This window comes from Centrocercus urophasianus, unplaced genomic scaffold (assembly GCF_019232065.1).
Source record: "Centrocercus urophasianus isolate 14NV4802_14NV808 unplaced genomic scaffold, USGS_Curo_1.0 seq_20, whole genome shotgun sequence".
Lineage (NCBI taxonomy): Eukaryota > Metazoa > Chordata > Aves > Galliformes > Phasianidae > Centrocercus > Centrocercus urophasianus.
Genome location: NW_024884756.1, coordinates 1522508 through 1592793, shown reverse-complemented (window position 1 = coordinate 1592793; position 70286 = coordinate 1522508). Strand labels below are relative to the sequence as shown.

Sequence of the window (70286 nt, the reverse complement as noted above, 5' to 3'; positions counted from 1 at the left end):
TCGTGTTAGGCTTTGTCAGCTCCTCCTTCACCCAGCTGACAGCATTTTCCTGCCAGCAGTGACTTCCATCTCCCACCCAACCCAAGCTGCGTTTTGCCTGTGGCATTTGCACATTTGTGCTGGTGTTGTCACATCCCCATCTATTTCCATCTCATCCTGGCTGCCCCCAGGCATGATGAGCGGGCAGGGTGGGCTGCATGAAAAGCAGAGGAATGAGCTTTAATATTCTCCTTTTGTCTTTCCACGGTGCAGTCAGGAGGCTGCTTCTTGAGGCCCACTGCAGAGTTCATCCAGCCCAGACTTCTGAGAAGAGGAATAAATGAACCACCCAACCGTATCCCCTACAGATCCTTTCGAGTTTGAAAAGGAGTCTGAGCACAGCATCACGAAGTGGGGGGGAGAAGGGACATTTGCATTTCAGTCACCCCTCAGCCTGACTCGTGAAGACTTAGGGCCAGCATTCGTGCAAAGAAACACCACCACAAAAATCCGTTCCCTAAGCTGAGAACTCATCAGACCGTGCTTGCCGCCAATTCCACCTCGGCTCGGCTCTTGCTCTTGTGCTCTTGCATCGCTAGAGGGAAGCGTTTGCCTGCTGCATGGACACGCTGCCGGCTCGGGTCGGTCCCTGCTGTCCCCGCACGGTGACAGCTCGCCCCGGCTCGCCGCTGCCTTGCAGGGAGAGAACGGTTGGCCCTACAACTCCCGGTCACTGCTTATTTTTCCGGTGAGGACAGAAAACTGCCGCTAATAACTCCCGGCAAGAATGAACAGAAGTGACTGCTCTTTTCTAACCAAGTTTTACACGGGTGACAAAAGCCATTTTGCACAGCACTGCGCTGCATTGCTTGGCAGTGGGAGAAATCCCTGTCTGTATGGCCACAGCAAATGCACACGGAGGCGCTCACCTGAAGGCTCTGCTATGCCCGTTGCCTGATATACCGCTCCCGAAATTGGTGCCTGGGGCCATCACTCAGTAGAACAATTTGGAAAGGCTTTTACTTGCTTGGTGAATATATTCCAGGCATTGAGACACACCATGGTGGCAGGAATGGGTGATATGGCTCCCAAGCACTCTTGCTCTCTTAGCAGTTTTTTAGCTCCTGGAGTTTTCACTCCTCCCCCTGAGCCCAGCACCTACCACCTCCTTCCTCAAAGAGCTGCATCTTGAGGAGTCACCAGCACTGTTCCTTCTAGCTCCATCTGATTCCTACCTGGAAACATCCAGTCTGAGCATAGGAGGCAACATCTTCCCCCTGCTGAAGGACCCAAAAGCTTAATCTTTCAAAAGGACACATCTACATTGCCCATAAGGAGGGAAGATGAGAGCCCAGATTTGCTTCTGTGAGGACAGGAGCTGCTGAGCCACTTCCAGCTGTCCCAAGAACAGGCTGCCCAGGGAGGTGATAGAGTCATCGTCCCTGGAGGTGTTCAAGAGACATGGAGATGTGGCACTGAGGGAGGTGGTCAGTGGGCACGGTGGGGATGGATTGCTGTTGGACTGGGTGATCGTCAAGGTCTTTTCCAACCCTGAATGATTCTGTGATTTTTCTCATTCTATGGTTCTACAATCAGACCTGGCTCATCTGGAAATGGGAGTGTTTCCTACGTGGCTCCATGGGATATAAGAGGACTGGAACATGAAATCAGGGCTCCAGAGGCAACATCACACTGAGTCATTGCATGGGAGCTGTTGAGTCCCAGCCTGAACACCTGGGAAAATGACCAAGCTAGCCCTGGAAGCACAGGTGAAGGCAGTTCAGCTGTGCAATTGCAATGGATGGAACCTGGCTGCACCTCTCTTAGACCCCATTTAAGGGCTGACTGTGATTAGAGGAGGTTCTTTGGTTGGAGATTCCTCTTCTGTGAGCCTAGATTGTTGGTGACTGGTGAGTCCTCTTCTTTCTTTTGTAACATCTTCCCATTGTGCTGGAACCTCTGCTGCTACAGTCATCCTTTCTGATGTGCCTTTTGCACAAAAATCTTGTCAGCATCCCCTCTTTGCCCTGTTGCAGTTTTGAGTTGTACATGTGGGCAAGGACTGGGACACCTTACCACAAGTGTAGGTGCCTAGCAGCAGCAGCAACTGAGCTCCCAGCACAGTTCTGGGCTGGGAGGTGCCAACTTTTGCAGCTTTGTTGTGATTGTTAGAGTGTTACAATCTACAGGCCAGCTTGTACAGTCCTGGGGGTTAGCAGGCTTTTGTCCAGTCTACTTTTATCCTCTGCTCCTTAGCCATAGGAGCCTTTTGCTTTAAGGTGCAGCTTGCAACCTTATGGGGCATGAGAATATATTGATGTGCCCACTGTAGCCTGTGGAAGTATTTTCCCCTTCAGAAAGAACACGGTGTCTATGCAGCTTTAAAAATAAGTCTGCCCTAGGAATTTGCTTGTCAAAAAAGAGAAATGTCCCAGCTTGTGTCGGAGGGACAAATGGAAGCAGGTTGACCTCCCTTGTTAGCATCGCTTAAACTGGAGAAAAGAAGCTCAGAGAAGCAGCTCAGTGATTTGTTCTGCTATGAAAATGACCCTGTCATCACGAACCACTGTTTATACCAGCAGCAGGGCTGGCACTGAGCCTAGTCTGGGAGGAAAAATAATGAGTGCTCCCCTTCTCATTCTGCTGCTCTACAGAATCACAGCGTGGCTTGGGTTGGAAAGGACCTTAAAGGTCACTCAGTCCCAGCCTGCAGTGGGGCTGTGGCCATGGGTGTCCACCTCAGAATTGGGGGAGACTGGGATCAGAGGCTGAGCCTGTCTGTGGGCTGTGGTGTGATATTACCTACTTATAAATAAATATCCCCTCTGACAGACCATCACACAGCCCCAGCTCTTCCAGGACCTAGGCTGCTGCTTAGGAAATGATGGTGTTTTGGTGTTACCTTTTGCTTTTCTAAGTTTGCCTTCTTTGTCCTAGGCAAAAGGAAGGAGATGTTTCAAGCTTTTATGAAAAACACAAAAGCAGTGGGGTTTTTTTGTCGCTCCTTAAGCAAGATGGAAACACATTGTCCTTTCTCCAACCCTCTCTCATTACCTTCACTGTTAATTCCCATTACTCTTGGCCCAGCTTTCAGATCTTTGACAAATTCTCTCTGTTAGTTCCCAAGTGCAAAACTTCAGCTGTGATTTTTCAGTAGAGGTCATCAGTGACACCAAAACTGGTTAGTAATTTTCTTGTGAACTTTCTCAGAGCCAGCTGTGACTCAGCTGCTACAAATCAGGAAATAACAGGGAATGGCATGAATGCCTGTGGGGAAATACCCCCCTAAAATATATTTCTCTTTAAAAATGCTTTTACTGCAACCTGCTTGCTCATGTGAATAACTTTTGGCCAAGGTCTGTCACACAGCCAGGTCTCAAACAGCTCTCTTGTTTTGAAAGCATTAAGAAGCATCACCACTTCATCAGTCATGAACGAGCTCTGTAGAGCCACAAAGATTTCCAAAGGCTCCATTTTCACTTGTCTTCACAGCAGCTTGGGACCTCTGTGCTTGGGGCCACTCACACTTCTAGCGTGATCCCAAGGGGGATTTTGGAAGAGGCAGGAACTGCATTGCAGGGAGCAGAGAGGGAAGCTGGGGCATAGTGTTCTGTGAAGGTGGCAGAAAATGAGGCAAGTTCCATTCCATAGTGGCTTAAAATCATCATCCAGAGAGGCCTAGACCATCTTGAGCAGTGAATCTCATTAGGTTCAACAAATCCAAGTGCAAGGTCTTGCACCTGGGTCATGGCATCAGTGCAAGCTGGGGGGTGTAAGGATGGAGCACAGCCCTGTCAAAATGGACCTGGGGATGCTGGTGGATGGCAGCTGGATGTGAGCCAGTGCTGTGCCCTCACAGCACAAAGCCAGCCGTACCCTGGGCTGCATGAAAAGCAGTGCAGCCAGCAGGGTGAGCCCCTCTGTGCTGTAAGACCTCACCTGGAGCACTGCATCCAGATGGGGAGTCCTCAGTACAGGAGAGATGTGCATCTGTTAGAGCATGTCCAGGGAAGGGCCACAGAAATGCTCCAAGGGATGGAACGCTTTGCCTAAGAGCACAGGCTGAGAGAGCTGGTGCTGTTCAGCATGGAGAAGAGAAGATGTGAGGAGACCTGAGAGTGGTCTTTGAGTATCTAAAGGGGAGCTACAGGAAAGAAGGAGACTTACCAAGCATCTGTGCAGAACAGGGAAGTCCTATTTGCCTTGCAAAGACCCTCTGCCCTCCTTGGCCGGTCCCACGCATCCATCCAAAGTGGTGCCAGCAGCTGTTTCCCATGGAAATAAAGGTTATGCTTCCATCTGCTAGCTGACTGCTCAGGAACCCTCTGCTTCTTCTGTCCCATGTTGGAGCTGTAGCTAGGCCATCTACCAGCATGATCTCATTGCCACTGGTGAGCATTAGTGACCTGTGAAATATGTGCATACGAGGATATATTTGCAGGAGGGCACGTGCTCAGCCAGCTGCTTTGGAGGCTGCATTCTTGGCTGTGCCCTTGTGTGCTGCCAGCACCAATTCACAGCTCCTTCCATAAGCAGGGAAAGTGAAACATAAAATGAATGTACCTGTGGGGAAGAAAAGGTGGTGATCTGAGGAGGGTAACTGAGAGCATTGAAACAGATCGCATGTAAAAAGGGAAAGATAAGGAATTGGTTTGCAATAATTGTTTTGTATGAGTACAGATGTTGAAACTGCAAGGCAGCTTCTAGGGTAGAGAAACTGCAATAGGTTCTTTTGGTTTTTAGACATATATTAATCTATGAGGGTAATGGAAGTTGGCCTGGAAGATATTTGGCATCTTTCTAGCCTTACTGTCAAAAAGATTATTTAAATTGCAGGTTCCCATTCACTGTTTTCCTTTACATGCTGACTTAAATCTGTCAATTTTGTTCTCATTTCTCATTCATTTGCTTTTTAAATTATTTTTCCCCAAATATATCAATGGTTCCCATGCTCCAATTCTGTGATTCTTATTGCTGGTGAGGAGGAGAGGCCTGAGCTATATGAATGCAATTATACCAGTGTGGAATTGATTGTATATTCATGCTGACTTTAACTTGCTGTGTTCAGCAGCTGGGTGTTGGGATGGAGCCTTTTGTAACTATAGGTCAGGAGCTCAGGGTCTGTAAGTGCACCGTTCTCATGTGGTATAAGAAGATTCAACAGGGCATCAAGGTGTACAAGCCCAGCCCTCGATGCCAAAATCAGGTCATCTACTGATAGTCTGTATATATTTCTGTGCATATATTTCAAAGACACCTCTGATTTATTTCTTGCTGTATCTGGAAGAAAGCTGAGATCCAGCACTCATTTGTTGTACTGAGCCCTTTGAAGATGGGTTTCCCAAGTCCTTCTCTTCTCCATCTTTTTCTCCCTGCTCATGACTTTAACCCTTGGGCAGCTTCTGGCTCGTTTGGCTGATGGAGAGCTGGGCTATCTCTGATGCTTTTAATTGATCTGAGCTTTGGGAAAGCTGGTGGCTGTGAGGAGGGGGAGTCTCTGGGACAGTCTTCCTGCAGAGCAGATGAGGAGAAGTGCAGTGCAGTTAAATGAGCTATATTCCTCTTGTGTACCACATTTAGAGAGAGTAAGGAGGACTATACATCTGCATCCAAATGCTTCCCAGACAGGCAAGTGTGGCCTTCTTACAGCCATCACATTTCTCCCATGAGGCTGAGAAGTGAAACCTCCATTTGGTGCTGTCTGTGTTAATTAGGAATCTTCCAAGCCTGAGCCCTCCTCAATAATTAAAGGAGGAAAAAAACCAAAAAAAAAAAAAAAAAAAAAAAAAAGACAAAAGACCTATTTTATTAATGGAGTGAGTTCCATGCCAATATAAATCACATCAGAGATGAAGCTGCACAATTGGATGAGTCTGGATGAAATAAGTTTCCACAGGCTTATTTTTCTGTCACTCTTTCTCTCCCTGATGTGATTTGTGCCACCACATTTCTGCCACTCCTCAGAGCTCCCATGGTGTGCTGGGCTCCCAGCACAAGGCAGCTTGAGGCACGCTTTGTCCCAGCACAGTTTAATATCTGAACGCTTGATGGTGCAATCTCATAACATTCTTTATACTGTATTGCTTTTTTTTTTTCTTCTGTTTTCTAGGAGTGGAATTATATAAGCCTGATGGTAGTTGCACCTCCTGCTGTAAAATGGGCTGTAAAATGAGTTGTTATGTAAAACGATGATTTGCCTGCCTTTTTTTCTTATTAATAATGAGCATTTTGCACTATGAAGCATTTTGCAGTGATGAGACACACCCATCACAGAACAAGCACATCCCAGTGTATCTTCACGTTTCCTGGAAACACAGGAGATGCATTAAAGCTGAGTGCAGTGTTCAGTGGGGAAGAGATCACCTGTGACCCTCCAGTAGCCTCTCAGGACTGTGTGTCCTCACTGTGCACACCAGCACAGAGTGCAGCTCTGTCTCTGGGATGTTGCTCTCCATCACTGCAGGGTCTTGTTGGTGGCAAGTAGCATGGGGAGCACTTGCTGTGTAGGGTCAGGTCAGGCTGGTCTAGGCCAGAATGTCCCACTGCAATGTGACAGTCTGTTAAGGATTTGGTGTTGCAGGTAGGGTCTGGAGCCTTGTGCACCATAGCTGCTGTGAGTTTGTTCACCACAAATTTACCTAGCTTGCTACTGAACCCAGTACTTTGTCAACATCTGACTTTCCTGTACTCCAGACTGGAATTGCTCTGCTGGCTGTGCAGTTAGAAGGAGTGACCCATCACTCCTATTCACTGCTCCCTGCCAGCATTAATGCTGGTGCCTTAATGGTGTCTCTCTCTTTGGCCTTTTCATACTTGCAAAACCCATCGCTGTACTGCCTGCCTGCTCAAGCAGAACAAGAGAGCTCCTTTCCTGTTGGTCAGCTAAAAATTATGCTTTCTTGTTGAAAGGGTTTCCATTTTGCTCTATTTGCAGTACTTTCTTCCACTGTATCAAAGTGTAACTTATCCTTGTATCTGATCCAGCTGCACACCTTTGCTGCTTCACACTGCTCTGCCCTTTCCTGCTGCTGTTGCAGGGGTTACCCCCATTACAGCAGGACCAAAGCAGCTCACCTCTTTCAGAAACTTATAGGACTGTCCATCCACGGTCAGCAATGGAAGGTTGTTGCTGGGGGCCTATGCAAAGACCTGAGCTTGGAGATGGCCTATGGCTAACCCTACCTGCTCAGATGGGTACTGCTGTTGCTCTTCACCTGAAATCAGAGCTGCTTTATTTATGGTGTGATGACTAGCTCCCAGGCAGACAGGCTTCAATGCATACTAATGAACAAAACAAATGTTTTCCCCTCAAAGTATCATGTGTTTTCCCAGACTTCCCTGCTTCTCAACCAGCAAGATAACATCAAAGTGGTAAAATTTAATGAACCTGCCGCATTAGAGCACAGCATGATTTATTTGCTGCTACACAGAGGAAACTTTTCAGTATATTTCTCTGAATTTGCTAGGTTGAAAATTATTGCAGCCCATTTGACAGGCAGCCATCCTTGGTGCTGCTCTGTAACAGACAGAGACCGAAGGACAGCTGTGACTGCTGATCAGCAACGTGTGAATGCTCCTGTTTGGAGACAGTAAGCAATGAGCAGTGCCCTATCTTCTCTGAGATGGGCACGTTGCTGAAGCAGCCCGATTTCAAGAGGAAACTGAGGACTTGCTTATTAAGTACGACAACAGAAAAATCCCACATGATGCAGCCCATCTACAGAATGCATGAGGGTGGGGAGGGAGGCTTTAATTATGCAGCCGTTTCCATGACAACCTCTTCTATCAAATGGCCAAGCATAAGGGCTCTCTGCTCCTCTCCTGCTTGGTCTTGTTCACCTCTGGAACAACTACTCCAGGATAAGAGCCCAGCTGTACCTCAGTGCATTTTACACAGCTCTGCATTAACAGGAAAAAAAACAAACCCAGACCTAATGACTGTCCTTACACAGACGGGCTGGAGGAGCCTGGTTTTACTTCCATTGCAATTGCTTTCTCCTGCCTTGATGACAAATTCATCAAATTCATTCCACATGTTGTTGGTCAAGCCAAGGAGAGACACTTTTCTCTGCATGAGTCTGTTGGAGTCTTGGGCAAGGTCAAAGGGATTCTCATTTGCTTCTCGTTTTTGCTTTATGGGACAAGCATGACTTTGGGTTATGGGAACACATTATAAATATGCACTCCTTCCCTCTGTTACAGGAAAAACAGGAGCAATGCTCACTGAGTGGCAGGCAGCCTTCAGCAATTGCTTGCTTAATCCGAAGAGGTTGTGAGTCCTAAGATGACATTTCATAGCAACAGGGGAGGAGGAGGAGGAAGACATCAAGGTGTTGTCCAAATGGAGGAATTGTTCTGCTTTCTCTGAGGCCACGTGAATGGCAAAACATTAATATTTGCTTTTCCATTTCCCTTTGGGCCCCATTGTTTGAGAGTTCAGCCCAGAGACAACTTTCCAGCTCACCTCTGTTTACACTGAGTGTCGGCGTTGCCAGCCTTGTACTGAGCCTTTCCCTTCCTTATATTGGCTGAGTGGGAAGGAAAGCTGTGCTAATTCTTCCTAACATGAGAAGACTCATTGTCCCTCTTGACTGCTGTTGAACAACAGCTGGTTTTGTTGTATTGTGGAGCTGTGTATTTTCTTTTTAACGGCTCAACACTACTTAAAAGCCAGGTCTGTCTCTAGCATGGCTGCCAAATCAAATGGTTGGCTTGCTATGAAACTCAGCCTAAGACTTCAATTGGAAAGTAGTTCAACAATAGAGCAGGTCAAAAATCCCACTTGGCTCAGATTCCTGGTTCTCAGGTCAAGATTTCTGACAGCAAAAACACCACTTTAGTAGTGACAGTGTCAACTGTTGGTGTGTGCGCTCCTCAGAGAGCGCTGTATATTTTGCTTGCATTGAAATGAGCTTATCTCAGTTTGAAACAGATATTTTGCTTTTAAAGAAGCCTTGCAAGACCTTTTTGGATGTATTAAGAGTGCCAGCAAGAGGTTTTTATCCATCCTCTGTCCTTTAAACTCTGCCAGCCTTGGTATGCTGGTAGGTATTGCTCAAGGAATTGATGGGAGCTTCTAGAGCAAGGCGTATAGTGCTGTAATTTAACTTGCAAGTGAGATGATTTTTTGCCTCCTAAATCATGGCAACCTGGTGGCTTTTACAGGCTTCTTAAGAATGGCTTTAATTCTATCTGAATCCAGTATAACTCCCAGTGTTGCTAATTTGTATGAGCATAGGCGTGGCAAGAGATGCCAAAATGAACTATCTCTTGCTGAGCACCATTATGTGTCACTGCTGCCTCATGCCCCAGAAAGCAAGGATTTCCCCTCCATTGGAGGCATGAGAAGAAGGAGGCAGTGGTGCCGAGTGTCTTGTTTGGATTTGGGGTAGAATCCAAGCTCTACCTGCCTGCTTCCTGGTGGGGCACTGTGATGGCCAGGTAGGCTGCTGCTCACCCAGCACCACAGCTCACAGAATCACGGAATGGCCAGGGTTGGAAGGGACCTCAATTAATTGCTTCTCTTTCTGAAGCAATTAAAAGAGCTGGTGTTACTTGCTTCATTAGTGCTGTGTGCTTGGGCTGGCTCAAGGGCCTAAATGAGCCCCCATTCCAGCACCAAGTAGCTCAGAGCTTCACATCCTGGGGGAAAACAGCCTTGGAGTTTGGGGCAGATGTTTCCTCCCTGCGGAGCTGGCCATGCTGTGTGCTAGAGGAAGGCTGGCAGGACCTGAAGATCTCAGAAGAGTCAGGTGGTGAATATGTCCTGTGTGTGAGGTGGATACCAAGGGCACATCTTCACCTCTGCTGCCCTCCTGGACGAGGGGAGGTGAGTGGCAAGTTGGCATGTAAACACTGGGCTGCAGTGAAAGGTTGCTGAAGTGAAGGAGAATCAAAGGCAGCAGCTAATTGAGAGGCAAGAAAGTATAGAAACCTAAGGCTTGGAAAAGAAAGCAAATAAAGTTTTAATGCTTCGGCTTTGTAATGAGCATAATTATACTTAAGCTCATTGCCTAATTCTGAAGCAGTCTGTGAGTGCTGAAAGCCCAGAGTTGACACCAGCAAGCAGCACTGACAAGCTGCGTGCAGAAATTGGCCTTCTGACTCCATGAGGATATTGAAGATGTTCTGGTAAATATTTACATTTTTTAATCTCCATTGCTAATCAGAGCTGAGATTATTTAACTTGCAAGCGTTTATTAAAATAAACTTTGCACTGATTGCTTCTTCTGCTATTTTTTCCTCCTGTCCAAATGCTAGCAAAGCAGGGCTTTTGTCAAAGTTACATTTGCTGAAGCACAGCAGTTGCTGCTATATAGCACAGCATCGTTTGAAAGGCCCTTGGGGACATTATTCCAAAGTGAGCTGTCATTCTAATCTTGATGCTGCAATTAGTTAACAACAGGGATCTCTGAATAGAGTGATTCTGTAGGTTTTTTTCCTTCTTTGAATACCACTCTTGGTGGCTATGTTCACTATATTTATGCCAGCCCAGCTGGATCCCAGCTTACATCTACTGTTCCTTCTGCCTTTGGTCCTGGAAGGGACTCAGAGCACACAGCGGTGGCTGGGTGGCTCCTGGGAGGGACGGTGCTTCCCATGGAGATGCTGCACATCCTGGCACTCCTGCCTAACAGGGAAAGCTGCTCGATGTCTTGGCATTTTCCCCATTAATGCTGGAAGGGTGGGAATGCTGGTGGAAAAGGATTGAGGGGAGAGCATCCGCTGTGTGGATGGGAAAAGAAAAAGCCACCAGAGCTGTGCAAATGCTTTCTGAAAGCTTGGGTTTCTCAGTGGAGCCAAGGGACTTTTGCAGCCGTTGTCTCTGCTGCCACGGCTCGTTTCACCCCTTGGCACAGACAGATCTGTAAGAAGATAAAGCAAAGGCTGCGTGCCTGAAGCTGGGCAGACCAAGGGCAAATAGTTGCAGAGCCTGGTGGTGAGGAGGGAATAAATCAGCTTTTTGCGAATCAGAGTAGGACTCTACACCAGTTTTGCCTGTGTTCTAGGGTGAGCGAGCTGTCGGCTCTTTGGAGCCTCGAGGTATCTCTGTCTTTACTTTTTAATATCAGTCTTGCAAAGTTTGTAGCTTGTCTGGGTGTATCCTTTCAGCCCTGCTGCATTCAGCCTCTGAGTAGAGGCGAGAAACCCTCTGTTCATCCTGAAGGAAAGGAGAGCATGGCACTTAGCTGTTTAACATGACGTTTCACAAAGAAGTAAGGGTAACACCACCGAATGAACTGGTCTCTAATTGCTGCCACTGAACCCTCTGAAACTCTGAGCTAATGAGCGGGAGATGGGAAGCATCATCAGCATTACCCTCAAATAGGAATACCTAGGAAAGAAGCTATGTTTTGGTCTCTGATGTGAAAAAATCAAATTGCTATTGTCATCTGTCCCCACTAGCATTAGGCTGTCTTGCAGCAAATGCCTGCCCATCTTTTCAAGTCTGTCAGCTGGTTTTGACCTTGATATGAACCATCCTGGATGTGGGTTTGTCACCAGGGAGGGTGAGAAATGAGTGTAGCAGAGGAGGTAGGAGATGTGAAAAACAGAGGATAACCGTACTGTTGTGGGTGAATAGATGGAGGGCTGTCTCCAACAGGGAGCAATGTTGTTGCAAGATCCATGGGCTCTGCTGCATTAATGATTCTGATAAGCAGTAAGGAATGTGGAATGAGTTATATCTAACTGATAGGGCAAACTGGGAATACCTGAGGGTCATTCTGCCATCTTCTTCCATGCAATACTTGGGCTGTGAGATAATAATTTACAGCTCCTTCCAGCAGCAGCTTGCACCAGGACCCCAAGTCCCAGCCAGTGATTTGGCCCTGTGCAGCTTGAGGGTTAAAGGGCACTGGTGGTTCCATGGAAAAAAGAATAATCAGGAGAATCAGAAATAAAGCAGATAAATTCTTCCATGATTTTTGGGTAGTGCTGTGTGGAGCCAGGAGCTTGATTTGATGGTCCTCATGGGTCCCTTCCAACTCGAGATATTCTATGGTTCTGTGATTCTATGGCAATGGAGAGGAACTTCCAGATGTAATTAAAAGCATTGTTACCTTTGTTATTCATAAGAATGTCTGCCATTGATGGGAAGCTGGGGCTGGTATCAGTGAAATGAAATAGAACCATGAAAGTTAAATCAGCATGTCTGGTATCCAGGTGGTTTCTGTTTAGTGTAAGTTCTTAGCCTCATTTGGCCTTCTGCTGTATTTAGCCCATAAGATCCAAACTCTGCCCTGAACATCATCAGGATGCTGTTTCCTGCCAGTTTTTTCTGTCTGGCCATGTTATATACCTCACCATACTTCTGCTGTATCTTGCTATTCTATGCTGGCCTTTGCCATGCAGCTCTCAGATCAGGCGGGGTCATTAATCCTGCTGTCTCAATGACAAACAGAGCTATTGCCAGGATGTGATATGTTTTAGCCTTTTTTTTTTCTTTCCTCCAGGCCTGATGATTTCAAGGTGTGCAAAGCCTGATGCAGCAGGGCAGAGGGTGCTGCAGCATCCCAGTTCAAACCTCAGCAGCACTGTGTGGCTTCCAGCCCCACCTCCCAGTGCTAGTGCTGGTTTGGCCATGGTTCTCCTGACTGATCTCTGCAAGAATTGAGTTTGGAAACTTATCTAACACAGAGAACATCAGGGCAGCCTGGTATGTGAGAGGCATCTGTGCCCATAGCAGGTGAGCTTTAGGCCCGTTCCAACTCAAGTCATGCTGTGGTTCTGTGAAGGTCTTGGGGGCACCAAGGTGGTGAGGATCAGAAACACGTTGTTGTGGGAGCTGTATGAACATAGGTGATAGTTATTGAAAAAGAAGCAGCTGATCTGCACACTATATCTGGTTACACACACCTGCACCAGCACACAAAGGGACAAGGCTGCTTATCCACAAGAATAAAGCAGGCACGTTTCAGAATGTGGACAAGCAATCACCCCCAACACACTGCCAGCCAAATTATGTCCCTCATCACATCTGCAAACACAGCATGGCCTGTATCCAGTGTCTTCTCTGCTTCTCCCATATAACACCTCAATACTCCTGTAGTGTTGCCAACAGTCTATGGGGTGTGGAGATCTGTTTTAAGGAGATATGAGCAGAACTTCGTTGTAGTTGTGGTCAAAGCTGCTGGCTGGAGCGTTGTTCCAATTGCTGTGTTTCTGGCATTCCCATGTGCTTGCCTGAAACCTTCACCCTGTGCCTGGGTGGGCTTAAGGTGAATGTTGGCTTGGGTCTGATGTGGTCATAGCATGGCTCCTTCCTGCTCTCAGCTCCTTTATTTGGGAGTGCCCCTTTCCCTCATGCTTTCTGGTCCAAAAGCATGCTTTCGGACATTGCTGTCTCTGCACAGATCCTAAAGGGCACAGCATGTGGCTACGAGCATGCTTCTTAATTGAGTCACAGAATCCTTTGAGGGTTGGAAGGGACCCTCAAAGGCCATCTGATCCAATGCCCCTGTGATGAATGGGGCACCCACAGCTCCATCAGGTGCTCAGACCCTATCCAGCCTGTCTCCAGGGCATCCACCACCTCTTTGGGCTATCAGTGCCAGTGCTTCATTACCCTTATCATATAAAGCCTTTTTTTTATATCCAGTCTAAATCTCCCCTCTTCTAATTTGAAAACATTTGTCCTTGTCTTCTTGCAACAGACCCTGCTAAGGGGTGCTGTTTGTCAGAGTGCACTTCTGCTCTCCGTCTCAGGCCAACCTTGAGTAATGTGGGTGGTTGGCAAACCTTGGTGCAATGGGATGAGCATGTGGGAGCTGTTTCTTTTGTCTGGGGCTCGTTTAATGAGGCAGGTCATTCAGTGAAAGTTGTGCCTTTTAATCTTCTGATCTCTGTCCCTGCCTTGAGCAGCTTTGCCATCTGTTCAGATGTCGTGTAAGGTGACCATACGTTTTTCTCCAAAGGCCTATGTTTCTTCAAAGCTCCTGTTCCCTATCCAGACCTACCGAGCAGCTCAGGTATGCCTTCCAGTGGCACTGAATTACTTATCAGTCGCAAAATTATTTGGACTTGACCTTCTGAGATAAGCCTATGTGAAATGTAACTGGTTTTGATCTCAATTTCCTTGAAAAAATTGGTGCTCAGTTGGTTTTATTCGTCATTGTGGGTCACCTGGCATGTAGTTTTGCTCTCTGTTTAAGACGTAACTCCTCAAGCTTTCTTGAGATGCTTTCTGTTTGGTGCTGCTTGTTTGGAACTATTACTGCCTTGAGAGGAAGAAAGTTGAAGGTGCATTTCCACACATAAGCTCAAGCTGCAATGGTCCCAGATACATAAACAGACAAATCCTTATCTACAGGATGTGCTGCTCTGAATAAGGCTAACTGCAGAAGCTCTCTTGGATTTGGGTTGTGACAACAGTGTGTGACTCTGACATTGCTTCTGCCATCAGCAGATCTCAAAGCACATAGCAAATAAGTGTACTTTCCACTGATTGATGCATGAGAGAGTGCACGATAAATCAGTGGAAATGTGGGCCTTGATCCTGTCCCTGCTGTGTCTCCAGGCTAGTGCTCCTTGTAAGACACAGCGTGGTGAGGATTTATGCCTTCCAGCTTTGTACCTCCCTTGGGGCCTGTATGTGTGCTCATGTTTGTGCATGCTCAGCTGCCTGCTTGAGCTCCCAGAGGGGAGGACTCTGCTTTTCATCCCTGGAAACATGTGTGGAAAGATGCCCACAGCAGTGCCAGTGGAGGTGGTAGCTGGTTTTGTTCCGAGGAATTCATCTTTTGGGGTTCAACAGCTCGTTGTTATGCTATTAATTTCAGACTCTCAGAGCTGGCAGCGATTGCTCAAGAGCGGATGATGTTTGAAATAGTGGCTATGCTGTCATTGTTACTGAATCTTCATTATTCAGAAAGCTTTGGCTGGCTGCTGGGTCTGTGCCGAACGAATCTTGCAGTACAAATATTTGCCTGTGGAGAGATGCCTTATTATTAATTTAAAGCCTGACATAAATCACGAGCTCAAAAATGCAGACTTAAGCTTCCTGGACAAAAATAGATGTGGCCTCTTGCATGGGGAGCCGTTCCGTTTATGCTTCCATAATTGGATCATGCTGAAATGGATACCTTAAATTTAGTTACAAAAGGCTAACCAGAAAAAAATGCCAACAATTTATCACAGCCACGGTGCTATATTTAAAGCTGTCAGCGTTTCCAGGATATAAAGTGATTATAAATCCAAGCGATTTGTAGCCAGCCGTAGGAATCTGCCTTCGTGCTGACATTTAACACTGAAGTTCTCCACACCAGAACCCCCTGATTCAGGAACGTAATTAAGCCTTCACCTCTTATTAATTTTGGGATAGCTTATAGCCAATATAGGCTTAAATGTAGGCACATACTTGAATGTACTGTTGAATCTATGTCCAAAAGCTTAATTACTTTTCTCAGTAATGAAGACCTTGCTGTGGATTTGAAGTTAGAAGTACCAGAATGCTGCTGGAACCAAGGGCTGATGCCATCTCCTCATCCCTACTTATTAAATGGAGCATTTGTGTCTCCTAAAAGGTCCTATTATTTGTTATTAAGTAATAGCTTCACTTTTTGCTTGCTGTGACCTCAGGTGAATGAGATCCATTAGCTGCTCAGGAGCTGTGTAATTGAAAGACATTTGCTTGAATTATGTTTTGGATAATCCTGAAGGAGCCTGGCATTTGGAAAACTGGCCAAGAAATGAGGCAGCTAGCAATACTTCTGCCTAGGCTCTGCTTTCTATTGTGTTTTCATTTCCTACCTTCGTTCCTTTTCCCTTAAGTGACATCAAGCTTGTGGAATGTACTCACTTATTAGCAGAGTAAAGGATAAGCAAAAAAGAATGCAATAAAAAAGAAATTACTTCTAAACCTCCCCTGCCAAATATGTGAATCTTTCAGGAAACTAACACATGGCCCAGCTCTGCAAATCACTGAAGAATGTGAGTTGTTCCTATTGGAGTAAACAGCACTAAGCAAGTCTGCAGGGGTATTACACAGGGGAAGTGAGGCCTCAAACCCTGCATCAGTACAGAAAATCTTCCTGGGGCTTCTAAGGTGCTCCATGTGACTCATGGCTGCTGCTTTTGGGCCCACGCTTCTGTCAGCTCCTACCACATCATTTACACTGCACAGCCTCTGGGCCAGATCAGCATTCATCTTGTGGGTTTGGACTCTGAGCTGGTGGAGATAGGCTTTCATGGCTGAGGGTCAGCTTCTGCCCCCAAGTTTTAGCAGCTTCCAGGTATCCTGTAGCTGTCATGTTTGCGTGTTTCCAGGAGTGCTGCCTGATGGGCAGAGGCAACCTCCTGTGCTCCAGTTTGTGCCCAGTGCCTCTTGGCCTCCACATGAAAATAGCATCTCTGAAAATAGCATCCCAGTGCTATTGCACTGCAGGAGGTCATGCACAAGATTGCCTTATTCCACCAGCTGCGTTTTCATACGGAGTTTGAGAGAGGCATGTGAGAAGGGTGGATAACAAAAGAAGTCTGGGTGAGAGGAAAGGTAATCATAAATGACTCCCATCTGTCTTCTCCTGTTACCTACTGCAGATACTAGATTTATGAAGGCTCTGTGTTAGCTCTGGCTTGTTATAAAGCCTGGTACCAGCTCTGCCATCAGCAAGCGGCTGGGGATACCACCAAGTGAATACCATTGTATGTCCAATGCTTGCTCCAGGAAGACCCAGATGCTGCCCTTAGTGGGACACAGAGCAGCAGGCAGCCCTTTGGAGAGCTGCAGAAGGCACCACGAGGTCTTCACTTGACTTCCTTGGCAGCCCATCTTTACTACTCGGAGGGAATTCTTTTCCAAGGAATGAATTCGGAGGGAAATGTTCAGCAATCAGTATTTCCAAAGCTGAACTGGGTAACCAAGAGAAGGGAGATACATCTGAAAATGCCTGAATTTATTGCTTTGCTGGTGAGAACTGTTTCACAGATAGAAAGAGGCACGTCTGTGTGCAAGCGGTGAAACTGGGGCAGGAGATGTGCAGGGTGCTGGAGTGGGGGAAGACAACCTATGGGTGATGCTCTGCTCCTTGGGTCATGTATGTGCTGTGTTGCATTTCTCTGCTGCTTGCTTCTGACAGCAGGCAGAAGGGGGGCACCCAAGCAGAGTTTAGTTCTGAAGAAGCTGGTAGGTGAAAGCACAACAAGTAAAGCTTGAGAAGCTTTAATTCAAATGGAAAAATGGTGTCTTAGCTAAACCAAGCTAAAATTGAAAGTGTCTGGGAGGTTTTTGTCTGTCTAGCAACCAGTACAAGTATTAACGTAGTGGAAAGAGAGCCAAACCAGAAAATTGCAAGTGCCCTTAAGTAAAAATGTTCTCATTCTTCAGCCCAAACTTAAAACACAGCAGAAAAATGAATGCTATTATTTAATGGAATCTATAGCCTTCATTTTCTACTTTCTTAACAGAACCAAAGCCCAAGCAGACCACATCTCCTGTGTCATGTCTAGACTGTGACTTGTGGGCAGTAAGGTTGTCTGCTCCCTTTGTATACTGAACAAGTACTCACAGTACTTTTACTCAAGGAAGATGCTTGGTCTCTGGAGAAATATAAGGTCACAGCGATTTGCAGTTGGTAGATAAACCACAGGGAAAATTTCTTTGACATCTCTCTTAGAAAATAACAAAAGCAACAGATTCTTTTTCCTCTACAATCATGACTTGCTGGCTTCTTTTGATATCTCAGATTGGCAGCATGCTGCATGCAAGATGCCAACAGCAAACGCAGCAAGAGATTGTTTGTGATGCTTCAGTCGCGTTTATGTTCCTAATGATTGTTTCTTAGACAAAGTAAATAATACTGAGTCAAGCTGACATCCTAACTACAGAGTTAATAGTTATAAAGGATGTTCTCTCTGCTAAAACACCACATGAGATGTATGTCCCAAACCATCTAGACAATGCGTATCAGCTTGGCAGCCAACTAAAGTGAGGAGACCAAATGACTTCCAAGTAACTGATGCACTCCAGAGAGTTCATGAAACCTTCTTCTAGAAAGATCGTTACACCGTAAAAACAGCTTTCAGGATGCTGTTTAAAGGGAGTTTGCTTGGCTGCTTTGGCTTTGTCGACATGGCTCTGTGGGCTTTGAAGTTGTTCATCCTCCTCCCATGAGCTTGCTCTCGTTTTGACCTTCCTCATACAAAAATAGCTCTTTTTAGTCACAGAAAATATCAAAGGTGTCAGACAATGGCTGGGTTCTTGTTCCCATTGAAATGGGTGGGAACTTTGCCATGATCCTGGAGGGGAACGTGATTAGGGCCCTGTAACAGACCTCAGCCCAAGGAGCAGTAGGATCTGATAAGCTGTGATGGCTCAAGACACTACAAGAGGATGGAGAGGAAGGGGAGCTTTCTTCTTGGGAACACACGGGCCAATCCCGTGTCCATTTGGAGGCCTGTGGGACAGGGGCTGTAAGCCAGATCTGAGCTCATGGAGGCTGCAGCAGAGGACAGGATCTCCAAAATGAGTGTCATTGAGCTGGCCAGAGCCAAAGCAACAATGTTGTCCCAACCTGTAGCCCCTCAGGTTGCGTTCAACTCAACCTATGGTTCCTACCTCCTCCTAACCCACAGGTTCTACACCCTACCAACCTACATGCCTTTCTTCATCCAGCCCACATGTCATACTCCCACCATGGACTCACGCCAGTGTTGTCATCTTGCCTCCTAATAACGAGGCTGATACTGTAAAGGCCCTACGTGTCTAAAATGTTGACTTTTGGGGTTTGCAGAGGTTTTTGGGAGGGGGCGGTTTTCTGGGTTAAAAGAGGTTATCTTACCTCCCAGACCTTTCCTTACCCATGACCTTGGTCACAAAACAGCCACAGAAGTTTTTTCCAATAGAAAAAAAAAACCCTCTCTTTAGAGCCAGTGGCTGGAATTACCGCTCCCAACCTAACTGCCAATTTCTCTGCTGGAGTTCAGGCTCCATCAGAAGAAACTTGCTCTGCTGTTTCAATTCATGGCCCTCCCTACGTGTAGAACAGTTTGACATTAGAGACGATGAGACAAAAATAAGTGGAGGAAGCTAAGCACGGGAACATAATCAAAGGCATCGAGCCTTTTAAGATAGCGTCTGTCTTAATATTTACAGAATCCCTCCAAAGCCAAGAGACTTCTGCTAGACTTCACAGACTCAATGCTGTTCTGTTCTTGTTTATGGCTCTGGTGCCAAAGTAAATCGAGGGGCTGATAAACACAGCGCACCCTGCCACGTTCTGTCAATGGACATCTTCCTTGGAATGAAGTGCCTAAGCAACATGAAAGTGTTTTAATTCTGTTTTATGTTCTCATCTAAACTGCTATTTTCAGATTTATTCTGGAACACCGACTCAGTGGGACTTGTTTTTTTCCCCTGCCTCTCCATCACAGCTATCATGCCAACCCATGTGCAAAGTATCTCACCATTCTCATGTGTTTGGCTTGCGAGTGTCCCTCACGTGGAAATTTGCTCATATGAATTTAGAGCAAGTTGCAGGCCTAGGAATGGCTGCACTCAAAAATGTAGAGGTATTTAAAGGGAGCTTTCACTGTAGCCCCTTGTCTTGTTCTGTGTCTGGACCCTAATTGGAGAAAGGAATCGTGGACCAGAAGGAATTTGGCAGGACTCAAAAACACAGGTTCAGCCCCAGGGCTGTAACATTCTGGGTTGCTGCTGCCTAAGCACAGCGATTAGTGGCTCTCATCCCAGCAGTTTGCTAGAATACAATAGAAGCCCTCTAATTGTTAATTAGAGCTAATTGCTCACCAGGAAGGAACTTCAGCTTTAGCTAATGATCAGAGATAGCTTAAGGCTCCTGGATGGAGGCTGGAAGCCCCCAGGCAGGGTGCCTGCAAAAGGGCTGCCTTGCTCCCTTCCTTCTCCAGCATCTGGGCCGGGGGTAACCTAAGCTGTCCTAGGCCATTACCTCCCCCTGCATCGGACCTGCACCCTACAGGGGCAGCGTTTGATGAGAAAATCCACCAAATCCTTTTTCCTTGCAAGAATGTCATGAGCTCGGATATGTGGTGGGAAAAGAGGACAGAGGTGTGTCCAATAGGTGTCTGGTGCTGCGTTTCACAAAGCAACTGCAAGCTGGAGGTGAGTTGGGACGATGGGCTGACTTGCTGGGGAAGAGAATGCGTGCAGCAGAAGCCACAGCATGAAAGGAGGCTGGGGGTAAATGCACGGGGTCAGCCGGGTTGTCTCTTGTGGGTTTGTTGTTGCAGGGTGGAATGCAAGCAATTTCTTGGCACTATTTTTCCACAGGATATTAGCATTATAAAAGGGAGCTGCCGAGAAGGAATAGTTAAGATAACTGCTGTTGGCTCTGTTCGTCATCTGCATTGAGTCTGCTCCTTATCCAGTTCGTGTAGCCTGAGGAACACTGCATTCAGCGTGGCAAGACCTCTTGTTCCTCATGCCCTCCCTTCCAGCCCCTGCTGTCTCAGGGCATAGGGGGCATCTCCTTCTGTAGCAGTATGCTCCCTGCAGGAGGTGTGCCACCTCAAATCTGAAGGAAAGGGCTTCTTGGCAAGGACAAAACAACAGATCGCTGCCTTCTTTCCTTCCCTGACATGTAGGAAAAGATCCCAAGTGGGTCTTTGTGTTTGTTCTGGCTCTAGTTTGCTTTAGGTATTTAAGGTTTCAGCAGGCTAATGAGCCTGTGGTATCCAGGGAATGCAGGCATGGACCAAAAGTCAATGGAGGGATGCTGAGGGAGGGGAAATAGCGTGAATGTGCCCCTCCTTTCAGTCTCTCCTCAAAGCTATACTGTGGCTCCTTGGGGTGTTTGCTGTTTGGGAGGTTTTTGTCCTTCATGAGCAAGAAGAATTTGGCTTCCCTGTCCCACTTCATCCTTCATCCCTCCATTTAGATCACGACAGCTGGGTGGTTTTCTGGGGGTGGGAAAGCACCTCTGTGCCTTCTCTCACAGCAAGGTGAAAATCTTGCTGTTCATCAAGCCAACGTAGAACCTCTCCACTCTGGGGGAAGGAGCTTTCTGTCATTAGGGCAGATTCACCTAAACTTTGAGGCTCAATTTATGTTTGGTACAAATTCATGCAACGCCTTGGAACAGCCTTCTTGTTCCTCCCCTCAAGGTCATATGCGCAAGACCTGCCTTGAGAAATCAAACCAAAGTCAAAAAATGAAGTTGGAAAAACAGCTGTTTATGATCTTCCCCTCCCACTTTGTCAGTATCAGATCCAAACCAGATTAGATTAAATTGTACCAAAAAGTGTCCAGATTGCATGGTTGTACAGTGGCCAAGAATGAATGAGTTTTCTTGATCCCAGGTCCCCACTGCAATTTCTTTTGCATTTCTCTGGCCGCCCACTCACATTGAGCAATGAATGCATGCCATTTCCAGGACCACCAGGAGAAAAGTGAATGTTTACCAACTGAAAATTGCCCTTCAGTCTGTTGGGAAGGCATTTGGTCCTCGTTGGGATAAGCGCTGCCATAGCAGAAAGGAAAGATGGCAGCTCTCATCACACCACAAAGACAGCAGGAATGCAGCAATTATATCCTTGCCCAAACCTCAGCCTGTGGGATAATCACCTATAGCTTGTCTCCTCATCATCACTGTGCTCAGGTCACAGACAGCAACTGTTGTCCTCCAGGGTGGAGTTGACCTCCATCTGCCATGTTGCTCAGAGGTGTTGTGTGAAAGTATTTGGGGTGAAATGACTGAAGGTACCAAATTGCAGCTGAGAATTACAGGCTCCCTGTGATCTCTGGGACCTGACAGTGAGCACAGAAAGTAACGCAGCACTGGGTTCAGTTGTAGGAGGATGAGATTCAAGTCTTTGCTCCAGTGCAGACTTCTTGCTCCATGCTACAATTCCCTGTCTGTGAGATGACGTTATACTGTGCTGGAGGAATGAGGCTTATTCTGGAGAAGCAACCACGTGATGAGGTCCAGGTTGGAGTAAATGCATCCTTCCACTGGTAAATACTCTGCAAGGGGGTAAACAGGGCGTAAATGAGATTTGCAATTCTAAGAGATTTAAAGCAGCTTTAGGAAAGTCTGTCTGGTGTGGGAGCCTTCATCATAACAGAGCAGGGCAGCTGCCTGGTGATGAGCTCTGCTGGAGGTATGCACCCTGCATGCTGGGCCCTCTTCTTAGCCTGGCTCCTGCACATGGGGTGGTCATCCCATAAGGTTTCTTTTTAATAGAGGGGTGTAAGGTAAATAAATGAATAAGACCTGTGCTCAGTTGTCCTCGGACATTACTTACTTCTACTGACAAATGCCAGCTGTTGAGATTGTTCCAAGTTACAGCTGCCTCATGATGTCTTTCCCCATATGTTGTAAAGTAAGCTGAGTTTTTTGGGTCCAGTGTCTTCTGAAAGACTGGGAGAGCATGGGTGATATGCTGGAGCTTTGCAGTAGCTGCAGAAGCAAGACAAGAAGAGGGAAGTCTCAGTAACAACATGCAGCTTGATGGAAACACTGCATGAACACTGCAAGGATAAGGCATTCCTCGCCATGAAAAGGATGAGTGCAGATTTGCCAGCAGATCAAATCGCTGCTGAGTTTTCAAAGTGGCGGCAAGTGAGGCTCCTCAGGCCACACAACCAATATGGTGAGTGAAAACACACAGCCCTTACAGAGGAATGCTTTGGGTAAAAATCTGTGGAGTTTAATGCACTCAGATGGTAAATGAGATAACAGATTTGATCAACAGCCAGTAGTTTTATGGGTAGTGGATAGTGACGTGAGCACTGATGTCAGATTAGTTCAGAACTCCATGAAGCATGCCACTAATCAGCAGAGGTGATTGAATCTATGCTTTAAAATATGTAATTGCCCCCAGATGACCTTAAGTTGCTGCTCGGCGATGGCTGGTGCAGCAGATGCTATAGCAGGAGGGAGGCTGCTTATTGCTAAGGGGACGTTTTGAGTTTGACAGCTCTGGCAGCTGTCTCTTGAGACCGTTCTACAAAACCTTGGGATTAATGAAAATGCTGCTCAAACAGGGGTGTAAAATAGAGAGCTAAATTGTTTTGTTTTGTTTTGTTTTTTTTAGAGCTGAGCAAAGGCAAATGGTTTGAAAGCCATCGGTCCATACCTGATAAGGTGACCTGAAGGCACCTCATGATATTTGCCAGGTCTTGAAGGGAACATCCCATTCCTTCCTGTCCATGGAGGGTCATAGCTCCTTTCCGGAGCTGGGCAAGTTCACCAGCAGATCTGGTCTAGATCTGTGGTCCAACCTGTCCCAGAGCTGTTGGACTTACTGGCTGAGGTCCAATTTATACAAATATATATAACATTTATATAACCAATAACTATTTATATGTGTTTTGATGAGCATATTCAGAAAGCCCACGAGCCTTTACTAATTACAAAATGGTTTAGGTCTAAGCCTCCCCTGACCATTAACCATTTTCTTGTTCTGGATTTAAAGTAGGTCAGACTTGACTTTTCAAGCAGTCTAAAACAAATAAATAGCATAATAGTGAAACAAATCATGCCACTGATCTGTATGCAAACTGGCGAGCCTCAGGCGTTACAAATGATTTACTAGAAATTTCAATGAAGTCTGCATGGATGAATTATGGATGGCAAAAACTGGGAATGCAATTTAGCCTTGAAAAGGAGAAAAAGAATAGAGTGTAACAGTTCTCCTCCCATATTTATTCTTTTCAGAAGTTTGATGACATTGGGACATAACTCCTGGTATACTTCTAAAGCGGTGTTTTTCTTCCAAAATAAGATTGCACTGTAGAAACACTTGTGATAACCTATTTTCATCACAGCTGCCACAACAGCCACGTCAGCTTTTTCAACAGCACAGTGCAAAGATAAGCACCTCAGGTGGGAGATACAGGCACGGTGGACACGGGCTTTTCACATCACTGCTTCAGTCCTACCTAACCTTTTTCACATCCTGCTATGCCCAAAAAGGACCATCTGCCTCTGTTCAGTCAGCAGAGCCATCTGCAGAGAAACCAAATGTTTTAGTGCACATTTTTAATTCCTTTAAGTACCTCCTGCTGAATAATGAATGCATCTTGCAGGCACGGCACCTCTTTTCCTGCTCAGCTGTGGCTTTTGTGAGGCATGAAGACGGGGCCATCAAGCCAAAGCAAGCATTTGGGCATGTAGAATCACAGAATTATAAAATGGTTTGGGTTGGAAGGTACCTTAAAGCCCATCCAAGTCCCAACCTCTGTCATGTATAGGGTTGCCCCCACCAGCTCAGGTTGCAGAGGGCCCCATCCAGCCTTGCTCTGAGCACCTCCAGGGATGGGGCTCTACAGCTCTGGGCAGCAGTGCCAGCTATCACCTGTGCCACACCTGGTTTGCCAGTGATGACAACTGGTGATCGATCTCGCTGTCCTTACCCTCATTTCACCATGTTTTCTACTCTTGTCCTTCAGAGGAAGGATGATGAGAGTGCAGCATGGCACAGCCAAGATGCCCATGGGTATGAAACCACTGCAGCCAGCATGGTTTTCTGCCCAGACCTCCCATCTCCATTACAGTGATGGGGTACTGTGCTGTGGGGCAGTCGGGCTCTTCCTTACTGCTGCCACTCTGTGCCTCCCCCAACTCCCTGCTCCAACCACTGCAATGCTGCCTTCACTGCCCAAGAGTAAGGCACAGCCCTGTGTGTTAAGAGCTATCATCAAAGCCGTTCAGTGCTCTTTGCTTTCCTGTTTGTCCCAGCAAGAGAGCTGCTCTGACCAGATAGGAATGGGGAACGTGCTCTCGGGGAGGTGAGAGCCCTTTGAACTGAGGACTGTGTGGCATAAAAAGAGCATCGTTGTTTCTGCAGCCCTCCCTCCTCCAAACCCAGGAAGAAATGACTCCGACAAAGTTATTGCTGCTGGTTGCACAGAAGCATTTGGAGCATGGCTGCCTTTTGCTCATGGTTTTTCAGGCTGTGTTTCTGTGCCATTTGAAGCCCTGGAGGAGGGACAGTGGCCCCATGCAGCCCCATGTGCTTACAGCCAGCCTGTCTGTCCTTCTGTTCCCTGCATTACTCTCTGGGCTCCTGAGGGTGCCGTGGACAAAAGCACCCCTTTCTGCTGAGAACAGTTCTGCATCCAAGTTATTCTGCTTCCAGGCTTTTCATTACTGATTTGTATTTGGCCAGCCAGCACCAAATCCAGCCCTGCAGCGTCTCTGCTGACCCCGGGGGTGAGTTTGTCTCGAGATATTTCTATCACAAAGCCATCAAAACCAATTTCCTCCGATCTGACTGACTTGAAATCCCAGTGGAGGCAATTCATCTACTGCTGGATGTGTGATATTACAGCAAATAAACATCAGAGACAGGAATGCCTTGCTGGAGATGAGAAATCTGGTCCTGTGATGAGAGGTTATGAACCTTTCTTATCTTATCTGTTGAGTTGTGTAATGAGAAACCTGGCGCAGCAGCAGCAGCTCATGCTGAGCAGCCTGTTCCCAAGGCTCTTGGACAGCACGGGGATGTCCAGTGGGCAGCAGCTGGGATGGGGACATTGGCCCCATGCAGGTGAGGCCACTTGGTGCAGCATGATGGGACTCATGTCTTCCAGGATCAAAGCTGTGTCACCAGGGCTGGCTGCTGGCACCACAGTGCATGCCCTCTGCCTTGTTCCCTTCATCTCAGAGTCATAGATTCATAAAGGTTGGAAAAAACCTCTCAGATTCCCAAGTCTAACCCCAACCCACCCCACTGTGCCCACCATGCCCACATCCCTCAGTGCCACATCCCCACAGTTATGGAACACCTCCAGGGACGGTGACCCCAGCACTCCTTGCTAGCTGTGCCACTGCAGCACTGCTCTTCTGGAGAAGAAATTGTTCCTAATAACCAACCTGAAATCTTCTGCTCATACTCTCCTTAGCTTGACAGAGCACCGTGGCCCCTCTGAGGTGCCCACGACCAGCACACAGGGTATGGAGCTCATTTCCACTCCATGAGGGACCGCAGACAACAAGGATATAAGTGGTTCTATGATTGTCTTCTACCTCTTCTTTCTGCCGATGGTAGCTGCTGCTCTGATATGTGTCTGCTGAGAAGGCTAACCCATGCAGGCGAACCAATTTGGTAGGAATAAAAAGAAAACTGGTGGCAGAAGCAGGATGGGCCCAGGTCCCATGGCACTGCACCGCTTTGCTGGCAGCTGTATGTACAGCAGCAAGGAGGAAATGTGGGGGCTTAAGTGATTTAACTTCAGGAGCAGAGCAGCAAAGTGAAATCCACTTATACAGGCTAATTGATAGCGAATGATTCCGTAATTAGAAATTAAGACCTGTCCCCTAACTTAAGAGGAGGAACAGGACCAACCAGTGAGCTGAGGGGTATATTTGTGACTGTGGGTTTTCCTTCGGAGATGCTCTCGTCCATTAACTTTTCATGACATAAATTTGTTTGCCTTAATATATCCAGTTAGAAGCATTTTCAGATGCATTATTTAAGGCCTGAAAATAAATACTGGATGCTCAGGCTGTGCTTTGTGAAAGCTCAGCACGCCTTGCCTTCTCACTCAATTATTGATTGTGTTTTCCACTGCATTTGAGACGCTCTGGCGTGCACAGGGGAACATCCTGCCTTGTTTACTTGCTCGTTCTATCTCTCAAAGTCTCAAAAAACTCATTCGGCGATGGATTTGGGGCTTTTATCCCCACTCTGTATTTCACTCGTGTCACAGGAGAGAATTTATTTCAGATGCTGCGGCCCCATCGGCGAGTTGCCAGCCTCAGGAATTTCTCACCACAGGTACTGATTGGGCAACAGAATGAGATCCACTTGATATTAGGAAGGGAGATGCCAGTGATGATGCATTTCCACCGCCGGTGGCAAAGGTGAGCATTGCACTCTTGCTGGCTGGATGAGCACAGGAAAGGTACCTCCAGTCCTGCAGCATCTGAGGTTGACTACAAGGCCAGACAGATGCTTTTCTCACATTAGGGACTTTTGTGTCTCTCTCTGTGTGGGCTTTCTGATGTTTAATAAGGCATGAGCTTCTCTTGCATTTTTTTCCTTGCATTTTTCCTTACTGAGGCATTTGTGGGATCTGTCTTCTCAAGACAGATGTCACTTGATATAAATTGTTGCCAGGATAGACTTATCCTTGGAATTGCCACACTTGTGTTGGATTTGATTGGCATTAGCCTGGAGGCTCCTCAGGGAGGACAGCAGCCTGCCAGCCAGCTTGGTCCTCACCTTCTGTAGGAACCAGGCTGTGGGATTATAGGAGTATTGAAAGGTTGTGGAGGTTGAATAGAGGCAAGCTGTGAAAGCCAAGTCAGTGAGATTTGTGGAGGGAAATGCATTTGCACAAACATCCCACCTGGAAAGCTGCAAGCAGGTTGGCAGGTGTATTTGGGGAATGTGGTCCCTGGGCTACCAGGCTCCTGGCTCCTGGGAGATGCCAGTGCCTAAGAAGTGCTCGCCTTCAGCTGCTGTCAGGAGGTCTGCCTCAAATTTGCTGCTTGGCTGTCTTGCTTTGCAGCTGAGACTCGACACAAACGGCGCGGCTATGGGAAAGGGTTCTGCTCTCCATGAAATGCTTCTTCCCATCAAAAACTGCTTTGAAAGATGCTTTTTGATTAATGGGATGCTGCAGCATCACTGGAGACAGGTCTGAGTAAAGGGATGAGTGTTGTCAGAGGCAAAAATAATGCAGAACCTGTTTCATTTGTGTGGCACCAGGGAATTTCACATCCCAGCTCCTTCCAGCGTGGCAAATTGGAGCTACAGAGCTGGAAAACGCAGTGGGCTTGCAGCCCTAATTAATACTGCAAACAATCTAGGAACAAGACGCCATCAGACAGGCTCCAGATAAGTCCTTAACCTGGCCTCCAGCACGTTTGCAAAACCCTGGGCTAAAGCCAGTGGGAAATTCACTGCTGACTTCAAACGGAGCAGCATTGCACCCAAAGGCCTCCTCCTCCAGCCTGCTGCTCCTGTGCCATGCCAGGAGGGCACACAGGGAATGCAGGAAGGATCCTGCCATAGGGGGGACCACATGCTGTCTTCAGGATGCTCTTTGGGATGCAACCAGCACGTCCCATCTGCATCATAGCTGTCTGCTTTAGTAACCCCCAGGATCAACCCGGGATGCCTGAGACCCTGGCATTGCTTCGCCTTAGGAAAGAAGTGCAAATTGTGGACTCATAAAACAGGGAAGAAAGAAAAATGTAAGCCTGAGTGCTTCCTGTTCTCTTTTTCATGCTTACAAGAAAGCAATTCAGGCTTGGCGCTCGCATTTATTAAACAAAAAATTCTTGTGACTTCATTTCTTTCCAGAGCAGTCAACCAAACTGCTTGATATGCCGTGACCTTGAAACATAATGAAGCATTGAAAAGCAAATCCGGTGGTACAGAAAGGAAGTGTGTTTTACCATGCAAGAGGAGGTACTGAGGTCCAAGTGAGAAACAACTGAGCAGTTATCTCTGTGGCTTAAATCTCATCCAGGCAGGGCTTGCACAAGACAAGCTTTGTTAGGAGTGCTGTACGCTGGGCAAAGTGTGGAGAGCTCTGCCGAGGAGCACCTGGCATTTGGTGTGCATCTGACATTTAGCATCGTTTTGCAATGGTCTAATTCATCATGTTACCCTTTGCTCTTGTTAGTGTGTGATAACCCCAAGGACATGGCCCTGCCTGGTGGCAGTGACCAGTGCCAAGCACTATCTGACCTGGCTACCACTGCAGTGTCCTTGGGGTATGGGAACAGAGGATGTCCTGCACAGGCAAGAGAGGTTTGCACGTGTTTGCACCTCCCAGGGGAGGGACCCTGCATCCCTGCCTTGGAGATGGTAGGAGAAAACATCTTTTGATGGATTTGCATTAATTGCTAATTAACTGTTAATTACAGCACAGAGTATCTGTGCAGCTCTGACATCCAGGAGATGCTATACAATGCAAAATCAGATCTCCAGCGTCTCCTGTTGGGTAAACAGCCACGTACCCTGAAATACGGTCAAGATGGCAAATTGTGTTGCTGTGCTAGATGGGGACAGTGCAACACAGCTGTGGTAAAGTGATCGTGAAGGTTTTGGCTTGAGACAAAGTGCTAACTGTCGCGGGCTGGATGCTGCCTGATAGAGAGGACCCAGGGCTGCAGGTAGGAACAGGAAGGTGAGAAGCTGGGGGATGCCTCAGGGATGTGCAGCTATTGCACCCAGCGTTAGCTTTGGAAAGAGAAGGCAGCCATAAATCATCCTCACGTGTCCCTGACAGCTGCTGTGACACTGCTAAGTGGGCAGGTGCTTGGACAGGCCTTGCTCTCGTTACCTTGTGATTTATGGGTCTGATCTCTCCTGAATTTCTATGCTAGTTCCTCACTCCTGTTTGCAAGCACATTTGAAGGCCTGGGACTGCCATTTCTCCTGTATCTCTTGACACCTAAGCCCTCTGATAGGCAGATAGCAGGGAGCCAAAGGGGTTCACAGTTTTATCCTCTGCTTTTATCCAGCACAAGGAGACTTGCACCTGGTTTCCCTGGGATAGATTTGCAGAAAATGATGTTTCCTTCAGGTTTGTATCAGGTGCCTTCATTCCTTGAGTTCAAATCTGAATTCTTATAGGAGAGACAGGTGAACACAACAGCCAGCCTTCAGGCCAGAGCTTATCCAGAGGCAGCTGGGGCTCACGGGGCTGGAAAGGGTGACACGAGCCGTTGAAGCTAGCTGGCTGTCACACTGCTTGCACTGAGGTGGAAATGACTGTGGGCAGAAGATCTGGCAGATCATCACATTTATTGGAGCTGATGATGGGAAACGGCTGTTCCTAGCACAAGTCGGTGCAATCACCGTTTCAATTAACCATATTGATTAATACAGCAGCTCAGCAAACATCCTAGATGAGGCTGCCTGCCACCGAAGATGTGAAATTACTGTACACCACTCTGGTTCAATGAGGCTGAAACAGGCACCTGCTTTATTGTGCTATTACGTGAGAGGTAGAAAAGGTGTAGCAGGGATTGCAAACGAGTAGATGACAACGTGTTGCTCCCCAAGTCTCTGGCCCAGAGAAGATGCGATGCTCTTTAGATGTACAGGGGGAATTAGGTAGAAAGGAGAAAGGCTGGCTTTGAGCCTCCAAGGGACACAGAAGGGCATCCTGAAGTCCTGCTTAGCTGTAAAGCAGGGATTCCCCATTAGCTGGACATTTCTTCCCTAAAGATGATAAAGCAGACACGCCTCGGTGGTTAGCTGTAGATAGAGCTGTCACTGAACCCTGGCTTTTTTTGCAGCTTCCGTCATTCTGTTGCCAGGAGAATATCCATCACAAACAAAAACTCTTTTGTTTTGTGCAGTTGGACTCAGGGAGGAGGAGAAAGTCTGCATGGGAAACTGCGGCATTAACTTGGGGGTTGCCACCTCGCCATCAGGTTTGGCCTTACCAATGGGTTTGGCCAGTTGGGTCTGGGGCAATGAACAGGAATTACAAGGGATTGCCTGGCTCAGAGTGGAAGGATGAGGAAATCTGACAAGGAAAAGCGTGCTGCTTGCTGGAAATGGGTGATTAACACCAAAGGGTTTGCACAGCAGAGGTTGGGGAGCGCCTGCGGCACAAAGCTGGGCCTCCCTTATCTCCCACCTCTTTGCTTTCTGTTGTTCATTCATCCCAGCAGCCAAAGGATTTAAAGGCACACGGGAAGCCCTGTCATTTGCTTTGCATGCTTCCTCACACAGCTTAAAAAAATAAGCTCTGTTGTTTGTAGGAAGCGATCACTACCTGGTTGGGTGTTCACCTTCACTCTACAAACACGGGCCAAGCACTGGGAAGGGGAGCAGGAAGCCAGAAAAATGCATGCCTATGAGCCCCCATGCTTCCCTCCCACATTTACTAAGACAGGGGCACACGTTGGTGGGTAATTGTTTTTGAAATGAGATCAAGCCTGCAGGAAAGTCATACATACAAAATAAATCTCATCTGAATCGTTCATCGAGTTTGTACCAGGTGTAAATCAGAGTCCCCTGACTGAACAGCATTCGGACCCCTGTAAGCACACACTGTGTTGGGGATTTCTGGAGCTCACCTCACTCCCTTCACCAAAAGTCAAGAAGCCCTGCTCACCTGGCAGCTAGCAACAGCCTGTCTCCCATGGCCATAGGAGAAGATCCATTTTGCTACAGCACGACCCAAGAAGGACATCTGAATCTGCCAGCTGCCAAGGCTTCCTACTGCTTACCTACGCCATCACTCATCAGTGTGTCTTTAATTTGCAGCAAGGGAGTGATTGGCCTGGAAGAGCCCACCCCAGGGAAGCTGCTGGACTTGCAGCACTAGCAGAGCACTATAAGGCATAGCTTGGAAGCAAAGCACTCCCTTGCACAGCTCCAGAAAGCAATCGATAGCATTGCACAGGCAGTGTGGTTTGCTGGACAACTATCAACATTCACAAATAATGGAAAACACGCTCTCTCCAACACGCTCCAATGCAGAGCAACAGGATGCTGCAGATGGGGTGGTAGCAGGAGCCAGGATTGCATGGTGAGCTTGGAGCTTGAATTGGTGAGCGCTCAGCATGCCCTCCCCTCTGCAAGGTATTGGTGGCACTGGGGCAGCAAGCCACCGCTTCCCTCCAGGAGCTTCCTTCTGCCAGGGATTTCCAGCCCAGCTTCTGCTGGCACTGAGGGGTTCAGCCCCTATCTGCAATTTCAAAGGCAGCAATTGTGCAAAGGTGAGCCCTTTTCTTCCCAAAAGAGGCAGATGTGCTCTCGTATCTGAGTCATGGGGGTGCCATCCTGGATCAGCTCTTCTGTGCACTGCTTAGCCAGAATAAATGAGACAATGTCCCAGTTTGCCAGGTTTTGTGTATGTGCTCGAGGAGGAAAAACGTGGGCAAATGGATAGAGAAAGTCTTATCTGAACTTTAAGCATGGAATTCCTCCTAGATTATTTCCAGCCCAATATAAAAGTCTGAGCTCATTAGGGCATCCTGTTCGGGTCTAATTGCTCATCACTACCGCTCCCTGATGGAGGAAGTGTGAGTGGCACATTTCTAAAGGTGCTCCACCACCAGGCAGGGAGCTCCAGTGTGCCAAGGCTGGACCCCAGCTGGATGAATGCCCAGGCTGGATGGGGCATTGGGCAATCTGATCTAGTGGATGGCAACCCTACCCAAGGCAGGGTTTGGAACCAGCAGGGCTTTAAGGTCCCTTCCAACCCAATCCATTCTGTGATTCTGTGATTCTGTGGTTCCACAAGTCCATGGTTCTATGATTCTATGCTTGGGGATACAGTGTTGGTAGATGAGAGAAGAGCAACTGATGGCATCTACCTGGACTCATACAAAGCTTTCCACACTGTTCTACACAACATCCTTGTCTCTAAATTGGAGAGATCTGGATTTGGTGGATGGACCACTTGGTGGATAAAGAATTGGCTGCATGGTTGCACTCAGAGGGTTGCAGTCAACAGCTTGGTGTCCAGGTAGACACCAGTGATAAATGGTGCTTCTCAGGGTTTGGTATTCAGACAGGCTTGAGGAGTGAGCCCATGTGGAGAAAAGCTGGGGTGTAGGAGTAGAACAAGGGGTGATGGTTTTAAACCATAAGAGCGTGGGTTTAGAGCAAACATAAGGCTCAGCTGGACTTTCTCCACTGGCAGTGCATCCTCAGAGAGGGGATGGGCAGCATCTAATCTGCATGAATCGCCCGTTTTCATGTAAGCAGACAGTTCCAAGTGTGTTGAAGACTGACAAACACTTTTGCTGCCTGGAGATGTGGGTTTACCACAGAAAGATCACGGGGCTGCTGAGTGATGCACGTCCACCTCCCCCATCCCAGAATCCAGCTCTTCTGAATGAGCATTTTTGCTCCCAGAGGCATCTTTTATCTCGGGCCTGAGATGATCCAGAGGTCCTCACAGCCACTTCTCAGGGTTCACAAATAATTCAGCTATTCAGAAAATCACTTAAATGGATGCAAGTGAATGGAGGGCTTGGAAGGGACACAGAATGGGTAAATTCAGGCTTTTGGGGACTGAAGAGGACAGTGTGATCTACCCCTGACACAGACTGACTTGCTTAAGGAGCGGCTGAAAAGCAGGGTGATAAATGGTGTGAAACACAGCAAATGTGAGACCCTGCAGGTGCCCACTGAAAGGTTCCCACCAGCAAGAGAGATCAAACTGCCCTCCTGCAACCAGAGAACCGGGCTGTCTAGCTCTGGGGAGCTGTGCATTGATAAACCCCAGCCTCTCAAAGCCAGGCAAGAGAAATGAGCTCCTGAGGTCACTTTGAAGTGGTTTTGCAGCTCGCTGGGTTCACTGCCGAAACGCGTTCTGGAAGAGCTAAGTGCAGGAGGAGCCAAGTCCAGGAAGAGGAAATTTACTCATTGCAACAAGCAGGGCCCTGGTCCTGCCCAAGGAATATAACAAGGGTGAGCAGAAGGAGGGCCTCACTCCCTGCTCTGACCTCTTCTGCTCCAAGGCTTTGCTCTCCCTGCTTCTGCAGTGTTTCAACCAAGCTGCCCACAGTGGTTTCAGCAGCCACCACTGCTTTGCTGCGAATTGCATCCGTCCCCACACTGCATCCATCCCACACTGCATCCACCCAACACTGCATCCACCCAACAGCATGCTGCAATCTTCCCAAACCCATTGCTTTTCCCTCCCAAAATCACTGTTCCCCAGCACAGCCCCGTCTGGAGCCAGTCAAGGCCCAGTGTTGGCAGTGCTGGCAGTGAGCACTCGGTTAGCCCGCCCTGTTCAGGCTTTGGCTCCCTGCCTCGAGGCTGGAGCCATGTCAGCTCGGAATCCTGAGCTGTACTTAACTCCAGAAAGCCTCAGTGGAAATGCTCCATTAAGGAGAGAAAAAAAGCAGGCGGTGACACAACTTGTTGCTTTATTAAAAATGAAGGTTGGATTTTCCTCCCATCCTTGGCCTGGTTCAGAAATCCAGACTGCAGCACCGTGACTCCAGGTGCAGTGCCACCCTCCTCCTTGGAATCCTTGTATTCAGTCCCCTGGGTCTCACCCCACTGGATGAGGGCTCAGTCAAAAAGTCCTTGCACGCATGCTTGCTTTGCACGAGGACTGCCCCTTGCACAAGAGGTCTCCTCACCCTCTATGCATGCCCACTTTGCACGAGGACTGCATCATGCAGGTGCCCTACCCCTTGCACAAGGAACTCCCATACCTCCAGTGCAAACCAGTTTGCACAAGGTCCTCCCTAGCACAAGGGCCTCCCACGACCCATTTGCACACCCATTTTGCAAGTGGTGTGGCATTGCACAAGGATGGCTCCTTGCACAAAGGATTCTCACAACCCATTTGCACACCTGTTTTGCACAAGGAGCACCTCTTGCAAGAGGGCAGCCCCTTGTACAGGTGTTCCCACAAGCCATTTGTACACCCATTTTGCACAAAGAGCACTCCCTGCATGAGGGCTTCTTGCACAAGGGGTTCCCACACTGGCACACCCATTTTGCACCACGACCACCCATTGCACGAGAGGTGCCCACAACCCATTTTGTTCAGTGAGTACCCCTTGCACAAGGACTGCCCCTTACATTCGTGGATTCCACAACACATTTGCACACCCATTTCACATGAGGAATGCCCTTTGCACGAGGGGTTCCCACAACCCATGTGCACACCTGTTTTTGCACGATGAGCACCCCTTACACGAGGACTTCTCGCACAAGGGGTTCCCACAGCCCATTTGCACACTCATTTTGCACCATGAACACCCTTGCACGAGGGCTGCCCTTTGCACGAGAGGTTCCCACAACACACTTGCACACCCGTTTTACGCGAGAACTGCCTCTTGCACGAGGGTCTCCAGCACCTCCGCGCCACCATCGCGCACCAACGATCCCACAGCACACACTCATCGTGCAAACCCCCCCTAACCCCCCTTCTCCGGGCCCCGCTCCTGCAGCCCCTCCCCCTGACGTCAGGGCTGCGCGGGGCGGGCGGTGAGCGCTGTCCGGTGCCGGGCGGGGAAACGCGAACCGAGAGCGGCAGTGGCGACGGTGGAGGTTCGGTTCCTCCGCCCGCAGGTGAGCGCCGTGCGGAGAGCGGCTCCGCGGGTCCGGAGTTTGTGGGTGAGCGGCCCCCCCCGTGGGTCCGGTGCGCGGAGTGCCGTGTGAGTGTGCGCGTTGTGTACGCGGGTGTGCTTGTGCTGTGTGTGTGTGTAAATGCACGTGAGATGCGTCTATCCGGCGTGCACGGGTGCAGGGTGCGGGTGTGCGCAGCTCGGAGTGCGGGTCCCATGCAGATCTGTGCTGGAGAAAGTTTTGCTCCCGCTCGGTGCCTTGGGCGATGGCCACCTGAGCGCTGCTTCCCCCTCCTGCAATCCCACTGCTCTGCTGCTCTCCGGATTCGTTCCTGCAGCGCTGGGAGCTCTGCGGGTGCCACCTTCAGAGGTGGTTTTGCTGGTGCCGTGTGTGGGATTGTAGTAATAGCCGAGGCCCTGTGCGGGCTGGTAGCTTCATTCAGAGAGCTGTAGAATATCCCGAGTTGGAAAGGACGTCTTGCGGAGAAGCAAGGACCGCCCTGCTGCTCACTGCCACGCTGTGAGGTTTCTTCAGCTGTGAACTGCAGCTCTGTGGCCATGAGTTGTGCTTGAAGTTTCTGTGGCCACGAGCACATTCCAGCAGCCCCTTTCCTTCCAGCACACAGATTTGGCCTTCTGACCACGAGCCAGCAGTGTGCCCAGGTGCCCAAGAAGGGCAGTGCCATCCCGGCACTAGTGCAGCCAGCAGGAGGTGACCTCCCCTCGTACACAGCTGCGGGGAGTGCTGTGCTCAGTGTTGAGCCCCTCGCTGCAAGAAGGACGCTGAGACCTGGAGTGTGTCCAGAGAAAGGCAACAAAGCTGTGATGGTCTGCAGCACGGGTCTGATGGGGAGCGGCTGAGGGAACTGGGGTTGTTCAGTGTGGAGGAGAGGAGGCTCAGGGGAGACCTCATCGCTCTGCAACTGCCTGCAAAGAGGTTGTGGTGAGCTGGGGTCGGCCTCTTCTGCTGGATAACAGCAATAGGACTAGAAGTAATGGCCTGAAGTTGCACCAGGGGAAGTTCAGGTTGGATGTTAGGAGCAATTATCAGAAAAAGTGGTCAGGCACTGGCACAGCTCCCAGGGAGGTGGGAGTGTCACCGTCCCTGGAGGTGTTCACGAAATGCATACATGTGGCTCTGAGGGATGTGGGCATGGTGGGGTGGGTTGGGCTTGGGCTGAGTGCCCTTTTCCAACTGGAATGGTTGTGTGATCTGTACCCGTGGTGGAAGGGAAGTGAAGGAGCACTGCTCTCTCCTCTGTCCTCTTCCCACTGTTTGCGTATGTGCTTCAGGGTTGCCTCTTGGCTCCATCTGGCACAGGGTTCGCTTGTGTTGGGAGGTTTTTGTTTTGGGTGTGTGGATCGGCAAACTGTTGGTGAGTGCGTTGCTGATAGAAGGTGAACTGGGAGCCCCAGGGCTCAGTGTTCCTGTGCTGTGCTGCCAGAACGGCGCAGCAGCTCCACCTGCCCCGTGGGGGTGATGCTTTGCATCCTTCAGCAGAAAGCACCATGCAGGGTGTGCTTGCTGCTGCAGCATCCCATGCTGATGCTCCGTTGCAGTGATGGATGTGGGAGCAACTTTGTAGCCTGGAAGCTGTACACATTATGACAAAGAGTTGGAAAGCGGCTGAGTCATTGTTTTCACCTCCCATGTGTTAACCTCATCGCCCAGACACAACTGGGAACATCAGAGGGATGGTGACACACGGCTGTCAGACAGCAGGGGGAGAGGACCAGCCCAGCCCTGCGCAGCCACAGCGTTCTGCAGGACCTGTACCCAGAGCCCAGCCAGATGTGTGGTACCTGGGTGGGTGCGTGGTTGTTGTGCACGAGTTGTTGAGGGGACACAGCTTGAATGGCACTGCGTGTGTGTGGCCCTATTTGAACGAGGTCGGCTGTTTCCTTAGGAACAGAAAAGCCTTTTTGGAGCCGAACAATGGCACGTCCCATGGTGCGGTCAGTGAGCAAGTAAGGCAGGGGATATTTCACAGACCAGTTCCTGCTGCTGTGAGCTTGCCAGTGGGCTCTGAGCACCGAGCTGCTGGCTGCCAGCATCACACGGCTCTGTGGTTTGGGTCTCCTGGGCGCGGGGTTACGGGAGCTGAACAAAGAGAAACTTTTTCTTTTCGTAATGGATCCGCCTGCCAGCAAATGGCAGCTAACTTCAGGGAGGAAAAACAAAACAAGGCTCTGCCCGGTCAGAAAAAGCGTCCTCACATCTGTGGCATTTCCTTTCTTTCTTTCCCACTCGCCAGCCCCTCGTGTCCTGGCCGCAGCATTGAAAACCTGGGATCAGATTAGCAGTGCTGGGGTGGGGCTGCTTTCAGCCTCAATAAGGAGCATTTCTCAGCTGGGAAACCAAGCCCCAAAGCCCTCTGTGCTGGTTTTTCCCCTTGCAAGAGCTACAGCTGGTACCTTTTGGGGTGTGTGTGGCTGCACCTGTGGTGTAGATGAAGCTCTTGAAGTCTACAGTCTTAATACACCTGGTCAGCAAGCAGCTGGTGCTTACGGTTCCTCAGTTAGGAAAAAGAGGAGACATTTGGGTGCATCTCCTTACCTATGGAGACTGTAAGGCTCCCTGTCCTGTGAACTTTGTTTGCTCAAATGGAGAAGTGGCTTTGAGAAAGGGGATGAACTCTCAGTCTCCAAGATGGGTGGGGAGCAGCTTTTTGGCCGCAGAAGCTGGCAGACAGCCTGACCCTGCCCACTGCAGAGTCCTGGCCCCTTGCTTCCTGAAGTCTTAGCTTTGATCCCACTGGGCTTAAATGCACCTGTGGCCTGGCCACAGTGTTCCCAGTGCTGGCTACAGCTTTGCCATGTGGCCATTTTCCTGACGGTCCCCTGCTCAGCAGTCCCCTCGCAACCATCACACGTGAGTATGCTTTTCTGATGGCTTAGACTAGAACAGATCTCAAAGCCCACTCAGCCCAACCCCTGCTCTTCCAAGGGGCACCTCCCATAGCCCAGGTGCCCAAAGCTGCATGCAGCCTAGTTAGCACTACCTTGGGTAGGGTGGATTTTTTCCATCCCAATGTCCCAGGATGCAGCTCCTTCTCGGTGCTTTGCAGAGCTGAGAAAAACACAGCAGCCACAAAGCCTTTCTTTTGGCCATTGTGTGCGTTGCTTGGTTATCTCCAGGCAGGGGCTGCAGACAGACAAAGTATTTACTGTCCTTGGGAGATGATTATTACCTCCGTCAGCAAAGCATCTCTGTGCAGGACAGCATGTTTGTTCGCACTGGCCTTGACCAGCTTATTGCCCTGTGAGTTGCAGGTAGCACTGCTCATTCCTGGAGCTTTTTGCCCTGGAATGAGGGGCGGGTGCCACGAGATCAGACATGGGTGATGGGTCTCTTCCCAGATCTGCTGTGTCCTTTACTTTTCAATCCCCCAAACGACTTGCTGGGCAGACCTTATGTAGCCTATGTATTCCCGTGGCCTCTAGATGCGGTGTTGTTCGTTTTAAACGTCCTGTTCAGCTTGGTGGTGAAAAACAAATGAAGGGTTTGGATTTTTTTTTTTTTGGAGTCTGAAAGCACTGGTGAGAAACAGCCCTGTGCAATCAGTATGAGTTTCCAAGTCATTGTTCTCCTGTTTTGTGCTGCTGCTGAGGTGTGGCCCCATGCTCCCTGGAGAGTGACCGAGCTGCTCAGAAGGAGCCTTTCCAAAACATATAACGTCGAGCCCTGTTCCTGAAAGTTAATCATGGCAGAAAACGCTTTAATTAACTCAATTAGCCAGACAGTCCATCTGGACTCTTGCAGTGCTTGGTTAAATCCCATGAAATGAGGTCACAGCTCTGGCTGGAGGACAAGGATGGATGCCTGCGAGCCCCTCAGGGATGTGCTGCGGTCTCCAACCCCCAGTGGTGCTGGTGGCATGGGCAGGGGGTTGCTGGTACCAGTGCTTTCCTAATGCTGCCATACCTGCAGGAAGGGGGAAGTTTTTCCAGGGAGCACGTAGAGATGTGGGTGCGTTGTCATTGCAACCAGCGCAATGCCACAGCCTGGCTGTGGATCTCAGGGGTGGATGGGTGTCGTCTCTCCGCTGTCCCTAATTACCCAGCTCCTTTTGCAAGCCTGAGACTGAAATCCCTTCAACTTGAGGAGTTTGGAGGTCACTGAGAGCAATGGCCTCTGCTGCAGCTAGTGGGTGAGCAGCGCTTCTTGTTTCAGCAACTTGCCCACCAAATAGCTGGGGACAGAGGAGTTTGGGGGTGCAAACTCACCGAGCACAGAGGGATGGATGGATGGATGCTGTGTGGCTGCTCGGAAGTGCGACCGGCCAGAGCAGCTGGTGCTTCCCTAGCTCCTGCTTGGGCTATTAATAGGAGCTGTTAAAATGTGCACTGAGGCCAGGGTGTGGGACATGACCAGGCATGGAAACAGTGAGCAGAAACCTTTCTCCCAGCATGCTGCTGGAGCAGAGGAATGCAGGGATCTGGGGAAGGCGAGCGTTTAACCCCCTCTGTGTGCTTTCCCTGCAGCAGGGGGTGACCTCTCTGTCGCAGCTTTACCCCATGTGTTGACCTCTGTTTTACATGTAAATGTGCTGGGGAAAGGAGTTAATCTCGTGTTACTGGAAAGCTGCTTGCCTTGCTGCTGCTGGCTGCCTGACCATGGTGGGAAGCCCAGCGTGGTGAAGCAGTGATGCGTCCTATGGGCAGTGTGGGCTGTGGAGGTGGCATTTCCCAGCAGAGCTGCATGTCCTGAAGGCTTTTGCTACCAGCAGATAGCACTGTGCCCAGGGAGAAACTGAGGCATAGAGCACCAGCATCACCTGAGCTCAGTGTGATCCCAGTGTCAAACCTTGGTCGGTGCATTTGTGGAGTCCATATGTCCAAAAACGGACTCCAGAATAAAATGAGGAATGTGTTTGGGGGGCGGAGAGGGAAGTTGTGCCCAGTTTGCCCTGCAGTCAGGCAGGAGGAGATAAAAGGAATGAAAATATGTGCCGTTTGGCCTAATTTTTCATGGGTTGTGAATGGGAAGCGGTGATGCCAATGCCGCATCAGATGGTCTGCTCGCTTGTAGGGGGCAGGGAGGTGTTTTGCTTCAGAAACAGGCAGGTGGTTCCTGCTTTAATGCTGCTTCAGGCAATCTAGCTCATGAAAGCAGGGCAGGAGGTAATTCCCTGCATGGAGGCAGAGATGGGCTGCGGCTGCCAGGTGCAAATGCCGCACGCTGAGGAGGGGCTGCTGTTCCTTTGTTTTCACACTGTTGAACCCCGTGAGGTTCATGTCAGCCTGGCCAGGCCCTTCTCCCCCTCGGTTTTGTCTCATCCATGGGTACGCACCGACCCATCGTCCAGCTCGCCAATGAAGGTGCCGAGCCCAGAGTGCTGGGACCTGAGCACAACTGCACAGCCCTGCGTCAGGGCAACCTCCGCTCCATGTCTGCCTTCTTTCAGGCCCAGCAGCAAAGGAAACCCGTGCTCTCTGGCAGAAGCCCAGGCCATTCTCTTCGCAGGGTTCCTGGTGGCCAGAGCTATTCTTAGCAGTGCTGTAGATAAAGCTGGGCCTGGCTCCGCCGTGGCTGGGGCAGCACGCAGGTCTGCTCCCCCACCTTGTGTCTGAGGCAGTGTGAGAGGAGCTGCTGGGTCCCAGGCACTATTTGCCTGTCAGCTTCGTGAAAAAGAAACCATACTTTTATCCCCTTCCCCTCCCCAGAGTGCAGGTTGTTTTAGAGAGAGCCAGCTGATCTGGCTAAGGAAGTGTTTTCTCCTCAATGAACCACACAGCAAAAGAAATAGCTGATTTCGGAGGGCTGTGTTTGACATTGCAACACTGCACAGGATCTCTTGTTGCGTAGCAAAGCTGCGGTCTGTAGAACTTGGAAATGGTTCTTTTTTATCACCCCGGTGTATCTGTTTTACACTCCAGTATTAAAACATTGTTAATTATCCTGCTAAAAAAAGCTGACAGCAGTAAACACAAAATTAGAAAGACGAAAGTCCCCCAAAAGCTGACTTCATTGTGAATGCACGCAGTGTGCTTTGGTCAATATTTGTCATACAGGCTTTGTCAATGTTATTTACTGGGATTGTGCATGGGAAACCCCTCTGAATTCTGTGTAAAAGCAGAACCAGGGAGGTTGTAAATGCTGGGGGAAGTTGCCTTTTTTTGTTTTTCTTTTTCTGGACAGTGTAAGAAGTTTCCGTTTGTTTTCTGCTAATTGAGAACTTGTGTCATCCGTCTAAATATAAAACCATCCCAGTGCATCAGCTGTGCCTCGGCTTCCATTTCTCTTATAAAAAGGAAAAAGGAGAGTCCGTCTGCACTGATGTCTTATGTAGGCTCTGTTCTCCCATCAGAAGCTTATCTGATTCTGCCTGTCCACGCAGAGGCTTGCAGGTTTCTGGGTGCTCTGATATGTGCCTGCACTGCTTGTCCCCGAGGAGCAGGATTTGTGCTTTGAGATCCTCTTCTGGAAGAAGAGAGGACAGGAACCTGGTGTGCTACTGAAGGATGCTGAAAAAAGGAGGGGTTGTGCTGGCAAGGATGACTGTGGGCAGTATGTTGGTCACCTCTAGCCAAGACCTGGTTGCCAGAATCAGGCTGCTTTTAGACCCCAACCCACCTTAGGCCTTAGACAGAGAGTTACAATTGAAATATAAATATAATGATGGATATTAAGGCAGCTGTGAAGCGGAGCGAACACTGCGCTGCTCGGATGGAAGTTGCTTTCCATAAAAATCAATAAATGAAGTAAGTTCTTTCTTGCCAAAGGCCACTGCTCTGATTGCTGTCCCTAAGTATGGTTGTGGTTTTTTTCACCCTCTTTTTTTTTTTTAGCTGTCACTTTCTCAAATCAGGCGTTTCTCCAGAGACAATGGACAAGATTTGGGTTTCTCTGTGTCCCACTGGATGGCTGTCATGAACAGCTTTGCCTTTTTTTCCTCTGTCACGGGTGCTTTTGTGTTGGCCTAAGACAACCCTATACCGCGGCTGATGCTGTTAACTCTGCTTCACCCCTAATTCAAGCTTCAGTAATCTGAAATTCAGCAGTGTAGTCTGTTACCATAGAAATCTCAGCGGGGATAAATTTAGCACTCTGCTTTCAGGCTCGAGCAGGGAAAGCTGAGCAGCTTGCCCATGTTGCTCACAGGCTTGAGTTTTGGGCAGCTTTCACTCGAACTGATGGGGAAGCAGCAGATGCGAGGTGAGGTCTGTCTCCTTCAGCCTTGCCTGGAGCTGACTTGATCGAGAAAGCAAAGAGGGAATTACTTCTTCTTGTGCCTTCTGCTCTCCATGCAGATTTGTCTGTTTTTCAAGGGAAGCTCCTGAGAAGACCAGGAAACGACAGGGATCAGTCACTGTGATTTCGTCTGCAATGGGAAGGTGCTGCCGGATAAGAGTCTGGTCTGAAGTGGCAGAAACTGATTCCACTGAACCAGAGCAGCTCTGCTTTAAGTGAGGGAAGATCTTTTATTACTTTCAGTATCTTTCAGGTGTTCTTTTAATTTTGCCTGTTGACTAACGCTGTAAAAACCGCGCACGGGAGTGAGCCCTGCTTTGTCTGGGAACGGGGCCGATTTTGGGCAGATTTGGCCAAACTTTTGGAGGTGGCTATTTCTGTGCCCCAAATGTCCTGCTAAATAAAGGCTGCTTTCCCTGAAACGAAGGGGCTGGCAGCGTCCCAGCACAGAGAAGCAGCGTGTCTTTGACATTGCGTGCTGGGGAAGTCGCACAGAATCGACTTGCGGTATCATTTCATACCACATTAATTTTGAGTGCTTTGAGAGCAGCCAGGCAAGAGCCTGGTGCCTTTTAACTAAAATAAAATTCAACAGTTCAAAGTGTGTCGCTTTCTTTGCAGATAAACCCTTCAAAAAATGCTCTGGTCTTACAGTAATGAAATTGGTTTCTTATCAGCTATCTGATACCCACGATGATGAGATCAAATGGCTTTTACCTGACACGGCTGAAGGAACGACCTCTGATGCACAGGGTTGGGTTGTATTGTTTTGGGTTCTTTTCCTCCCTCCTGGCACTACTGATGTTATGAAAGCAATTTGAGCTGCTGATTGGATTGTATCTGGGCATCCCTGATCCCCCAGTTGTGTTCCCCGTAGTTAATTTGCAGGTTGCCTAAAGCCTGCATGCAGTTTTGCAAGGTTTTAATTTAAGGGATAACTGTAATTAAGTGATTTCAAGAAGGCACGGTATTTGCTCTTATGTTGCATAAACAGTGGGCTGTTTTGGTTTATCTTCCACCACCTCCTGGCTGACAGACATCATGTCTGCACCTGGGAAGCTACTTCTGTTCAAATCCTGTGTGTGGGATGAGCTGTGTTCTAAAAGGTGAGGACTTGGCTGCTGAATACCATCTGAAGTTGGCCACGTGGCACGCTCTGAGTTGAACCAGGAGTGCCTTCCCATACAGGTATGCGACTCGCTGGGTTTGCAGATGAGATCAAACGGGAAGCGCAGAGGGCCAGGAGTGAAAGCAGGACTGGGAGGGGAGTTAGGCAGCTTCTGCTCCTCAGGAGGAAGAAGGGTGAGAAGAGAGCCTTCGTGGTGAGAACTTACTGCACAGTCCCTGAGAGGAGTCTGGCCAAGCTGTGAGTTGGAACTGGATGAGGATCCTTCCAACCCAAGCCTATGATTCTAAGTTAGCAGAGGCCTTGATTGCTTATGGCTTTTTGCAGCAAGTCCTAACCCATGCCAGTGTTGAAGCAGATGTCTGCTCTCACATCTTCCTCTTTCATTTCAGACTGCACACTTCTGCTGAGGAATGGTGTAATGAGCTGCAGGTTTGTAGGCACTGTGCTGCTCTGAGTGAGCCTTTCAGCATGGGTTCACAGACCAGTGTTGAGTCAAGCATGGAGGCATCCCATGTAGGAAGTAACCAGCAGTCTGATTTGAGCAGAGCACGTTTCTTTCTTGCTTCTTAGGGATGTGTTTTAGTGGGCACGGTGGCGATGGGTTGGCAGTCAGACCAGCTGATCTCGGTGGTCTTTTCCAACCTTAGTGATTCCGTGGCTCTGTGATTTCACATGAGAGACTATCAGCTCCAGCAAGCAGCCAAGCTGCTGAAAGTCAGGCACTGGGGGGGATCTGCCTTGGAAATGTTTATTGGGGCAGAGTGCTTAAAAATGCTGTTTTGAGGAAATTTGTTGCAGCGTGCTGATTGCATTTGTTTCTGCCTAATTCAGGCTCGTGGTAGGTTTTGGTACTTGTCAGCATTTTCAGCATAGCTGAAAGCATCGTGTAATCCACCAACAGATCAGTACCTGGGCTAATCAGCAAGGTGTGTAAGAACATTAAATCAAGGTTAAGCTCTCGCATGAGCTCATCACCTGAATGAGTTCTCCTGTCTGGTAATCCAAAGAGGTTTTATTTGGTAGATAGAGAATCCGGCTGTGAGACTGTGACTGCAGAGCACACAGTGAGCTGGGAACAAACCCCTCTTTTTTCTCCAAGGAGGCTCCCAGCTGACTCTCCAAAATAGGTCAGCGGTGAGCTCAGCTGACTCGGGCTGCAACAGCATCCTGGCTACCCTTTCACAAAGCCCTTAAAGTGGGTGACCCAAGGGTGGCTGCCGTGTCCCATCCTGACTGCAGCACCTGTGGGCTTGAACAAAGCCTTCTCTTTTCCAGTGTTCTTCTGTTTGGGTGAGCAGCTTGGGTGAGTCCAGAGGGCCAAGCAGGGCCTCTGCCGTTCTGCACGCAAAGAGATGGTCAGTGTCAGGGAATGTGTCCTGGTTGAGTATTTGTTAGCTGGGGGGCAAGATGGAGTGAAAGTGGAGAGCTAGCTCAACTCTGGAGCTTCTTGTCCTCCCTCTGCACCAGGTACACTGCCAGCATCCCCTGCCTGAGTGCCTTTCCTGTGCCTGCCCTTCTGTACCGTGCTGGTGAGACTGGTTTCCCAATGTCACAGCAAGGAAAGCAAGCATGTGGTTGCACCAGCAGCTCGTCACAGCTGGGGACAGATACTTCTTTCCATCAAAAACAAGATTAGTGGAGGGTGATGGAAACAGGACTCTGAAGTGTTGAAGCTGTGCAAGGTCTGTCATCGTTTCCATTTGAGGTTTTCAGGGACTCAAGTCACCTAGCGTTTGATGGCTCTTGAAGACCAAATCTGCATCTAAATCTAAATTATCTGGGTAAGGAAATGCAGCTGGGACTGTGGCCCTGGGCATAGCAGTGGCAGTGAGTTCCTCCTGGTTTCCCATGGGAAGCCTTTCACCGTGCTTCAGATTCAGTTCGTAGTATCCAATCTAAACCTCACCCGGTGCAACTTTAGGCCTTTTCCTATAGAATCATTAAGATTGGAAAAGACCCTCAAGGTCACTAGCTCTAACCATCCCCTTCTTCCATGGCAGAGGATAAAGGCTGATCTACAGAAGAGATAGACGCTCCTAAGGAGGAGATGGAAGTCTGTCCATGGCTGGATTGTGGCACTTGAAGATGCAGTGTTGTGGGTTTTTTTCCTCCCTTGTCACAGATTCCCTGTCTGAACTAGTGCTCTGAACTGGCTCTCATTCCCTTTTTTTTTACAAGATCAATATATCCATGCTTTTGGCTCTGAGCATACCTTCGGAGGGACTGCAAGGGTTAGGAGGAAGAGCTGATGTTATCGCCACATTTAAAAGCAAGAAAATACTTTGCTGTGCACCAAACCACTCTGCTTCTGAGCTGATAGCAAGTTAATGAGGCAAATGCAGAGGGCAGGGAAAGTGGCCCGGGTGCTTATGAAGGCAGTGCCCGCTGTGCTCCTGAAGTGCTGGCACCTTGCCCTGCTCTGCTCCAGCAAACATCCTCTGGGCACACACAGGCGTCAGGAGCCTGGGTGGGAAGGTGCTTGTGCTGAAGTTGCTGATGTGTGCCTCGCAGCAGTGATTCCCAGAGCTGCCTGTTCTTTGTTAGCGTGCTGCTCGGCTCATCTCTGTGCATTTACAGGCACCTGGTCTGATCTTTGCCCACAAGAGCTGGCTTGCTGCGCTCTTGTTCCCTTCAGGGGTTTGAAACTCGGGTTTGTGCTTCTCTGCTTCGCTCCTGGGAGCCCTGCACTGGGTGTGATTCTGAGATTTCGTGCTTTTGCTGGTCCCAGCCAGAAGAAACTCCCTGCCTGGTGCAGGAGGCACCATCTGCAGCTGTGCAAGAACCTTAGGGCTTTAACACCTGAGTGAGGGAGTGCTTCTCTCTTGGAAGAGAATTGTGTGGACAGCAGGAAGAAAAGGGTTAATGGAAACTGAACTGTCTGCTCTGAAAGCAGGCCGGGTGAACGTCAAACAAAGCTGGTGAGAGCCTATCAGCACCTTCGTACCTTTTCAGGTGTTCTGAACCTTCCTCACCATAGAAGCATTTGAGTCAGGGGAGACCTTTATAGATCATCTTGTCCAACTCCACAAACCATCCCAGAACCTCTTTGCATGGAGGGTGATCCCATGTTGGGGTGGGCTGTCCAGGGAGGTGGTGGAGTCCTCATCGCTGGAGGGGTTCAAGAGGTGTGTGGACATGGCAGTGAGGCACGTGGGTTAGTGGTGGGCCTTGATGCTGTTAGATGATGGGTGGTCTTAAGGGTCTTCTCCTGCCTGAAGGACTTTATGATGCGACCATACTGCTTTACGCATGTTGCATCTCTTCATCCAAGAGTAGAACAAGTCTCTGGCAGAAAAGCAAGGTTTCCAAGGTCTCCCCTTTGTCAGGATTTAGAGCTGCCAATCATTTTGGATCCCGTCCTGTGGGTAACCTGCCCATCTGCTCTCCTCCACCTTTGGCAGCTCTGATATGGGACATTCCCCTCATGTTGTGTGACCTGGGCTCAGTGGCATGCTGTGTTCTTCAGGTGGGTGACAGTTCCCAGGCAGCTTGGCAGCAGCAGCAAGCTCTGCTCTCACCCCAGAGACACCATATCTGTATTTAGTCGCTTGCCTATCCATCTCCAGCATTGACTTTCAATGAGACTCGTGCTCCAAAGTCATTGCTATAAAAGGAAGCTTTCCCATCCTCCCTTCATTGCTCACAAAGGGTAGCTCACCCGGTGGGGAAGCTGTAATGGATACCCTGGCTGGAGGTGCCAGCAGACGCCAGGAGCACGTGCTCAGCAATTATTACATTTTTATCCCTGCAGTGCTGCCGGTGCCCCCAAGTGCTGCTAGCTGAGTTGCTCGCATGTGCCAAGTTCCCAGCCTTGCATTGCCTAGCAGTCTGGAGTCAGCAAAGAGCACCGTGCTTGTAGAGAGCCCTAAATGGGAGCAGCTTGCAGCTCATTGCATGCCAGGGTCCTCAAGGGAGGAGGAAGATGGGAGTGTGGAGCATCCTCCTGACGTTTCTCTGGTTCCCCACTGCCCATCCCACCAACAGCAGTGCCCTTCAGTCCTGCAGCGACCTAAAATCTGATGAGTTTGCATAAACCTCATGGTCTCTCTGGGGCTTTGCTCACCTCCTGTTTTGCTCTTTCTCCATTTTTCCTCTCTTGGGAATCACCAGCGTGTGTGACCTAAAATGCTTGGTCCAGGTTTCTGGAGAAAAAGCAGTAGTGAGCAGCTCTTCCCTGCCTGTCCCTACTCTTGCTGAGAGAGTGGAAAAAGCAGGCGCAAATCTGGATGGTCAGAGTGTTTTCTGCTGGGTGTGTGCTGAGCAAATGAAGGACATTGCCAGCTGCTCAAGGCCATGTCATAACGTGTAGTCATAGAATGGCTTGGATTGGAAGGGACCTCAAAGATCATCCAGTTCCAACCTCCTGCTATGGGCAGGGCTGCCAACCACTAGATTAGGCACTAGATCAGATTGTACAGGGTCCTATCCAACCTGGCCTTGAACGCCTGGAGGTGTTGAGATGAGGCAAGAAAGTCCCAAGGAAGGACTTGAAGGTGAAGAATCTGCAGGGTGAAAACCAAGTTCTTAAATGAGATAGTGAGGTGACTTAGTCTCTTTGCTAAAATAGCACACTGCAGTAACAGAATCTGGTTGATGTTGTAACTCAAACCACTTCTAATTTTTAAGGAGAGCCAGGAGATCTTGACTTTGGAGAAGTAAAAGGTAGATGAAAAATAATTAGCAACAAGTGACTGGAGTTGCTCTTGGAGTTGCTCTTGGCTTTGGCATGGGAAGTTGAAGGAGTATGATGGCTGATTGATGAGATGGTCTTTCTGCACCTTCCACCTTACAGTCTGTGGCAAGATGCAGCCCTGATAGCTTGGGCTTGATAAGGAGAAGTGATTCCAGCCTGGAAGCTGCATCTTGTTAAAGGGTACATGCAGCCAGAGCGGGGAGGTTTCCTCTGAATTCATCCTGCGGGCTTAGGGTTTGATGGGCTTTTTATGTAGTACCCGAGGAGAAGGTCATGCTGGGAGGTGTGGGACAGGGAGGGAAGGGCTTCCTCCTCCCTACCACCCTTTGCTGACATGAGTACCACACCTATCGCTCTTCTTTTGGAACCAGAAGGACCTGGCTCCATCTCCACCCCATTACTTGGTTCCAGCTGGCCCAGTGGGCCTTCCCAGGTCTTATCAGCAAAAACTCTTGGCAGCCAGGGGATTTCCATCACCAGCTGTTGTGTGAGCACAGGCTCACTGCTGTCATGCTCTCCTCTTCTACCTTGTTGGAAAACAGCTGGTGCTGGTAGGATTTGAAGCCCTGGAGCTTTGGGAAGGATGGGACAGAGCAAGCCAAGGGTGTTTTCATGCAACTGGTTTGGGAAGTGCAGGAGGGGCCTCTCAGAGCTCTTGTGCCACTCAAGAAAGTTGGCAAAGACAGAGGTGACCTTTTCTTGCAGCATGTGATGGAGGCAAGCACACAGATGCTCGTGGGTGACATCTAGTCCCAGTCTGTGCACTGCTCACACTGTTTGGGTTTTCCCCACGCACTGCTGTGAGCATTGGCCATGGTCAGCAGTGCTGACGGCTGCCCTGTGGAGTTGTGCCTTTTGCCCCATGCCTGGGGCTGCTCCCAGGAAACCACCCCAGTGCTAGGAGCAAAGCCTTCCCTCTGCCCCCGGGGTTTTTTGATTCTACATGTTTTCATGCTTCAGTTGTGTTCCTTTGCTCGCAGACATGGAGCTTACCCTGCCAGTGGGTATTTCTCCTGAAATTGCTTTTCTCTACTAATCCAGTTTAGTATGGCTGAGATGCCTGTGCTACATCTTTGATTTGTAATTCAGCGGTGATTAAATTCTCTTGATAAGATATGGGCCTTGTTGATCCAGCATGAGAATTGGGCTCAAATAGAGGTGCCCAGCCAGGGAAGCACAGCTGGTGGTGGTAATGGCCATTGTAAGCAGCCAGGGGTGGGTGCATGCTTTGTCCCACGCTGTGGCAATGGGACTGGCCCTGCCAATAGCTGGGAGAAGTGAGGAGGATGGGGCTTGCTGCTGTTCCCCATAGGGCTGGGCTGGGCATGGTCACGGCTCTGCAGGGCTGAGCAGAGAGGAATGGAGTGCTGAGTGGTGGCAGCAGGCCAGGCTGTGTCTTGGTTTCCGGCCTGAGCCACCCCAGAGAGTTTGCTGAAGTTCTTTGTAACCCTTTCTGTGCCGTTTCATGTTCTGTGACAGAAGCTTGTTGGTCGCAGTGGGACGTGGTGGGTTGCCAGCAAGGCTGCTGTCCCTCCACCACGTGACGTAGTGCTGCTGGCCTTATTCAGCTAACACAAAGCTGAATCCACTCTACAAGTCCCCGCTGCAGCTGGTGGTGTGATTCCCTTATGGGTGAGTCACAGGATGTGAGTCCCGTGGCTCATGATGTCCCCTGGGGTGCAGAAATCCAGCAGATGGGGCAGGGAGGAGACAGCTCTCACCCTGTACAGTGCCAGCACAGGGAGAAAGTGAGCTCTTTTTGGTGCTGCTGGTTGGAAGTTGGGATGAAACAGCCCCGTGGTGCCTCTGTTCATACCAATGCAATGCTGGGTGCTTCTGTACCCTAGAAAGGTGGTGAGAAGGAATACGGTCCCGTCAGCAGCTGTCCTTGTCCATGCTTCCCTAAACCTTTGCTGTGCCTTAACCCTTGTTCAGGACTCCTCTGCCCATCCCCACGTCATCCCCGACAAGGATGTGTGCAAGGGGGAGAGCTGTTTGCCCTCCTTATCCTTTCCTCCATTCAATAAGGACACTGTTTATCACTGTGGGTAAACAGATGGAGGTAGGGTTTTTCCTATTCTATATTTAAAGTGTTTTCTGATGAATTTACAGACCATTGTCTCAGCAGTTTCCAAACTGCCCTTGCAACCTATGTTTCTCCCCACCCAGCACTTGCCCATCCCCTTTAGTTTTCCCACAGTCCAGGTTTGAAGCAGCAGGCTTGTTCTTTCTAAGCTTTTTTGCTCTGGCTCTGCATTCAGAACCATCTCAGGTTCACCCCTTGGAGCCACCAGCCCCAGAACACCGATTCCTTTGTAGTTCCTCACAGTCCCCCCTGAAAACTGCAGTGGAGTGCATGCACACCCGTCCTCCCACGTGTGTGGTAGTGCTGCTACGTCCAGAACAGACTGAGATAGAAACAACAGAGGAAATAGCTTTCCCTAATCAGTCATTTTTAATGTACATTCTTGCCGTCTTAGGGGAATTTGGGATGTATGTAGGGCTTATTTTTCCAGCTGTTTCTCCACACAGTCACATCTGCCACAGATCTTTAACATAAAGCTTGCAATGCGCTCATGGAAGTACTGGAATGGGGAGCATCCCTGCTTGTGCCAGGCACGGCGAGGCTTGTGGATACATCGGTGCACAGCTCTAACTACTGATAGCAAAAATATTTGACACTGGACTTCCAGGCAGGTATTTAAAATACATTCATGGCTTGCACTTTGATTCACAGGAAAGTTATTTGTCTGGTTTTTTTCTTGCTCAGAAAAAAACTTTGTGCAGTGCTCACCAAGCGGGGGTGACCTTTGAGCTGTCAGAGTGTTTGTTTTGTCTGTGTTTTGGTTGTGTGCAATAATTGCTAATATTGGGAAACATTTACCACTTCAGCTGTTGCTGTGACAACAGTGCTGCACGCCCACTTTGTGCCCAATTAGAGCTGCAGAGGGCTTTACTCGAGCAAAACTCCTGCAGGATCTTACTGTGTTTCTGCACAGTTATGTCATGGCAGGCATGAAACGTGCAATCCCAAGCAGTGGGTGATGGTGTTTAGCATTATTACTTGCTGTTTTGGAGCTGGACTGGCAGCACCTTTTTGAAACGTGCCAGCTGAATGGAGCATCTTTTCTCCCTTCCTTGCTTCCCACTGCATGTCTGCTTAGTGCCCTTTCTTACTGCTGTTCTCCAAGTTCCTTGTCTTACCCAGCTCCTCTGATAAGCCCAGCCGTGGCTGTAAGCCCAGTTCTCAGCACCTGCAAAGCCCTCTCCATGCTGATTTCCAGCAGAACCCAAAACAACACTCTTCTCAAAGGGAAAAGTGTTTGTGCAAAGCTTCTCCCTTTCTTTTCTGTCTGCAGCCTCCTGCATCCTTACGGTGACTGCATTCCTGGCATACCAGACTTCAGATGGCTTGAGAAGCATCTCGAGCAGGCTGGAGTATCTCCTGCTTTGACTCCCTCCCCGGATGCAAATTTCCTCTTTCTACATTCCAGAAAAGGGTACTGATTCCTTCAGGGCTTGCTCCTCCTTGCCTCCAGATCTGCAGGTTTAATAACAGCCAGCTGCAGCCCAGGCAGTTGGCGGCCAAACACAGTGCTTGTCTTCACATTCCCATTATCTCCGTGTTCCCAGCAGAGCTCTGCCTTCTAAGGAATTTAGGTTTGGAGTCATTTTCCGCTTGATCTGGTTTTGAAGCAGGGGAGAAGACTGCATGAAGTGAGGAGGAAGGGAGAGCAGCGATAGGAGGGGATTTAAAGTCATTTGGGTTGCTGAATTCAAGCAGGGAATTCGGATTGATATGGCTTTTGATTGCCCAGGGCTTTATTTGTGAACCTCTCTTTGGTGCAAACCTGAAAGAGCAAAGTGGGGCTGAGGGTCTGTGCTGCAGCCTTGCCTTCAGCTAGTAGAGAGGCTGCAGGCTTGCTTGCCTATGTGCTCCTGGGCACCCTCCAAGTTCCAGCACAGCTCAGTGACACCAGAGGAGCTATTACCAGCGCTTGCATCAGCCACTGTGCTGGTGGTGAAAGAGAAAGGGTAAGAGAGCAAGCATGGAAGAGGATGGCAGTGCGAAGCCAGGTAGTGGAAGAGGTTTGCATCTGCAGGTGATGTCCCACCAGGCTGCATCTCTGGATGGTCCTTTTGGTGAGGTGTGGGAAAAGGGCTGAAAGCGTGCATAGACTGCGTGTTGCCTTCGAGATCAGTTGTGCTGCTGGTGCCTTGGGAGCAGATGCTGAAAGCAGAGATGGCTGTTTGCATGAGGAGGAGATGTGCAGCAGTGTCATGCAAGGCCAGGCTGCCCTTGCTGACCAGACCTTGATTATTAGGAGTCCAGAGGTAATTATCATGATGCTTTAAGGAGAATACGGCACTGTGACTCCTGCACATGGTCTTGGGCAGCCTGCTCCAGGTGTCCCCCCTTGAGCGGGAGGATTGGACCAAATGTCCTCCACAAGTCCCTTCCAACCGTAATTATCCCGTGGCTCTCTGACAGGAGGAAGTTTTCCTGAATCAGCACTGCAGGGCCGGCACACAGGTGCAGACGGCCTTTTATCTGGAGTGCTTCTTTGATAAGCAAATGGGAAAGGAAGGATGCAGCTGCCCTGAGTCAGCCTGAGGCTGAAGCAGTGGCACGTGCTGAGCTCGCATCTTGCACAGTACATCGTGTGGGTGTCGTGCCGGGAGCAGGAGGCATTGCTAACATGCTGGCTTTTGTTTTTACCTGCAGGCGGGCTGCCCAGGGTGCTGTGGTATCTCCGGGCTGTGTGGAGGAGCCATGCCCACCTAGCACTGCCCAGGCTCTCGGCGAGCTGAAGATGGCGGCCCAGAGGATCCGGGCAGCCAACTCCAGCGGCCTGCTGCGCTGCAAGTCGGAGGGGACACTCATCGACCTCAGCGAGGGCTTCTCGGAAAGCAGCCTGTGCGACGTCAAAGGTGGGGGGCCAGTGGGGGCCGTGGCCACCAGGGGACAGGGCAGGTGTTAGCCTGGTGCCACCGTGTCGCGTGCAAGAGAAGAGATGGATTTGCCAGGCTGGTGACAAGGCAGGGTTGGTTCTCCATCCCCCCCAGAACAGATTCAAATGGGAGAGAATTCCCATTCCCTCTGTACAGATGGATCCCAAGGCGGAAGGAGAAGCTAGCATGTGCTGATGGTCTTTAAAATAAACATGCAACAAAGCAATTGTTTTTGCACAAGGAGCAAGGAGAGTCCCGAACATCAAATGCTCTTGCTGTACATCAGTTTGTTTTTAATGCAAAAATAGGGATTACTCACATCCTTGTGAGTAATTACTCATGCTCACATTCATGCAAGGGAAGGGACTGTCCTGCTCTGCTCACTCTGCACTGGAACAGCCTCACCTTGAGCACTGGGTGCAGTTTTGGGGCACCGCAGCGTGGAAAGGACGCAAAGATATTAGAGAGCATCCGGAGGGCATCAACTTCTCTCCAACAAATGTCTTGGGCTGCAGAGCTGCATTAACAGCCATTTCCTGCCCGGGTGGCAAAATAGGTTCAGTGCAGAGTTTATATATAGTTTTACACTGAATAAATGTGCTCACAACTTTCCCTACCTGCTGGTAGAGGCTGTGCAGGGGAAGTAGGTTAATGATGAATCACTTGATGTGTACAAGCTCTTATTTTCCTAATACTCGAGCCCTGTGGTCCTTATATCTAAAACTTTTTTTTGCTCTTACTGGCTGTGTTTTTCAGTACTGTTATCACGAGTTGTGCCATGGCTGCACCACATCTTTTTTGTTAGCTTTCCCAGTTTTCTGTACGGCTGACAGGCATCCTGACATCCTGTGTTTTTCTGTGTTTTTGTTCTTTCCTCCCTCCCCCCCTCCTCCCCCCAAGCAAGCATTGTTTTCTTAGGTCTGTCTCGCAAGATAACAAACGTTTGAATGCTGATATAACATTATCTGCAGCTTATTTCTCGTGATCCTTAACAGAAGTAGGTCCTAAATGTGAAAGCAAAACAGTGACAGAGTGAACATGTCTAGTCTTAATTGAACTGTTTTGCTTGCAATTGTGATCAGATAGTACTGGCTAAACAACTTGCAGCCAGCCCTGCTGCTCAACGTTGTTGAAAGAGAGACTGGAGATGCTGCTTGGTCCATGGGAGGTCAGTATGGTGTTTGTGGTGGTTCAAGTATCCTGACTTTGTAAAAGGAGCCAAGTTTTTTTGAGGAAATGTGGTCGTCCCCTTAGTGGGTACTCTGAGCTCTCTCTTACCCTGAAACATAAGTGGGGAAAAAAGGCAGTGCTGAAGAGCTGGTGGCCTAAGATGTTGAGATACCACTGACCAAATTTGTATGATCATGGCCTTGAAAGATCACTTGGGCCGTATAACCTCTTCCCATGCAGCCCTCCCAAAATTAACCTCTGTTGTTTTAAATGTGAAAATTTAGGGGATAGCCTGCTATTTACCCTTAAGAACTTAGATCCAGTAATGCCAGCTAAAAGGCAGAGCTGATAAGATGGGGCTCTGGCTCCCTTGGAACTCCCTTCAGCGCAGCTTTGTGTGCATCATTCATCAGTGAGTTCAGAGGCTGTCTCAGAGAAGCAGCTGAGAGAAGTTCTAAATCAAGGGGAAGGCTTCTTGCTAAGACGCTTTGCTGTATTGTTTACCCTCTTTCTCTCCACATGCCTTTCTACCATGGGATGATAACAAATTGCTGTATCTCCTGTCTCAGCTCCTGCTGTTCTTCCTAGTTGTTTTGATGCCCATCTCTTTCAAGAAGGCATTTTCTCTTCAGCATGAATGTATCAGATGTAGCAAAGTGAATAGTTTTGTTTAAAAATGGTAGCAAAAAGAAATTACTTTTGGGTTGGGGATGCTTTGAAACTACTTCGGCTTCGCTGCTTGATGTAGCATGGATCGCTTGCCTCAAATAAATGATTTTAAGTAGCTTGTGACTCTGTGGATTGCTTACAGTGTTTTTCTATTTCATTTCACAGTGCCTTCTCCTAGTGCCTTGCTGGTTGACAATCCCACGTCCTTTGGAAATGCAAAGGAAGTAATAGCAATCAAAGATTACTGTCCAACTAATTTCACCACTTTGAAGTTCTCTAAGGGGGACCATCTTTATGTCTTGGACACATCGGGAGGCGAGTGGTGGTATGCTCACAATACCACAGAAATGGGTTACATCCCTTCCTCCTACGTCCAGCCTGTGAACTACCGCAACTCTTCCTTAACGGACAGCGGGATGATAGACAATCTACTGGAGAGCCCTGACGAGGGGGTCAGGGAGCTAGACCTGCTTGGGGAATGGACTGATGTGAAAAGAAACTCTGTGAAAGCCCACAGTAACAACCCTTTCTTGAACGGTGTCCAGACAAATCCATTTCTCAATGGGAATTTGCAGACGTTGACCTGCTCAGACAGAGAGCCCAACTCCAAAGCATCTGTTGACTTGCTGCTCTTCGACACGGGGCCTCCTGCTTCAACAGTTCCTAGCTCAGCTGCTAATAGCAGCATGGGTAACATTTTTGATGAATTTCCATCCACAAACAGGCTGGACCTGGAAGAGTCTGTGAAAAGGGACAATCCCTTCTTCAGGAGCAAACGCTCTTACAGCTTGTCTGAGCTGTCTGTTCTGCAAGCCAAGTCAGACACTCCAGCACAGTCGGGTTTTTTCAACGGTTTAAAATCTCCCACTCCTGAGCAATTCCAGAGCAGGGAAGATTTTAGGACCGCATGGTTGAACCATAGGAAGCTGGCCCGATCTTGCCATGACTTGGATTTGCTTGGTCAAAATCCTGGCTGGGGTCAGACACAACCGGTGGAGACCAACATTGTGTGCAAACTGGATAGCTCTGGTGGAGCTGTTCAGCTTCCAGACACCAACATCAGCATCCATGTGCCAGAAGGTCACGTGTGCCCCGGGGAAACGCAGCAGATCTCCATGAAAGCTATGCTAGATCCACCACTGGAGCTCAACAGTGATAAGTGCAGCACCATCAGCCCCGTCCTGCAGATCAAACTCAGCAACATGGAGGTGAAAACATTCATCATTCTGGAGATGAAGGTGTCTGCAGAGGTTAAGAATGACATCATGAGCAAGAGTTTGGTAAGACTGCAGTGCCTTCGGAGCGACATGAAGGAGGGGCCATACACACCAATGCAGCTGAGCTATTCGTATGGGGACACGATACAGGTGCAGCTGGAGAACCTGGAGCCTTGCATGTACATAGCTGCTGTAGCTCAAGGGCAGAACATCCTCTACCCTTACACTGTTTGGGATTATATCAGCAAGAAGATCACAGTTGGTGTTTATGGCCCGAAACATATTCACCCTTCCTTTAAAACAGTTGTGGCCGTGTTTGGGCACGAATGTGCACCCAAGACTCTCCTAGTGAACGAGGTCACGAGGCAGTCTCACAGCCCAGCTCCAGTTGCCCTTCAGCTCTGGGGTAAGCACCAGTTTACTCTGTCCCGGCCTCAGGACCTCAAGCTCTGCATGTTCTCCAACATGACCAACTATGAGGTGAAAGCTAGTGAGCAAGCCAAAATTGTGCGAGGCTTCCAGATGAAGCTGGGCAAGGTCAGTCGCCTTATCTTCCCCATTGCATCCCACGATCCCAACGAGCTCTCGGATTTCACGCTAAGGATACAGGTCAAGGATGACAAGGATGCCATTTTGACCCAGTTCTGCGTCCAGACGCCACAGCCGCCTCCTAAAAGTGCCATCAAACCGACAGGGCAGAGGCGGTTCCTCAAGAAGAACGAGGTTGGAAAGATCATCCTTTCACCTCTGGCTGCCACTGCCAAGTATCCGGTTTTTCAGGACCGGCCGGTGTTGAGCTTGAAGTATGGCAAACTGCTGAAAACAGTGGTGCGGCAAAGCAAGAATCACTATTTGCTGGAGTACAAGAAAGGAGACGTCATAGCCCTCCTCAGTGAGGAGAAGATCAGATTGAAGGGACAACTGTGGACGAAGGAGTGGTACATCGGCTACTACCAGGGCAAAATAGGCCTCGTGCACACCAAAAATGTGCTGGTGGTTGGAAAGGTCAAGCCCAGCTACTTCTCTGGGCCTGATCTCACCACCAGCCTGTTGCTCGAGCAAATCCTCAGACCCTGCAAATTCCTAACCTATATCTATGCCTCCGTGAGGACTCTTCTCATGGAGAACCTCAGCAGTTGGAGGTCCTTCGCGGACGCGTTGGGCTATTTGAACTTACCGCTCACGTTTTTCTGCCGATCAGAGTTGGACAGCGAGCCGGAGCGAGTGGCCTCCGTGCTGGAGAAGCTGAAGGAAGACTGCAACAACACAGAGAACAAGGACAGGAAATCTTTTCAGAAGGAGCTGATGATGGTGAGTCCGAGGTCTGATGAAGGCATCTTCCTTGATTGTGGTGCAGAGCGGTGGGGGTGAGTGGGGGCTAGGCTTTCCTAACTCGGTCACTGAAAAATGAACTGAGGTTTGCAGATTGAATGGGAATTCAGGCCTGTGGTGAGGAATGAAATGGGTAAAAAGTTGTACGTGTCAAGTGAGTGAAGCAGGCATGCTTGGAAGATGGCTAAGCTGAAGGCCCTTCAAAGCAAGGTGGTTTCAGTCCAGTGCTTTCCTAGTGCTCAGCTGGACCTTGCTGCTGAAGGCTATTTCAGCCTTCAGTGATAAATAGAAGATGTGCATGCGTATCAAGGAGTTACCCAGGAGCTGTTGGTTTCCTCAGTCCAAGATCAAAGTGATGCCAGTGATGGAGATCTTGGTTTTTTTGTGGCAGAAAACTGGAAAAAGGTGAGAAACATAAATGCTTTTCCTGTACGGTGTGTGGTAGGCAAGCCACCTCTCAAGTCATAGAATCATGGAGTGGCCTGGGTTGGAAGGGTCTTCAAGGATCATCAAGTTCCAACCCCTCAGCTGCAGGCAGGGACATGCTTTTATATTGCCTCAAGTTTCTCAAACGTGCAGGAGAGGGGTTTTATGGCTGCTGTGGAGTGCTACATCTTCACGGTTATGAAACAACCCCAAATTGCTCTATAACAATGTCTGTGTTTACTCCTCCTTTCCTTGAGTGACAGCTAAACCAAGGGCAACTCTGAATTAGGATGCTTTGTGTTCAGCTGTGGGTTGTGTTTGCAAATTGTCTGAAGTGCCTGGCTTGCCTCTGTCCTGAAAGGCTTCTGCAGGCATTTGGGGAAGTGCTGTCTGCAGGTTTTTCTAGGATGCTCTTCAGAAGTCTCTAATGAGAAATTGTCTTCACGATAACAGCTTCTAGCATTTCACAGGAGGTGGGCCAAAGAAAATGCAGACCTTTGTGCTGAGAAGAGATTTGAGTTGCAGCAATTCACGTGTCTTGAAATGCCAGTTTAATTAAGACTAGCACAAGCTTTGCTTAGCAGTGATGCAGGCAGGCAGTGGGGCAGGAACATGCAGCACACAGAAGGAAATTAGAGGTAGGCACATGGGTAAAGAGGACTGCAGCTAAATTAAGCTCTCCATGTCCCAACCTCTCTTAATAAAAATGGGGAAATGTCAGGATTGAGCAGTAGGTGTAAGGCATTATGAAGAGTATGGAGCCTTTCATTACTCATGGAAATTTTTTCAGGGGAGTTCATGGAAGGTGCCTTGTGGATGTACTTCCTCTGCCTAAGAGCACAGTACAATTAATAACTCTTTATAACAGGCCCTGTCTGAGTGTTGGTGTTATTGTGGAAAATGGGAAGATAGTTTCCAAAAGTCTGACTCATGCCTGCACTTAGGGTGAGCACCAGAGCTGCTCACGGAGGGCAAGGATGTCCAAATGCCACGCTGCAGTCCCCAGGGGAGCATCCAAGCTGAAGGCCAGTGGGCTGCAGTTACTGCTGCTGCTTCCCTCTGCTCTTCCTCCCACCTCCTTGCCTTCTCCAGCTCCAGCTGGGCTGCTGCCTGCTGATCTGAGGGAACACTGTGATGAAGAGGTCTGGTGTGATGGTGGGTTCCAGCAGCGTCTTCCAGCAGTCTCTAGCTTGGTGCAGGTGATGGTTGGAATGAGCAACTGTTTGGGCAGCCCCAAATCACCTTGACTTTGAACCACGTAGGTTGGCACTGAGGTGAGAGGCCAAGGAGCTGCTGGGCTGCAAAACGTTGAGTTGGGTGGAGATGAGAGGAGAGCAGGGGTGACCTTGCTGCCTGGGTTTGTGATCTGTGGCCAGTGGGACAATGTTGTAGCTTTGGGTTTCGATAGAAGGCAAGCTGTAGGCCGTGTCATCAACTCAGCTTCTCTTGAGGGAATCTTCTGGCCATTGTATGGCTTGTTTTTTGAGCTTCTGGGAGGCAGCTGCTGCAGCTGCAACAGGCTCTGGGGTAAGACCTGACTTTCTGGCCCACATCTCCAAGCTAAGCTTGGGGCGTCAGTTTGCTTCTCCAGTCAGTGGGCCACTTGGGCTCATGATGCCTGGGATGCAGCCATGTCTTGTGCCATGTTTTGCCACAGCTCATCTAGCCTCAGCAATCCCTCCTCTGCTCTGGGGCTGGGTGGAGGTGGTAGCCAGGGCTGTGTCTGACCCTGTGGTTCCTCAGAAGGAGGCTTGGCACCTTTAATCATTCTGTGAGTAATGGGGTAAACTGTGTGCTGCTCTTGCTGAATGCTTCCTAGGGCTTTGTGCTGATTGCTTTACTGGCTTGCTTTTCTTTTATCTATTCTCTTTGTCTCCAGGGGACAAAGACAGCCTGTAGGTCATGGAGAGGCTGTGCAAACCTAACTGTGGGGATGAAGAAAAGATGAGGCTCTCTGGGGGCTCACAGACCTACTAACTCAAGAGGAGGGCTATAAGCTGCTGGAAAACATACTGCTCCCAAAGGGATGCATCTCATGCAGAGTCCCAGAGCGGGTTTTATTTTCCATGCTTGAATGGAGACATAATCCTGAATATTGGCTCTGTTTCCTATTCTGTGCCAGATCTTGCTGCGTCTGAGCCTGTTGGTGAAGGATGAGCCCTTCTCCTGATGGAAAGCTGCTTCTAAACCCCTTGCTGCTGTCAAATGGTCCTTAGCTTACAACGAAACAAGAGTGAGATTGATTTTTAAAAAACCACAACAACTGTGTTTGGGGAATGACAGTTGAAAAGTAACTTATTTTGTCGCGTGTATGGCTAATTTTATTTGCAACAAGTGGTCTTGCTTTCTGCTGGTGAGATCTGTGTATTTCATGCTAAAGTTGACTGTCCCATCCCAGAGGGACTGTGGAGAGGGAAATGGTAAGGCTGCTTATCTCACATCGGTGTTGAGTACACAGGATTGCCATGGCAGAGCTATACACCGGTAGCTAAGCATGGAAAAGCCCTCTCATTGATGACTAGTTAATAAATAATCTGTGATTACTTACTCTTTTCGCCTAGCAAAAGCAGCAGTGTGTGAAGGTAACTGAGGGGAGCATTGCTCACGAGTTAGTCATCACATCAGAGAGAGAAACAGCTCTCCCCTCCCTCTCTGCCCATCAACCCAGGCAGCAAGCAGGTTGTCTCCTCGAAGCCTGTAGGCACTGCAGCCTGGATCTGCAACGATACACGAGCAGCCTAACAGACCTCTTGCAGCTGGGCAGACCTCTGTGGCTGCTTCTGAGGGGAAGAAATGCGTTTGCTCACTTCTCCATGGCAGGGCTTCAAGGTGACATGCTTTTCCCACACACACAGGCAGCATCGCTGTGGTCGGTGGCTGCAGCCCAGCATGCAGGTGCAAACTCCATCACATTTCCAAGCCTTTGGAGTCCCAGCAAACGCCGGGTGTTCGGGTGCTTTTGAAAATGTGAAGTCACATACCACAGTATAATCCAATGCACTCGGGTTGCCACATGAGAGCCGTGCCAGGTTTCATTTGAGAAACTTGACCTAACTTGCCGTACAGTGGCTGCACTGCCTGGTCCTCTGGAGCTGGAGTGAAGCCTGCCATGAAAGACATCACTTCTTTCACTCTGCATTTTTTGATACGGTGTTTTGGTAGAGCCTTGCTCTTATCAGCCTTTCCAATAAATGCTGCTTCTAGGAAGCAGCACTGGTCTGCTGAGAATATGACTGCACTTGTTAGCAGAGTGCTGCAGATCCTATAAGCTTTTTCTTCTCCGGATAACTGGAGATGTGCTTCTGCTTGCTGTATTTATTGTGTCTGCAGGTGTGTGAATGCTGCCTCTTTTCTACCAAGGTGGAGTGAATGCTGCGTCCTCATCCCTGGTGCTGGAGAGCCTGAGCACTGTGTTCCTGCTTGGATCTCGTGTTGCTGTGCCCGGGGCACACAAGCCCAACCTGCTCTTCTTCCCTCCCCCTAGCTCCTGCATCCTGAATTGAGCTGCTGGCAGTCCTGCTCTGAATTTGGGTCCTTGGTGAAAAGCAGGTCCCTCAAACAGAGGGCAATGCTCCCACCAAGGTTCTGCCAAGCAGGCTGCTCAGAGCAGGGTGGTGGTAGAGCAGTGGCACAGGGCTGGCTGTGAACTTCCCTGCAGGCTCCTAGCTCTGCAGGCAACATCAGATGACCTGCTTTTGTTTGCTGGGGCCGAGAGGAAATCGTTGATGCCTTCCTGTTCCTCGGTGCGGGTATTTCATAGTGCTGTACCTGATGCATTCTCATGCTTGGTTAATGGAACTCGGAACGTTGCTGCTGCTGTAACCACATCTTTGCCTCCCCAGCAGCTACCTTCAGCCCTTTCAGGCAGTGATTAATGCCTGATAACGCTTAGACCCTCCAGGGTGCTTTCTAATTTAAATGCTGTTTAAAAAATCATTAACTAATTTAAAAACTCCATTTCCATCACCGCTTCCTTCTGGGTCTCACGCTTGGCAGGCACGAGTGAACTTGGGGACACTTCCCACCTCTGGGGCAAAGGAGAAAGGCTTCATCCCATGGTTCAAACAGATTTAGGGAGGGGACAACGCATCCACAGCTCCAATGGCTGCTTATCCCATCTTGGCTTTATGATTATTGAACTGGGGTGGGGAGGCATAAAGGGGTGCACAGGAATCACAGCTTTTCAACCCCATTGTTTGCTCCTTCCCTGTCTGTGTGCTGTGCTCCACCCAGGGCTCCCTGCTGCCTGTTTGCCTCGATGCTGTTTGCTGTGATTAGAGGACTGGAAATGGGCTTCTGCATTTCAGAGCCGGGATGCAAATTCAGCCTCCCCTGGATGCGTTTTAAAGTGGAGGCTCTTCTGCTTTGAACTGGAATTTGAATATCAAACCATCTCCTTTGCTGTGCCGCACTGCTCTGCTGGTGGAGCGGGCTTGGGGCCTCTCTGAGGTTAATAAATGCACCCGAGGAGGATGGAGGGAAGCTGTAGCATAATCCCAAAAGCGCCTGCTGGAGGATTACATCTGCTGAGAGCCCTGCTAATCCCAGCTGGGCAGCAAGGGCTTGCAGGGAGCCCAGTGCCTGCTATGCTTTGGCTGCTTATTCCATCACCTCCTCGCTGCCCCATGTTTCCCTCAGCTCACCTAGGGCTCCCTTTGCAGATTGAGCCTTCCCTGGAGGCAAAGTGAAGGTGCCTGCTTATTAGTAGGCTTCGGAGTGAACGTGCTGAGCCGAGGGGAGCAGAATTATCTCTTTCAAAGCTGTGGCTTCAAGTGATTGTACCACTCATAGCACGGGACTCTCTGCTAAATAACGCCTCCCTGCTGTTACTCCTTTTTCCTGTGTTCATTGGGAAGCAGGGTGTGTTTCTCCCAAGTGCTCTTATCCCTGGGAAACAGATCATGTGTGACCAGGAAAGGACAGGGTGCCTCTGCACCGTCCGCCTGATTCAGAACAGTTCACACTTGCTGACTGCTGGTCTCAAGGAGAAGACCGTGGGCCATAATCCTAAATCTGTGCTTCTTAGGACCCTGAAGCCTTCACTTCCAGAGCAAAGGCCCCTGAGCCTGTTGACTGCGTGGAGAGATAACATTGCTGGGAGCTGGATGTGAGTGCTCTGCAGTTATGAATACGGCCCAGATGCGAGATCTGAACGCTTCTCAATGCACAAGAAAAATATAATGCTTTTTTAAATTGTATTTTGCTTGCTTAACGAGAGGGTTTATTATTTCTACTTCTAATGCAGGAAACCAGTGTAAGCACTTTGTAGAAGCAAATGCTGGTCAGAAGCAGTAATTAGATTCAAGCCCAGCTTTGCTTTGTGTAAGCTGGGAACAGATAAGGGAATCAACATATATTTGCTTTGCAAATTGCTGGAGTGGTTTCAGATGTTACTGTCTTCCCCAGCTGTTTGTTACTGTCCCCCTGATAAACAGTCTCTGAGAGGATTTAACCCCTCTTCTTCTTCAGAGCTGCCTGTGTGCAGAGCTGGGTCAGGGCAGGACGTGGTGACCCACAGCCCTGCTGCAGGGATGGCAGCAGAGGGACAGGGAGGAACTTGGGGGGCAATGGTTCCATCCTCTTGCTTGCCAGCTGGGCATCCTTCTGCCTGAAAACCAGTCTTGCTCAAACGTGTGTGCTCTGAATATGTTGGGAATTAGCAGGAAGGAGCAGGTGGTTCTGGCCCTTTTTGGACCACTGAGGGCTTTTCTCCAGGTCCCTGATTGCTGTAATAACCTCCCCACGCTGCTGTGACGTTGGTGTTGTTTCCAATGGGAATGCTGGAGCCAGCACAGCATGCTCCTTGGAAACTCACAGCAGCATCGATGGGGGTTGTCCTCTTTATCACCAAGCTGTGGTTTGCATTTGCTCAAGTGAGCTCCCCTGCTGAGATGCTGAGCGATGCCCTTGGTGTTCAGCTGTCCTGGAGCTGCAGTCCTCATTCTGCTGTCCTTGCAGCTCTGGCAGTAAGCAAACAAGAGGGTGCTCAAGAAAAAAAGAAAGGCAGCAGCTAGCAAATCTGTCTCCTCCTTGTAGTGCGTGATGAACCTGCTGAGCTGCTGCTGCAGTCCACGCTGGGGCGGGCAGGATGGAGGGAGGTGGATGATTAAGTGATGATTAAACCTTTCTGGGTGGTAAACTGCCCCTCAGGGCATCTTGGGATTGTTTGCATTGTTTCAGTGTTACTTCAAAAAACCCATAAAAATAAAAGGGTTCTTGTTCCATAACACAGAACGTGTTTCCATAAACACTGGAGGTCTGTAGAGGGGTTTGTCCGGGGACAGGGCTTGTTCCTGAGGCTCTCATTATGCTTTCCACTTGGCTGTGGCACACGGTGAGGGATGCCTCGTCCTTCCTGCTCGGCTGTGGAGGGATGCTGGTTCTGTTGATCCTCTGATAATCACCATTTAAATGGTTCCTTTCCATGGGTTTTCCCTGTTGCAACTTGCTTTGTGTTTTGAACAGAGTTTTACCTGCTCCGTCCTTTATTCCTGGCTGAATTATTGGTAGGTAGAGAACACACTGCTGTCAGTCTCCCTAACAAGCATTTTCTCTTCTCCATCTTGTTCTGAGGCTGCTTTCCAGGCCTTGTCCCCAAATGTCCTCCTGGCCTGTGCCCACCGGGTGCTCGATGCAGGTCGTGGATGCTCATGCTGGTTGTGCCACTGGACAGTGCTCCTCTGGGCTGGGAGTACAAGCAGCGCAGAGTACAGAGGGTTCATTGTCTTGATTAAAGGCTTTAAGATGCTTTAAACTGCTTATGTGGCTCCTGAACATCTTGAGCCTACACCATAAAGCTGTGGTGGGCAACCCCAGCTGCGCACCTGGTTGAACAGGGGTAGGGCACTCGCTTCAGTTAGTGGTGTGACTCTTCTGTCCTGCCCACTGGCCTGATTTCACCAGTTGTTGCCAGAAAGGAGGCAGGAGGGTTTTGTGGTGGTTTTTCAGGGACATCCCCACCTGATTCGGGCCCACCCTGACTCCATCTTCCTTGTTTTTCCTAATGATCCCGCAGGCCTTGCTGAAGATGGACTGCCAAGGGCTGGTGGTCAGGCTTATCCAGGACTTTGTGCTGCTCACCACGGCCGTGGAGGTGGCCCAGCGCTGGAGGGAGCTCGCTGAGAAGCTCGCCAAGGTCTCCAAGCAGCAGATGGACGCCTACGAGGCCCCGCACCGCGACAAGAGCGGGGTGGTGGACAGTGAGGTGAGGGCAGACCAGCCTTCGTCCTTCGGGATTTTCCCAAGCTTGTTCTCGCTTGTGCAAACCTGTGCTCTTAGGGAATGAGGAGTTGGGTGTGATGGGGGGACGGGGGGGGGAAACGTGGGGACTTTTTCACCCACAGCGCATTTGTTCTGGGATCAAAAGGCATTGAGGATGGTAGCACTCGTTGGATGCTGAATGCTGGGCATGGGCAGAGCTTCATGTTCAGCTCTTCTCTCTCACCCTCTGTCCCACAGGCCATGTGGAAGCCTGCGTATGACTTCCTCCTCACCTGGAGCAGCCACATGGGCGACAGCTACCGGGATGTGATTCAGGAGCTGCACACAGGGCTGGACAAGATGAAGAACCCCATCACCAAGCGTTGGAAGCATCTCACCGGCACCCTCATCCTCGTCAACTCCTTGGACCTGCTCCGGGCAGCTGCATTCAGCCCACAAGACCACGAGGATTTTGCCATCTAGCACGGCTGCTTGCAGCCATCTTTTCATCCACGTCTCATTTATTGGTGGTATCTGTATTTTTCTGTGCTTTTTCCCCTTTTTATTTTTTTTTTTTAACAGTTGATTATAAACAGAAGAAGTGGGGATTGCTCTCCCCAGGTTTAAAGAGGCCAAAGTTTGCAAGTTCTCAGCAGGACTGGAAATGAGCAGGAGACGACCCTCCTCTTGGTGGGAAGGTATCCAGAAGGGATGGCTTTTCATATGGAATCGATACCACTTCAACTATTCCTTGCTCAGACACTTAAAAGGAGCCAGGGGGGCAGGGAGGGATCACAAAAGAGAATCCTTTTTTTTTTTTTTTAGGCATTTACAAATAAAAAGTCTAATTTTTGTAACGAGCAGCAAAGGTTGTAACCACTTTGGGGGGAAGCTGTTTTGTATGTTGTAGAGACTGCTTTTAAATTATCATTTTTGAGATGAACACGAGCGATGTAAATATGTATTTAAGACGAAGCACAGCAGTGTCCCAGTGGTTTTGGTAAACTCCCACAGTGCAGACTGACTGCAGAGCACTGTGTGAATTTGGGGTGTCTTCAGCCCTGCACGCAACTTAAATCAGAAAGGAGCTTTTTTTCCTCCCATCTTACAGGACATATCACCTGTTCAGTTGTTTTTTGTTTGTTTTCTTTTTAAAATGTGTCTACAAATGTGCATTTTGTCATCTGTGGGTAGGGAGGTGCTCGTGCATGTTCGCAGGTGCACAGGTACCATTTCTAACCATGGGAAGGGATGCTGCCCCTGGCTCTTGGAGCTGGGTGCTGCCCACCGTGTCTGGAAGAAGCTGGAAGTTGGGGGCTCGGCACAGCCCTGCTCTTTGCTGCCCGTGGTGGTGAGAGTGGGTCACTGTGCCATTGCAGCAAAGTGCTTGGGCATGATCCTCCTAACTTGAAATCCATTCCAGAGCTCAGCGGAGATGTTTCAGACGTGTCTGGTGTCCTCATACTCATTGCCATTGATTTCTGAGGGCTTTGAATGGGGCTGTTTGAGGCTCCCAAACTCCAGCTGAACTTGTAAATGTCTTTTGCAGTGACACTGGTGCCATTGAGCTGAATATTTGTGGTACCAAGTGCCCCGTTCTTTCCCCTCGTGTTTTATAGCTGCCTCTTTTGGATTACCTCCCCTCTTCCTTCTGCTCCTCAGCTTTGAAATATTTTACATGGGAGGGGAATATTTTTGCACAGAAACATTATTTTAGGTGCAAAGTCTCTTTATAGCGAGGAAGACGGATTGTTAAGGTTGATTTTCTTTCAGGTTGAACCAGAAAAACAGAAAGAGTGGGGAAGGCATCTTTGACAAACGCAGTAGAAGCACACAAGAGCGGCTGCTGTGGCCAACAGGCTGGGCTCTCAGCAGCCAGGAGCAGGAGGTGGTGACACTTAAGCTTGATTTCTTCTCTTGGGAGGCTGCAGGTGAAATAAGCTCCCTGGAAGAGCCAGGTGTGGGGCACTGCCCATGGATTTGCAGGTGCAGGTGGCGAGTGGGCATCTGATGGTGCTGGCAGCCTCGGGAGGGAATGTCTTCCCACAGCTTCCCTGCTTTACATCCTCTTTTCAAAGCGACACCCCCAGAAGCAGTCTCCCCTCACAGGACACCACCAGAAATAATTAGCACCTTAATTTCTCCTCAGGGGCTTTAAGGAGTTTCCTATGCAACGCAGCGTAGCACAGAAATAAATGTCATCTGCCAGCACCTGAGCCCGTGATGCATTTGCTTTCTCTTTACAAGAGCAGGGCACTGTAAGAGCACATTTTCTGCACACCAAGCAAAACCAAATCTCCAATGCAATAAGGAGCAGCTCCTGCAAGAGAGATCCAGCCTGTGCCAGCACGGCTTTGGGCTGTTCAGAGCAGGCAAGGGCAGCCCCAGCCCTCATAGGCAGTTTTACTCTCTGGTGACTCCAAGATGGGGACATCCCTAAAGGATTTCAGTTTATTTTTTTTGCCCTCCCCTTGGTTTCTCTAACTACCTCAGGTACTCTATACCCAGCTTAACATTTCAGCGGCGACACGAAGCTTGCTGTGCTCAGCTCCCCGACTGCTGTGAGCCGCGGTGAAACGCTCAGCACGTTTTGGGGTGACCACTGTGTTGCTTTGTCCCTCCTTCAGTCAGAAATCCCAGCTCTCCTCATCTGCTGGGGCTGGGCTACGTCCTTCAGATGCCTTCTGCCCGCTGTCCGGAGAGCCCGTCTGGAACTGCGCCTGGGCTTTGCATCGTGACCGCAGTTGGTGCAGTAACTGGTTATTGTACTTACATTTAATGTTCCTTTTTAAAAAAAAAAAATAATAATTTTTTTGGAGAAAAATATTCCTATTAAAGCTGTTGCTATTGCAGTGCTACCGAGTGGATTTCGTCTGCTGGTGGGTGGGTTTAAGGCAGTGGGCATCAGGAGGCTTTTGTCAATCCCACAGGCTGATGCCCAGGCCGTGTGGCCTTGGGCTCGCAGCACAGACCGTCAGTTGTGGTGCTCTCAGTATGAACTGAATTCCAATTTCAGACCCTGAAAGTGGGTTATTCAGATATCTGTCTCTAGCTATGGCTTCAGCTTGCCAAGGGTGAAAAAAAAAGACATTGGTTTGATTTAATCCCTGGCAAAACGCATCCCGTGGTGCAGCACAGGGTGGCACAGCTGGATTGCTGGGCCAGGGCCACTAGGGCTCCTGGTTATGAATGGTCATTCTTAAGTAGCCTGGACCTATCTAATAGGAGCAATTCTCCATTAGTTACTTCTCTGATGTTTGACTCCCTCTAATATTTTATCTTCAAGTAAATGATTGGTCTTTTTTTTCTGTGTCCAACCAAGGGAATGACCTCCTTCAGCACAGTCCCCTTGGCAATGCATTTGCGGCCATTTCAAGCCATCGGAATAGGATGATATCTCACATCAGCTCAGCTCAACTCGCCATTAAATGGCTGAAAGAGATATGTCAGAATGGGGAGGGAGGGAGGTCACCCCTGGGTTATCAGTGTCTGGACAGAAGTCTGCAGTATCAGTGATTCTTGCTTTGTCCTCCCCGGCTCTCAGTGTCTGGACACCCAGTGCAGTCTGCAGTGAAAATGAGAAACTGTGATGAAAGAGCCAGGAGGTCTCTGGGCATCTGTTTTTATCCCTGGAAATCCCTGCTGAAAATCAATTGTTCTGCTTCCTTCGTAGCTCTCAGCTGAATGCTGGTGGTGGATTATCGGCTGTCAGGACACCCAGATCTTGCAATATGAGGTCACAAGTGGTTAGAGAAATTGATTAAAGGACGACTCCTAGGTGTTTGCCTTGCTGGCAGGTTTCTTTTGGCACCAGAAAACCGTAATTCCCAGTGGGTTTGCCCTCCTCTGAGAGACAGACCCCCTCACCAAGTGGAGGCTGTGTAGAGCCGTACCATGGCAGGAGAGCCAGCAAAACAACTTCGATGAGGACCTCACTGCCCCTGCTGCTCAGCTTTGGGAGCATCCCAGGCACAGCCAGTGTGTGAATATTCTGGGTTTGGGTCTTCTGGTCCTTTGGGTCTTTGGGGACGTGGTTAATGAGCACAGTGGTGGTGAGTTGGTGATTGGACTGCATGTCCTCAGAGCTCTTTTCCAACCTCAATGAATCTATGACCCTTATAACCTCTTCACCTTAATAAGCCAAGTCAGCTTCATCAGGCCTGAGCCCTCATAGAACATGAGCAAGGTGGCTGCAAGAGGAGGTCGTTGTCCCTGGAGACAGCTCCCAGCACACATCTGTGGCATCACCACTCACATCTTTTGGCCACAAAAGCCCTTTATTTGGTGATGCTCTTTTCACAGCTTCTTCCTTGGGCTGGGATCACAGACTTCCAGCAATAAATGGTACTTTTAGACTCTTGTATTATGTTTTCCCAAAGGCCACGTGCAAGGGAGCCAGGCCCAAAGAGAGCCCATCTCCACGGACTGACTGACAGTTCTGCACTGGATGGCAGATGGCTGATTTAGGGTGGGGATACCCTGCTATCTGTGGTGTGAAGAAAGGAGCCTCTGGCTGGAGGGATGAACAAGTTATTTTTTCACAATAAGGGCAGTGAGACGCTGGCACAGGTTACCCATAGGTGTGGTGGAAGCCCCATCCCTGGGGACACACAAGGTCAGGCTGGATGGGGCTCTGAGCACCTGATCCAGATGTAGGTATCCCTGCATTGTGTAGGGACACCTGCAAGGACTGTGCAGTTTATGAGGCCTGCCTTAGGAGCACAGCTGGTTTTGATTTCCCCTTCCTTCTCCCTGCCATGACCAAATGCTTCCCACTCCCAGCATCCCTCCTGATAGGATGAAGTCATCTCAGACCAACCATTTGCAGCTGAGGCTCACAGAGCAGCCCCATCGTATCATCAGCAGCCTCCAGGGGATAATTAACCTTGGGTTTCTTCCCCGCTTTAACTGCCCCTTGCTGAACGTTAATTAAACCTCACAGCCATCACTTCACGAGGTCTCGCTGGTTGAAGTGAGTTGCTGGGATGTGGTTGGGTCCCTGTTGGGAGGGCTGCTGGGTGACAGACACGGCGTGCTTTGATCTACCCCAAAAAGCAGACTGTGCCCATGACAGCCTAGACTGGAGGTATTTTGGGGAAGGATCTGCCAGTCCTGTTTGTTTGGTCCGGCTTGTGAAGGAGGTTATGCAGGAAGTGAGTCAGCCAATATCTGTTGGGAGATTTGGGATTTGATGATGCCCGTGCTGATGGCTTGCTTTTATCATCCCAAGCAATCAGATCTGGCGTATGAAACCATTCTTCTGTCCTTAATGGAAATGGAATTGATGCTGGGAGCGCCTCCTGCCGCCTAGCAAAGCCAAATCCCATGCCAGCACTCTTCCAACCTGGTGGGTGTGAGCTGTGCCTGGCCTCTGACACCCCCCTGT

At 49.2% G+C, this 70286-nt stretch overlaps 1 protein-coding gene across 4 annotated transcripts; it reads left to right on the top strand.

The window, feature by feature from the left end:
* The first annotated feature begins 34858 nt into the window (after positions 1 to 34858).
* On the top strand, positions 34859 to 65791 carry SH3BP4 (SH3 domain binding protein 4). 4 transcript variants are annotated; one of them, XM_042822258.1, is made up of 5 exons: positions 34859 to 34920; positions 52660 to 52865; positions 54891 to 57253; positions 64716 to 64904; positions 65159 to 65791. In XM_042822258.1, the coding sequence occupies exons 2-5, from the start codon at positions 52748 to 52750 to the stop codon at positions 65381 to 65383; spliced, it is 2895 nt and encodes a 964-aa protein (XP_042678192.1). In that variant the 5' UTR covers positions 34859 to 34920; positions 52660 to 52747; the 3' UTR covers positions 65384 to 65791. The 4 variants fall into 4 exon arrangements, with proteins under 4 accessions (XP_042678192.1, XP_042678193.1, XP_042678194.1 ...); XM_042822259.1 differs by having other exon boundaries at positions 34916 to 34965; XM_042822260.1 differs by lacking the exon at positions 34859 to 34920 and adding an exon at positions 37768 to 37788.
* The last annotated feature ends 4495 nt before the right edge of the window (positions 65792 to 70286 follow it).

What these genes read in the sequence shown, in the direction of transcription:
- SH3BP4 (XM_042822258.1), top strand. Translation starts at nt 52,748, where the DNA reads ATGGCGGCCCAGAGGATCCGGGCAGCCAACTCCAGCGGCCTGCTGCGC. An exon ending in CAGCCTGTGCGACGTCAAAG is followed by an intron (nt 52,866 to 54,890) that starts GTGGGGGGCCAG and finishes TTCATTTCACAG; the next exon opens with TGCCTTCTCCTAGTGCCTTG. An exon ending in GCGGGGTGGTGGACAGTGAG is followed by an intron (nt 64,905 to 65,158) that starts GTGAGGGCAGAC and finishes TCTGTCCCACAG; the next exon opens with GCCATGTGGAAGCCTGCGTA.